General features: G+C 37.3%; 1 protein-coding gene and 1 long non-coding RNA gene across 2 annotated transcripts; both read right to left on the bottom strand.

Moving 5' to 3' along the window:
- Positions 1-18,582: 18,582 nt before the first annotated feature.
- On the bottom strand, positions 18,583-46,098 carry COL6A6 (collagen type VI alpha 6 chain). The gene is made up of 21 exons (XM_059839106.1): positions 46,081-46,098; positions 45,862-45,924; positions 44,632-44,697; positions 43,501-43,554; positions 42,498-42,533; positions 38,142-38,204; positions 37,326-37,388; positions 36,602-36,664; positions 34,946-35,008; positions 34,455-34,505; positions 32,830-32,865; positions 32,642-32,704; positions 32,262-32,324; positions 30,012-30,047; positions 29,092-29,128; positions 27,864-28,351; positions 25,888-25,978; positions 22,284-22,955; positions 21,369-21,462; positions 20,891-21,135; positions 18,583-19,290 (listed from the first exon to the last, which is right to left on the bottom strand). Exons 1-21 carry the CDS (start codon positions 46,096-46,098, stop codon positions 19,118-19,120), a joined length of 2,538 nt encoding a protein of 845 aa, XP_059695089.1. The 3' UTR covers positions 18,583-19,117.
- A 57-nt stretch (positions 46,099-46,155) lies between these two features.
- LOC132335771 (uncharacterized) lies at positions 46,156-48,928 on the bottom strand. The gene is made up of 3 exons (XR_009488783.1): positions 48,902-48,928; positions 46,439-46,483; positions 46,156-46,210 (listed from the first exon to the last, which is right to left on the bottom strand). It is a non-coding gene; the product is annotated as an uncharacterized LOC132335771 (long non-coding RNA).
- Positions 48,929-57,585: the final 8,657 nt, after the last annotated feature.

The raw sequence follows: 57,585 nt of genomic DNA, 5'->3' as shown, positions 1-57,585 counted from the left end.
GGGCTCAGCAGGTGAGTGGAAAAGCATCAGGCTTTTTGTCCCCCTTAGAGGATTCACTCAGAAAATGGAAGGAGGCTTATGTGAATCATTCACTTGCAAATAGAGAAGGAGAAAAGTAATGAAAAGAACAGCTTGAAGCAGGGGCAAAACCAAAGTTGATTGTTACAAGTTAATAATAGTGCTATTATCAGCCATGATCCGTTGTAATGTGAACTGCTGCCAGAGAAAACTCAAAACAGGTAACTGCAAATAAGAGATGGTGATTCTAAACATAAGAAAATGGAGACAAGAACTCTCAACCAGCTGTTCTAGCTATTTTCCTCCAAGAGTAGGCTTTCAAAATCTTTCATTTTGCTCATTATTATCACCATTTTTTCTAATGCAAAAATTCAAATTCTTCTGCGGGCTCATGCTAAAGCTGTTTTAACAAGCAGCTGTAAGAAGACAGAGTGCCTGCCTAGAGAACAGAGATCCTTCTATAGAGTAGTAATGGCAACCAGGAAAATGCTAGGAATTTTCGCACAGTTCTTAGTTGTGCTTCAAGAAAATATGCCCAAAGACAATGATGGGAAACTTTGTGTTTCATAATGTCATCATCTTTTTTTTTGTTGTTTTTTTGCTGATCAGAGCTCTGGCTCTGCTGTCCATTTGCAGCAATTTCCAGTGTGTGTCCTAGTGGGCAGTTCCCTAGTGAATCTCTTCATTGCAAGTGAGCCCTTTGCATTTTGATTCAGTCTCAGAACCAACGAATGCCTTTGGCAGGAGAAATCACAAAACTGGTTGCCACCAGTGACTGTTTTCCTCAGTTTTGACTTTTCTTTTCTCATTGTGTTTATGCCTTCATGTAACAACAACAACAACAAAACAGTAGCATCTTAATATTAATATGTTGCAGCACTTGGAAATTTTCAGAAGGGCCTAATGACTAGTTTCATGTGACTGTAAAGATGTACTTAAAACACAGAAATAACACAAGGGATGTCATTAATTGTGCACAACAATTTTAGACTTTTTCAAACATAGTATGATGTCAATTTCTAATGTGTTTTTATAGTCCAGTTCCACTCTTTCTCTTCGCAAATCAAGCAGACTTTTACCAATCAAAAAAAAACTTGTTGAAAATACCCATGAAGGACAGTGCTCTGAAAGCAAATCTTATCCACAATTAACCCCTAATGCCTGAAAAATTATTTAACGGACTTACACAGCTCTTTTATTCTGAAAGTGGAGTCTATTGCACTTTTCCTTGGGCTCTTCTGATGTGTAGTTGTCCTCTCCTGTTCAGAAAACAGTAATAAAATGCATTAGTTTTATGGGATTCAGAAGATTTTGGCAAAGTTTTCCCTCTATCCAAGAATAGCTGCAAATTAAGTGACTTCATTGATTTTATACACTTATAGCAAATGTTATATATATATAGGAATGCTGTGGTGGTCTGATTCTGCACTTATCAATAGGAAAATTTGAAAGAAAAAAATGAAGGACCTAAATAAACTTAAATTTCAATGATTTTGAGGATTATATTTATAACTTATTTCCTTAGTAACGTGTTCTGACTTTTCACTCAATGTCTTTTTTTACATGGCCTCTATACAATTTAACACACCTTGCAAAGGATACAGACAATCACTAGACAGTTCTCACTCTCATTTGACAGGCAGAGTTTATATCTTTACAGCAGCAAGAAAATCAGGTGTTACAATTAATTCTGAACTTAGTCCCATTTGCATTCTCTGTATTTAAACAACCCTGATGATGGCTGAATTTTGTCTCTAGCTATATGATGAATGTACAATATATGCTCCCCAATATCTGACTGAACAACTTTCAGGAGTTTGCCACCGTCGTATTTTCTGGGAAAACCTCTCAGTCCAGGATTCTTCTACTGGGAAGTTGAGAAACCTCAGAGAAAAGGAAAACAATAATAATCTGATTTGCTTCTCCTGTGTTTTGCTCCTTTGGAATGTCTTTAGAGATTGTTTACCAATAGGTGGTGGTTTCATTGGTTTCATGTGAATTGTTTTGACTTATTGGCCAATCAAGGTCATGCTGTGTCGGGGCTCTGGAAAGAGTCACGAGTTTTCATTATTATCTTTTAAGCCTTCTGTAAGTATTCTTTCTGTATTCTTTAGTATAGTTTAGTTTAGTATTCTTTAATATAATATAGGATGATGAAATAACAAATTAGCCTTCTAAGAACATGGAGTCAGATTCATCATTTCTTCCTGCCATGGGGCACCCCATAAATACAATAGGAGTTACCCCAACAACTCTTCAGAATAAACAAAGGCAGAATTTTTTAATTTATTGTCATACATACAGGGATCTAATGACCAGAATACCACCTGTCTGGGACAGACACCCAGTGAGTCTTCCGGGTCATTCCAGGTGGCAGCTTTTTGGATCACTTAGATTTTTGCTTATGAACTTTGTCTCCACACAACTGTTCATCCTTATGGAAAGATCTGAAACAGCAAAACTAGTTCTGCAGTGCCCTGTCTGTATCTGCCCTCATACCACTGACTCTGTTCTAACAGATACAGCTTCAAATGAACTTCCTCACATTTTTACAAGACAGTGAACTCCTCTCTCCCCAGGATGTGACACAGAGGAAGGAGCAGCAGTGATCACTGGCAGTTTGCGGTGATTTTGCAAGGCGAACAAAGTTTGAATTTGTGCTGGATGCCAGAGTACACAAAACTTTACCAAATTACATAATCTTTTATTGTAGCATTTTAGGGCACTTTTTTTTTTAATTAATTGGTTTTAAAAAAAAGTCATACCTTTTTGGATGAAGACAAAAAGTGCTTTAGGAAATAAGTTAAATCCGGCGAATGTGAAAGAAGTGGCAGGTCAGATCCTGCTGGACTTGCTCCCATGAGGAGGCCTGAGGCATATGTACAAGAACAGAGATTTTCAGTAAGCCTCAGTCTCTGTCTGTTAACCTCTAAGTTGAGCATGACACTTGAGGAAAAGGAAGAGGCTTCCATTTCAAATCACTCATCAGCAATCGAAATCACCAGAATGGTTAAATAATTCAGTCTTAATGGGTAAAAAATTCAGTCTTAATGAGAAACACAGTTTCCCTTTAGGCTTTTTTATATGAGTTACACTGTACCTAATATAGTCCTTTCATAGACTATGTGTCACATGGAAGCACATGGAAGTCTTTTTCCCAGTTAACATTATTTAATTATGCCAGTCAGAATGAAAACCTAATAGCATAAAATAATCTTGGCCATTGCTCCATGAGTTCCAACTGCTAGAGAAACACCAACTAATAAATTTTTAATAAAGAGTTTTTCTTTATAATGTAGAGAAAAAATCCTTTAAATTCATAAAATCTTTCCCATGTGGCAGTATTATAATTTCTGCAAGATCACATAGTATTTTTGGTGAACACTAACAGAATCAAAATCAATAACTCAATTTTCTTAATTTAAAAATCTTCCATGTTCTTCTTACAATTAGTTTTTCATATATCCTTTTGCTCATTCCTAATCAGACAGAATAATAACTTACTCTCAACACAAAATTTATAGTTATTGTACACTATTTTTTACATTTTTTTCATAAAAAATCACCCTCAGTCCATAACATGTTCTTTAATGCCAAATTATATTTGGTCTTTTTCATCTAATATGAAATTACATGGTTTCCTAGAACATTTATCATAGATCACATTTCCCTGTAGGGCCACAGGGCAGTATTAAATGAACAACTACAGTAATGAACTCCTTTCTAACATTTCTTTTACAGTGTGTGACAAGAGTATAAAATCCTTTCAGAAACTAAACAGCAAAATAATAAAAAATAATCCATCCTTTAGTGAATTTACAGCATGCAGCAATTGATATTAGAAGTAGAGTGTACCTATAGTAATTCTACAAAATGCCCTATCAAGAAAAACATGACTACAATAATTTTGAGCTTTATTTCTTAAAATACAAGAAAAAAGAAGTAGACAACACCTCAAAAGAGGTTTTATGTTCTTATTAGCTGCACTATGGGCACTATTGATTTCACCTCAAACTTTACAAGAGAACCAGTTCACTGGCTTGAGGATTTTGAAGTCATCAGTGACAAGGAACATCTACCTCAACAACATAACTAATGGAGTTTTTGCAACAATGGATAGGAGAGATTTGCAATGTGGATAGCAACATCCAACTATGTAGCCAGGCTGCTCAGCTGGTCCATGTCTTCCATTTCCAAAGACTTCCTACGCTCATGCTCTTTCATAGTTTCTTCTTTGTGAAAACAGTGCACAAACTGTGTTGGTCTCACTGCCTCACAGGATGCCTTTTCCCAGTGTAGCTTCCATGAACTCTGCTCCTAAAGCAAGATGGAAGAAGCCCATTTATCAACCTTTCATCCATTTTCTTAAAAATAAATGGCAGAGGAGAAATAAGATCACAAGTGGAAAGCACATCAGGTGGAAGAATGCAACTAATTTCTGAGAACTCATTTTGTAAAGTGAATCTGCATTCACTTATGGGCAAAAGTAGGTCAGACACATCTACATGTGAGAAGATGGCTCTGCAACAGAACAGACAAGAAGAGGCATTTTGCAGTTTTTCTCATGAAACAGAAACTCCACACCCATTCGTTCTTCATGTAGTCCCTCAAAACAACTTCATAATAACTGCTGGAATGCTTTCTACTGCGCTTATCTCCATAGCAGCTCTCCATAACAGTTTGTTTAACAGAAGAAGCTGGTCCATGGCTGTAAATCACAGCTATTTTTTTTACTTTAGCACCTTGTAGTTCTCCTGAAATCATTCATGGCAACAAATCTCATCAAATATCCAGTGTCCTGTTCACAGGAGGATCTCCGGTGAGAAGTATTTTTTTAGTGCTTTGAGTAACGTATTCTTGTTGTGAAACTCTGAGGAGTAGATGAGGTGGTGGTAAGAGTTGCAGGAAACAAAAAACACCCCCAAATTATTTTGTTCTCCTGCATCTCAGACACAGAGAATAATACATATAAAAGCTATGTAACACAATGATAAACAACATTCCACACTTGATAGAAGCTCAAAGAAAAATGGGGAGCTGGACAAAAATCTGCCCAACGTATCCTGAAGTAAAGCACAGAAGAGTACAAATTGTTTTTGTGAAAAGGTTCTACAAAGATATTTGAAAAATAGTGCTAAATTCTATTGGCACTACTTAAAGACGGATAAGCTGCAGCAGAGAAAAGAAGTTGCTTTTCCAGCACCACCTAGACAACAGGGGTAGAAATGATCTTGGGTTTTGTCCAAGTTCTGGCAGGCTCACATTCACCTGCACTCTGAACCTCTGGTAATGCAAATCTGCTGCAGCCTGAGCCCCCTTGCTGAGTGTGCCTGCATAGGAAGAACCTGCACTACTGACCTCAGAGTGAGCCTGCAACAGTCTGCCTTGGGGTGTATAGCTGTACCCTGCAATTTCAGCACACAATATTCCCTTTTAAAGCTCCTCTGTGGCACAGTGTGGGCCTACAATAATTCAAGTTCTGCTGTGTGGCTCAGGTACTGATTTGATGCTATTATTACTGCATTATTACTAAGAGAACTGTTCAGGTTTTATAATGAATGTGACATTTCTGTCGCAAAACACATTTCATCTTGTAATTACTCCAGCCATTATATTACATCTAAAAGCAGAAATTGTGCTGAAGAAAATAATTTGCTGCATCATGAAGAAAAATGTAATTTAAAAAAATCACAGGCTACAGCAAGCAGCACAACAACAGTAAAAATAAGATTATTTATCTAGCACTAGTGAAGGGAGGAGATTACTGACTCACCATTCCAGCCAAATTCAGTGTAAGACAGGGGTCCATTATCATTTCCTGTACATAACTGGTATGGACACATCTGGGCATGGAACACACCAAGTACTGAGTATAGTTAGGGGAAAAACACACACGAAGCAAAACAAAGGAGAGCAGTATTGAAATCAGAACAAATAAAGAGGACACAGTTTTAAATAATGGGTGTGATAAAATTGTCAGCTCAGTGTGAAGCAGTGGAGGAACTGTTGGGGTGAAGTTAAACAGAAAAGAAGGTTAGAGAAGGGACAAGGAAAAAAATCTGCAGTGCTGAATCTGAAAGACAATTGGAATTATAAAAGGTCAAGGAAGGATAAGGCAAGCTATATCTCTCAGGGTAAAGTAGAAAGAAATAATAAAAAATAATAAGCACAGGAACATAGAGAATATGGGGAAATGACAAAGTAGGAATTCATACTACATTATTGCCAGCAATACCCTTACTAAGGGTGTTAAATAAAATATCACTGAAACAAAAGGATACAAGACTCTAAGAAGACCCATGACCTTTATTGTAAATAGAAATTTGTGATATATAAAAGATTTGAAGAAACTACATCCAGTTTTAAATGTTGTTTTTCTGTTCATTTTCTCTTGCCTACAAATGGATGAGAAAGTTAAAGCTGCAGATCAGTAAACATCTGGCTCTATGAAGGATTTAACCCCTGTGGAGGAAACACACAGCTCAAAATGTTTGGTTGAGTGGAGCCTACCATTACATAAGCAAAGTAGGTCACAGCTTATCAGATCTCTGCTAGGACAATTTGACAAATAAACAGTACTGTTAGTATCAGTAACATAGGAGTAAGATGTACTCACCATCCCAGAAGGCTAAAGAAAGAGAAAAGAAAGTTTAGTTGAAACACACTGCATCTAAAGAGTTTTTGAAACAAAAGCTGAAGTCACTGTTGGAACACACACTGAATTTATTTTCTGTAGTTCTACAGATTTAAAATTTTTCAGTGACTTAGATGCATTTCTGTCTTCCACTGCTGTGTGTGCTTGCTAAACCCCTTTTGGTTTTATTGGAGAATGGAGTAAAAGAACAAGTAGGACCTGGGCCTGCTCCACACCAAACAATTTCATTGAGAGGTTTCTATCAGATTTTAAAAATGTAAGCATACTTCTTCTTGTAGAAACTCACAATATTTGGCACAGCCACCTCCTAAGGAAATAGGATAGATTGACTGGGAAAAATAATGCAAACTTACCTCATGGTAACTGGAACCATCGTATACCAAGGCACTTAACATTTCTAATAAATTGTGCTACAGTAACTTCAGAAAAATAAAGTAATCTAAACAAGCAAAAAAAATTCTTTTGCATTCTCAGCCCTAACATCATTTTTCAAGCACCTGCCTGCTAAGACCATACATTCACAGGAGTGTTGAACACAGAACAAATGTGATATTAATAAATCAGGAAAGAAAGGGATTACTCAGCTTTAACAATACCAAAACACAATTGAATGCTCATAGCTGTCTTTGTAGATGTAGGTAATGAGTTCACATGGCTGTGGACAAGAAGAAAAAGCCATACACGAGCAGAGTAGTACTTAGTGAGGTGGTGCATTGTGTGTGTTTGTAACACGGACTTTGCTTGGGATTTGAACAGAAAATCAGGCTTGTCCATTTGGTCATTTACTCCCCTAAAAAAAAAATAAAAGAAAAAATTTCAAGTTATGTTCTCTTCATCTCACTTAATTGCTCATATATTTTACTAATCATGAGGGGAAAAAACAAACAAAGCCAATGGTTATTTGCATTACACATTTTTATATGTTTTATTTCATTTCTACTATGATTTGAGTATATTGAAATTCCACAGTAGAACTGAAGGTTTTACTACCTATTATCTGTTACTTTAATTATATATTTTTATAGAAATACACACACACACACACACATATACACATATATGTGCATATACATATATAATTTTTTTTTTTCCATTTAGGTTGAGAAAACATGTTTTTTTTGTTTGCAAGGACTGACCTCTAGTACTTAGAAGAATTTTTGAACATGACTGTTGCAATTCATTTCACCTTTAATCCTATTCTGAAGATGTAAGAAATTCACTATATCATCTGTAAATCATCTGTATAAAGATGTATAGGGAAAATACCACCTTAGCAAGAGTGGCAGACTTCCTGGCAATGGCAACAATTAGTGAGAAGAAAATGAACCCAATATGCCTTTTATACTGTGTTGAACCTGCAAAGCTGAAAGTCAAAGAGGAAATAAATATTTCAAAAGTGAGCCTCTTTCATTTGAGACTAAAGATACATACTGTTGAATTCCCACAATGGCACTTGTAAAGACTTTGCTAGAAACATATAATTGCAAAATATACGGTGCTACTGACAACCAAAAATTACAGTAATCATTCTCTTTTGTGTTAGTTAAAAGGAGAGGCTCAAAGTATGAGTCAGGTACACTTTTGAAACGTGCATAAATCATGTATTTAGATGGTGACCTCTGAAAGTTACATTTATAAGTGTACAATTAGCCACCTGCATTCAGAAGTACCTGATTTGTGCTTGCATACTGATGGATTCCCTATCTCTTTTATTTAATAAAAGACTGAAGTTCATAAGGTAATACAGTCATGCAATTTACAATATATGGGCAACACATCATTGGAAGTCATCAGAACACTGCACAAACAACTACTCCAGACCACCACAACAGGAAGAAAATGTTCTGTTTCACTCCTTGTTTTCCCTTAAAAATTAAAAAGAATGAACATAGTTTCCAGTAATGGCAAAATATTTGGAGTCTAGGTCTTGCTCTGCATCCTGGAGATCCCCAATCATTTCAACTGTCTTCCAGACCAGCAGGTCCTGGAATAGTTCTATGAATAGTAGCATGTTACATATGTGGTATTCAAACAACATACAGAGGCAACACAAAATTTTTATTTTCTATTGGATATTAACAGATTTCTTTACTTCTTCCCTTATTTTCAACATGCTGAATTAATGGTAAATGAGAAATAAGAAAGAAGAACATAAGGTCTAACTATTTTCACTTACAAGACATGAACAACCTGAATGGAAAACATCAAAGCACCAGTTTTCTTCTAGTAGTTCAGCTCATTTTTGTTAACTGAGTTATTCATCCAATATGTTCAAAGTCCATTTAAAAATACAGTCCTTAAAATAAAATTAGCACATGCTTCAGCAGGGAGCAGCCAGCCCCTGTCAGTCCCTGTCATAGCAGAGAACATCTGAAGTTACTATTCAGCCGTGCAAAAGCTTGGGAAGAAAAGGGAGAAAGGAACATATAAGAAGCCACAAAAAACCAGGACAAAGAAGTTAAGGGGAAATAAAAGTGATCATCTCACTGCTCTTAAACCAGCTTATTTCTTCTACAGCAGTTTTTTATCTAAAAGGCAAGAGAGGAAGACAAATTTGAACACATATGATAGGATATTCAGAGATGTCCATTGCTTCTGTTTAGTGTGACTTACACAGGGACTGAGTATTAACAGCTTTTGTAAATGAGAGACATAACATTTAAAAATCAATACAAGTGTGAAATCAGCACATGTAAAGGAGGAATCTATTGAAAAAAATCCATTAAAGAATATCAATGATGATGTACTTGTCATTCTGCCTCTATATATTTTTAGTCCATGTTCTCCTGCAAGTGCCTTGTCCCCAGCTTTACCCTAGTTAGTTGGAAAAAATGCAATTAAAATCTGACAAGAAGTTCTTCTGATAAAAAACCAAGCTTCTCAAGAAATTATGACAGCATTTTCCCTCTGAAACACAAGGATATGGAATAAAAAAATTAGTCATAGATTTGTGTAGAAAACTCAAACCAAATTTGCACAGTGACTAGTCAATAATTTTTTACTGGAGAAAAGGAAAATGAGATGTAGCTGTTACTTTACTGCAGCATCATAAGATAACAAAGGACTTGTAACATCTTGTTTCACAGAACTGAAAGTACTCCTCCTTTTAATCTGCCACAACTATCCTGTTGACTGCTGTGTTTTCTCCAAGTAATACTGTCTGTGGCAGAAGTGGGCTGCTTCCAAAGTGTGATTTATCTACTTGTTTACTGAAGCACACACTGATTTCCCATGAGAACAGTGAAGAGCTGTCAGTTCAATTTATTTAACAAAACTTCTAATTGCTCCCTAATTGCTGCGTAAGCACAAATCTTGGAGAAGATATTAACAGGCAATTTCTGTGCACAGAACATTGAAAATGTTCAGTGATATCAACAAGAACAAGCATCTGGCAGATTTCTGTATCTATGAGAGAATGCATATCAGTCAGAAAACTGTGGAAACATTAAGTACTTCTTACTCTTCTTTATCCCATATACAAATGACAACTTACCAGAAAGCTTTGGGTCAGAGGTCTGCCCACAGTGTCACCAAAGCATGGTGTTCAGCAGAGCGAACCAGCTTTTTCTGTGGTGATAGCTCTGCATCCACAGACAGCACAGATGTCAAGAAGCTTTATTGTTTGAAGACTAAAGTGTAGTACCAATTTCACAGATCAGTCCTACTCACGCAATTTTCATTGTTTTGATAATTGTTTGGGGTTTCATACTTCATATTCAGCCTGAAAAAAATTTCAGTCTTTTGTCTGGCTAAATTATTCCATCAGATTATGAAAATCAATTTATCTAATCTAGTTTTTTATTAAGTACTAAACCACAATTATACAGAATACCTGAGAATGCCATGAAGGCTGCAGGAACTGTGAGCATGAACAACAAAAATGTAAATACACACCTACAAAAATTCCAACTGCTCTTGAAAGAAAGTTCTTACAAAAGCCCCTGTGCCACAGCACTTGAAACAAGAGATTCAAACAGAAAAGAGACGAAGGAGCAAAGGTAGAAAACCTTTTTAGGAAGGGTTTTCACTAATGAAATAACTAGAATTTTTAGGAACTAAAATTATGATAATTATTAGATTAGTAGCATCAATTCATACTTGATAGTTTCTGCATGACCAAATCTGTGACCTTTCATCTTGTTTTCTGTCCTAGCTTACTGTAAGAAAAGTTATTGTTATGAAAAGCATTCAGACTTCAATCCTCAGCTGGTTACACATCCAGTACCTTATAATTAAACAACATAGCATGCTTTCAGTATATTCATTACTGGAAGACTCTTAGTTCCTGGGTTTTCTGTCTTTTTTGACCCTGAAAATCAACATGTACAAAAAAGTTCAGTTCACACACACAAATAATTAATGCTAGGGGTTTTTTCCACTTGTGAATATTAAAAATGTTTACCTGAGGTCCTTTGTATCCCTATTTTCATTGCAAGCCGCTGTAACCAGGCTGTTCACAATTGATCTGTTTCTAAACGACAACAAATCTTAGTCTTGTAAAGGCTTTTTTGTGTGACCTAACAGACAGTAATATGTCGGGATCCATTGTATCAAAAAGGTTTAATTTTTTCTTTACATCTTCCTCCTATGTGTAACATATTTCCTTGCATTTACAGATGTCAGTGAAGATTCCAGAGGATCTATCTATTCAGTCTGATTTCAGCATTGATCACTGCAGACACAGAAAGAACTAGCAATCCACACAGCAAAAACAATTCAATGACAGTAATACCGAAATTATACAGTGGTAATGTTCTTGAAATAAAATCTTGTGTATGGACACTAAAAAAATCATTTAACACTGTAGTCACCAGGAAAGACTTGCTAAGCACTAGGCCTGGTGGTGGAAGCTGACCCAAATAAATGAAAAAAGAAAATTTATATATCTAACAATACTTACATATAAGCTATAAAAACCTAAAACTTGCAGTTTTATCTGTGCATTATTTGGAATACATACAGCTCTGTGTATCCTTCAGCACTTCTATAAGGACAGAAAGGGTAAGAAAGTTTTATCTGGAAGTGAGGTACCAAGTAGTTATTTTAGAGCATTGCACGCTCCTGATAAAGACTACTATAACAATCTTATCTGTTTTTTCCCCTGTCCTACACTGGTCTCTTCTACTGAATGTGTACCCCATTTTGAAAACTACCCACTGGCTATTCATCAGTAGTTAACTCTTTTTCAGAAGAGCAGAAAGTATTTTATGTCCTATAATATCTCTTCTGATAGAAATTCTAACAAAAAGAAGTGCAAATAATTTTTTGGTACAAAGTTGTGCCTTGTGCTTGAAAGTTTATTAAAGACATTTTTCACAGGGGCAGTTTCATGAAATAGCCATACTATTGTCCTTAAATCCAAACCCTGACCATTAAAAGATGACTAAGTTTTACTGATATCCAAAGTCACCCTTTTCTCCTTTCTTTCCAGGAACCCCAAGAGATCTCTTAGAGACAAAATATGATATATTATTTCATTTTTACCACTCTGTAACTTTGAGGTCAAGAAGGTAAAAGAAAGGAAATAATGTATCTCTTCTTCTCTAATTCCATCACCCCCGTCTTCCCCATTGTTCCTGAAATAATAAACATGTGCATGAATTTTTTACATAAACAACCAACCAACCAGAAAAAAAAACAAATAAAGAAAGAAAAGAACCCCTAAACACAGGAATTAATGCTTGTAGAGAGATTTCCCATGTGCTTCCTACGCAAAACCACAAACTGGACACTGCAGCAGATATCTGCACACAGCTTCAAAAAAAGTAACATTAACATAATACTCACTGACATCTCCGCAAAACTCTCAAAATCTTCAATTATTGCAAGAGAGAACACTAAAGAATACTGCATTCAGAGATTCACATTGTGTAGAGTAATATTGTACCCTTTTCCCAACAAATTCTTGCATCCTTTAAAAGAAAATGATGGTAAAAGTTAGAAAAAGATGTAATGAAAGCATTGAAGAATTATTCTAAATCACAATTACACAGGATTTTCAGAATTTTTGTTTAATCTTTAGACCTCTTTCACCTGGATATCCCCTGTTACCTAGTCTTCCTTTGGATCCTGGTGGTTTTCTTTGAGCATCCTCTCTGAGGGGGGTGAAAAGAATGGCCACAGCCAGAAAGCTGAAGAAGCTGGTCTAACCATTCTTGTGTACCAGGAAGAGCCAGCTCTATCAAAGTCTAGATGCATCCTGATTTTTTCTCTAATTTGAAGGAAAGTGAAAAACACTTAACTAGCCACCTATTAATCAAACAGTAACTATTTTAAAAAAATGTGTTTTCAAGTTATTAACCCTTAATAAATGGGCATGTTTGTGAATTCAGGAAGACTGGGTATCTTATAACAATAAGAAATTATTTAGAAACCACTATTCTCCAAAAAAGGTTTTCATTTGCTTTTTAAAGTAATATATGATGAAAATCTGTTTACAGAATATTGAGTAGTCATTCTAGTTCCACTAATTTTAGTGGGACCAAGTCTGTGCTCTAATATTTGATTTATGTGAACTTATTTTAATTGAGAAGAATCCATTCTTATGAGTTTACTGATGACAGAACACTTGCTGCAAGAAAACATTTATTTTGCAAGATTATTAGTAAAGATATGTGTATAAAAACATACATATGTGTATTTAAGTGATTAGGAAACAATTGTCAGTGCAAACCAAACTACTGCAATGCAATATTTCTGGACATAAAGCTGGTAGCTCTTTTAAAACCTCAGCAAGGCTACAACCAAGCACCTAACTTCCTCATGAGCTCAGGCTCTGTTGATCTAAGGACTTCTGGATGAGTCTCCACCACTCCATTACAGATATTGGGGGCAATCTAGGCACAGCTGAGACAGGGAGGCAGAACAAGAACAGGGATAAGATAATTGCAACATGATCTTCAACTACAAGAATGCTATCTTTTTTGCAAGTGTTGGCAGTTCTGACTTTCAACTTCAATTTTAGTAGTTATATAGTTGGCTCTTGATGGCCCTTCAGACATGCCCTTTCTTGGGGCTGTGGCTGCTAGCACTGCCTTGCCTTGGGAATTCTGTGGCAACTCAGAGATTTCTTGCCAAAGAAAGTGAAAAGATAAGAGAATCTCAGAACTTAAAGCTGTGGATTAAACTAGATGAGAAAACTAATTAAAGAAGAGGAATTATATGGTATTCCCCCCTTAGCTCCCGCTAGAGAACATTGTCCTTCACATCTCTATTACAGTAAACCTTTGACCTCCCTTGCTGTAGATTACAGTTAATTGGATTTTCCTGTGTTGTCAGCTATTTCTACAGGTTAGCAATAAATGTCTGGAAAGGTGTAATATACAGCCTTCTTCAAACAAGTGTTTTAATTTGAAGAAAATATCAAGCAGTCCCTGGTTTTCACAATCAAATACCATATTTCTCAGATGAAACTTGTATGATCTTCCATTAGACACACTTAAGACCTAAGACTTTTCTTTTTTTTTATTTATTTACCTTTTTTTTTTTTTTTTTTTTTCCCCCAGAATGCAGGAATGGGATTTGGAAGTAAAAAGATTTTCCCTAAGATCTTAAAGACTGCTGACAGACATTCCTGGAACATGAAAAATGCACTCACCCAGAAAGAAATCAATCTTGGCAGAAAAGGGTCATACAAAATGCTTCACTACACTACTTGACTCAGGAAACAGTGGATGTACATGGCAAAGGTATCTGATATCCAGAAGGTGCATTCAGGTTTGATGTGAGTTGGACTGCCTCTGAAGTCATTGGGATCTCTTTTTTTGCTTCCTGTGAGAGATACAGTGATGTAAACCTGCTAACAGGCTGTCCTGCACAATTGTTGGAGAGCAGCCATGACACTGCCAAAAAACTTGCCCCAGAGGTTCAGAGATTGTTTGGACACTTTCTTCTCTCTTCTTTCATCTCCTGAGAAAGGTCAGGTCCCAAGAGCAGAAGACATACCATGCAGGAAAGAGCACATAGAGCACTCTCTGAAGGTAAAACAGTCAGGGAACATTGACCTTCACAAAGCAAAGGTGATAACAATGAGCAGATGGTGTCACCTAGATGAACTCACATATGCAGAGAAACCTCTTTTGACGAAGGACCCCAGAGTGATGTTACTCCATCAAATCAGTTTCTTGGCTCCTGAAAACTCTTGGATTTGTCATTGATGGACAGCCTGATTCAATATTAAAAACAGCTTCAAGCACTTGGACAGTTCCTTCACCTGACAGGCCTGACAGAGATCTGGATTATGACTATGCAGGCATGAAATTATCATGCCTTTACAAAACTCTATCATGCCTTTACAAAGCTCTGTCAAAGACTGCTACCAGATTTCCACAGTAACTCAAGATTTGCTCAGAGATTTGTCCTCATTGAGAGGAAGAGTTGAGAAAGGCAAGAATGGCTGATGAGAACTATAACACAATCCATCTATAGAAGTGCAGCTTTATAGGCTTTCAAAAGGGCACAGAGAATCTATTTGGTCTAGAAATAGACCAAAAAATCTAGAAAGTTGGTCCCTTGGAGAGAAGAGTCCCTATTGGAGCAGATTTGATGGCAGGATTGGTGACTCTGTAGGGGTCCCATGCTGGAGCAGCCTCTTCCCCAAAGGAATGCACTCTGTGGGAGGGGCCCCACACCGGAGCAGGGAAAGAGTATGAAGAGTGGCTTGGTGGTCACATGGCATCCAGACATGGTAAACCCACCACCTGTAGGGGTGGAGAATGTTCTGGTGTTTGTCAGCTGGGGTAAAGCTGATTTTTTTCACAATAGCTGGTATGGAGGTCTGCTTTGTGCTTGTGATGAAAACAGTGTTGATAATTGAGGGATGTTTTGGTTATTGCAGAGCAGTGCTTGCACAGAGTCAAGGCCCCACCCTGCTGCACCATCATGAAAGTTGGAGGTGCACAACAAGCTGGGAGGGGACACAGCTGGAACAGCTGACCCACACTGATCCAAGGGATGTTCTATACTACATGGCAACATGCTCAGCATCTAAAGCTGGGTAAGATCAAAATGGGAGTTGTTCAGAGTGATGCCATTTATCTTCCCAAGTAACCATTACACATGAGGTAGCTCTGCTTCCTAAGGATGGCTGAACTGCCTGCTCATGGGAAATGGTGAATTAATTCTTTGTTTTGCTTTCCTTGCATGCATGGCTTTTGCTTTAACTATTAAATTTCCTTTGTCCCAACCCTTGAGTTCTCTCCCCTGTACATTCCCAATGCTCATCCTTGGCTGTATGGGGCTTAGTTGCTGGCTGAGGTTAAACCATGGCAATACTTTCTAGCTGCTGGGACTAGTGTACAATGGGTTTGTCTTTGCCTGAGGTAGGAATAACCCAGACAGTTTTCCTCAGCACATTTTTATTTGCATTACAGGAATTCTATCCTCTTCTACAGTACGTAAATTTTTGACTGGTCAAGGCCAGTCTGATTGGCAGATTCCCTAGTGTTCACTAACCAGATGGCCTTCACTAAATGCCAAATGCCAGTATTTGAAGATCCCACCACCCACTGCTCTCAGCGTCATCTTTAACAGTCCATTACACTGATTTTTCCAGAGGCATGATTGGGAATGTGATACACCTACTCAAATGCCATGTTTTTTGGCCCAAGCATCTACAAGATTCTTTAGGAAATGGTTTCCAATGATTCATTTTTTCTGGAGTACTCTGTCCCATAAGACTTGCTTTTCAAGAGCCAGGATGGGCAGTGGCTAGAGCACAGGCTATGTTTCCAGCCATCTGGTGGTTGCTGCCACCATTTCAAGCACATGGCTCTTGCCATCAGAGGTTTGCAGGAGTGTGATATAGTCAATCTGCCACGCAGTCAATCAGTCATTGTCCTCTGTACCAAAGATGTTTCAACAGCCTGGCTTGCTTAATTGCAGTGCATTTTTCACATCCATGGATGATGTCTATGTCTAAGTCCACTCCTCAGTCATGAGCCCACCTATATGCTGCATCTCTTCCTTGGTGTCCCAAAGTGTCATGGACCCACTGAGATTGTAATAACTCATGCTTACATTGCAAACCAAATCCACCTGAGTCACCTCAGTCTTGGCAGCTGCTGGTTATTCTTAGGCACTTCAGTGGCCTGACTCTTGCATAACATGAGCATCTACATGACATACCAGCACAATCAGATTCTCCACAGAGGCAGCAATATTTTACCACAATGTGGCAGACCTGATGACCTTAGCCCTATGCTGCCAGTTATCCTGCTTCCATTGCTGCAGCCAGGCCCACAGGGCACTTGCTACCATCCAGAAATCATTATAAAGTGCTGACTACTTTTCCTATTCAACAGCATCTAAAGCCAGCTGGATGGCTTTGAGCTCTGCAAATTGACTCGATTCACCTTCTCCTTTAGTAGTCTCTGTGGCTTGTAGTAGGGGACTCCATACAGTGGATTTTCATATCTGATGCCTTCCCACATGATGGCAGGATCCAGCAGTAAACAAGGTATATTGCTCCTCGCATTCTGCTGATTTATTATAGAGTGGGTCATTATCAGCATGCTACCTCCTCCTCAGGTGGCATTCCAAAATCTTTGTCTTCTGGCCAGCTCATGATCATTTCCAAGATTCCTGAATGACTGGGGTTTCTTGTTTGAACTCATTACGTGAATAGTGTGACCCACTTACTCTATGTAGCATTAGTTGCATGATGGGCAGAGGAACATACAATCCAACAGGGGTAACCAGGATACCAGGAGAAGCAACTAAAAATCCGGATCTCCGGTGCAGGTTCCTTCACTCTATTTTGTTTTATGGCAAAACTGGCATTCAAAAGGATTTTGACTATTTTCTTCCCTTTCTCAAAAACTTTTTTCGCTGTATTGCCCTACACAATGGTATAATCAATGTCCTTCAGGTTTTCTGGAGCTTCACCCTGTTCCAGTGCAGTCTGGATCAGACCACAGCAGTAAGGCTTTGTTACTATCCCTGGGGCAGTTGATTTCAGGTGTACAATGATCCCTCCAAGTGGAAGCCAAATGTACCCTGCACTCTGTCACCAAAGGGGTAGAGGAAAAGACATTGGCAGTGTCAACTGTGGCACAGCACTTGGCTGCCTTTGACTGCAGTTCATATGGAAGTTTAGTATGCCTGGTCCAGTGGCACCAGAATGACTTCATTCATAAAATTCCCTGCTAATTTCTTCTACAAGTGGACTTCCACAGAGTCAGTATTATAACAGCCCTTCCATTTTGCTAGGAAGGGCTCACTGTTGTGCATGTGATTCCTCTGAATCAGCAAAGCCTATATTTTCGAAGGGAAATTTTAAAATTCATTTGAGGAAAGTCAGCACATATTATTTATATCCAGTGGCATCTATCTTCATATATGGAATATATGTCATTATTCATTATTTCACTTTTTTCTTCATTAAGAAACATTTTCTGCATAATTTTTACAGTTTTTCTTCCAGTTTAATCTTTTTTTTTTTTTCCCCCCAAGGGAGCATATAGAAAGATGCTGCTAGATCAATTGTTATATCTTGTAAGTGAATCCACAGAAGAACAAAATGCCAGGTAAGTACAGCCACCTCTGCACAATGGCCTATGGTGACAAAATTAAATGCACCATGACTTCTACAGCCATAAAATGGGCAACAGCAGAATTTGGATAAGTCACCAGAGTACAAAAGCTCAGCTAAGTCCTACCCTTCTGCAGGACACTGCATTTACTATCCTCAATCAGATGTCCTCAGGATTTTTTCTTCCACTCGAGAGCAGCCATGAAAATCTCATGTTCTAAAATAAAAGGACTTGTTGAACATCTGGTAACAAGGACAGGGGACCAATACTTCTTTACCAATAGGAAGCCACACCATGAGAATACACTTACACCTGCTTTAAGAACTAACAGCAGAAGTAAATAATTTGAGAATGATTGATTTTATTCACATGTTGGATTATTCATTAAAAAAAAAAAGAAGAAGAAGCCAAGAATGATGCTATGGTAATAAATCTTTTAAATCCTTTAAGAGAATTAAGTTCTACAAATTCTGTCATTTGAGATCTAAATGGTTTCTGGTATTATCTACAAGCAGGATAAATGTAAGCAAACACATCAAAACATTTTGATGTCAGTGTCTTGCATCTGATATTATTTCATGTAAATCTCTGAGGCACTGCTTTGTTTTATGCTGTATATTCAGAAAATGCACATTTTGGTATTTATGGAAGAAAGTCAGGTTTCAATACTTTTATGCCTTTTAAACAGTACACTGGTGGCTAACAAGAGTTTTTCAATATTCAACATGTTAGCTCAATGGAGAAATAGTCTAAGTTTTATTTTCACAATTATATGACCAGATAATAATTTTATAATCAACTATTTCTTTCAGCTGAAACATGGGAGCTGAGTGGGTATGTAAAGCTTCCTTTTTGAATGCCTTTTCCACATCAACCTGATAGTGTTTAACTGAAGAGTTAATTTGTCTCCGCACTAGGAGGATTCTATACACAAGAATCCACATTCTTCTTGTGTTTCAAATCTATTTTTATTGCCTCCACAGCCCCCATACCAGAACTGACCACACATTTTCTGCTCTTTGTCGTAGTACCACTTCAAAATGTAATTCTGACATTCTCCACTATCTTGAACAAGGTCACATGCATCTGGAAAAGGGAAATAAGAGACAGATTTAATGAAGAAAAAATCCACTCTTCTCAGCATTGTAAATTCAGGGAAAAATAACATTCAGTGCAAACTGTCAGACAAAAGGAGTAGCCAGTGTTCAAGGTCTCACACAGATTCACTAAGTATTCATCTATAACTCCACAGTGCCAGTCTGAAAACCCTCTTTTTATGATTGCTTTGCCCAGAAAGAATGTCTGAAACTAGATTTTTCATTGCCATAAACAGAAGGACTGCTAAAAGGTGTTTATTTTTCTAACAAAAAATTTTTTTTAATGATTGAAAAATAACTATACCTGGTCCATAGAAACTAGGAGAATAAACTTTTAAATAATTCCCCTCTTCTTTATTACAACTTCTTATACCGGTATCCATCAATAAAATTTCATGAATTAGTATACATAGGTTGTTAAACTATCCATGGTAGTCTCTTAGCCAAATCCAAAAGTATTACAGATTTAAATTGCATAAATTAAAAAAGTAGGTGAGAGAAGCATACTTAGTAGCAATCTGGTATTCGGTGAGAACAGATCTAATGATCTTTCACCAATGTAAATTGAGAATTACTCAAAAGAAGACAGAAAGGCAGCTCTAGACTTTGGTGTCAGTACAATATTAAAGAGGAAAAACTGAGAAATAAAGAAATATAATGATACAACTTAAAGATTTTAAAGTTACATAACCTTCTTCTAATCAACTGAAAAGAAAAAATCTCAAGCAAGAGATGAGCACAAAGTACATCTCTCAAAAGGCAAGTTCTGGAACTGGGCTACATGTTTCTAGAAGTAAACAGTTGGGTCACTAATTACAATACAGGATTGGGAAGGCAGTTCCTACAGCTCTCATAAGTAGCTTTATATATCTTCCTGTTACTGATCCTCTCTCATCCTGAATGAGGCTGCAATTCCAGAACCATTCTTGAGTGGAGAGGGATGAAAAACAAAGAGATAACATCTGTAGAAGTGAACTACCACACCCAAATCTATGCAGACACCTTTTCATTTATTTTCACATAAATTCTCTCTAATTGTAGTTTAAACAATAAATTCACTCAATAGTGTTACAAGAACATTGGTGGCAAATAGTCTCACAATCAGCTTCCCATACCTATATCTAATGGCAAATCTGCAATGAAAAATGTATCACTAGGAAGTACAGTTAAAAACATGAAGAATATTTATTTTGATACCTCTGCTGATGGATCCTCTTTTTCCTACAGGAACAGACTGTAGCAGAAATGTAATTAGTTCCTCCATGTTGAGCTAAATTAGCAGCAGGAGTAACTCACTAATTACAGAGCAACTTGGGGATTTTAAAATTATCGGCTATTTTAGTAAGGGGGATTATAGCTTAATATGATATTATTACAAAAAGTTATACATCAAAACTGAAGTTATAATGACACCTGTAGTTCAGTCTTTAACTACTATATAGGTTTGGACTAAATACTAACATATGATGACTAAAACCTTGGAAAAATGTAGCTGGAAATTCTTCATCTTGTAAAAATATTCAATAGAGTCCTTCACAGTTTAGTCTTTTTACTGAATTAAAAAAGATTTTCATATTCTAGAATCATACCATAATCATTACAGCCACTTCTAGTTTCTGCTGTTGTCTCTAAGTTTTTGCTGCTCTTCTCCTGAGCTTTTCCACACTCTTGAGGCTTTTCCCTTTTAGCATTTTCCTCTGTGAAATACTCATTCTTCTCATAATCATCTCTCATTTCTGGCACTGTGTATACAGGTTCTTTGGCGTTCTCTTTCATACTCTTCATGACTCGACTTTCATTTTTTTCTATGTCTTCTAAAACTTGACTGGAACCACTTTCAGCCATTCCAGGAAAAGGTACCCGTCCAAGGAGAGGGGGGGAAAAAATTTAAACACCAATATGACCTTAGAAAATGCATTTGGTTCATTCCTTCTGAAAAACATGAAAAAAACTTTTGACCCCAATCCCATTTCTGTTATAGCTACTTTGAATGTAAAAACTAACCCAAAGGGATAAATCTTACATTCAGAGGTATGCACTCAAGAAGTTAAATAGGCAATTTCCAACCTTTCAGTCATGGATGCTTCCTGTTGTATGTCTCCCCGATCTAAGTTTTCACACTCTTCTTGAAGTTCAGGTGAAGGATAACTGTTCATTTCTTCTGTGAGAAAGCACGGGTGGCAGGGGTGAGTTTTAAAGTCCTCAAAAGTAGGATTAATAAAAACCACTACATGGCTGTTTTTGTGAACTGGAGTTTGCATCTTTCAACAAGTAACACACTATATCCAGAGCGACTGACACTATACCCAGAAAAATGAAAATTATTATAGAGATCAGATAGATGAGAATGACTCCTGAACCAATCTTTTATATTTTTGTCTTGCTCTTTAAAACACTATTTATCCTTCTATAGAAACTTTGACATCTCCAAGCATATGCCTCTGATGAGGATTTTAAATAAGGCAATTTCCTTTTGATATTCTCTTGTTTCCATGTCAAAGTATCTAAGACCTGCTAATCTTCATGAATGTGTCTTGAAAAGTCCTGTCTCTGCTCTGTAGAGAGGTTAAGGTCAAATGTGCAAAATATTTATCTTGTACCTGTCTTAAAGCCTAAAATAGGCATGAACAGCTCGGTAGATCTGGACTTGCCAATGGTCTGAGGAGAAATGTGGGCCTAAATCAGAATATGGCAGGGTTCTCTTAGCTGAAGAATGGTCTGTTTTTAGTGAAAGTGGAGTACACAAAGCCACACATTAAATAATAACTTAAAGGGAAAAGACTACTTTAGAATAGAATGCTGTTCTGTCATCACTGGCACTTTTATCGATGTCCAACATCTGAGGTAAACTAAGCATGAATGATTAGCAGCAAAGCTATGACCAGGAATTGAATGATAGCACATATACACTGACTACCTTTTTCTACACAACATTTGTCTTTCTTTCCATAAGTGAGGCAAATACTGCTGTGTGATACTTACGTTGTAGAAGATTTAGGAATGCCCGGCTAAACCTCTGAGCATACGCCATTTCCGGGGTGGAAAACCTGCCCAGTGTCAGTGAGTGCTGATCTGTGGGGGAGCTTGACAGCTCCATCAGCTGATTGTCACTCACATCACTGCCAAGTGCAAGAGTGAATAAGGTGAACCCTTGGCACTTGGCTCCGAGTGAAATCTCTCTCAGCCTTTCTCTGTCCCATGTGCTTGTTTTGCTTCCGACTATTGTAAATATGACCCTGTGTTTTCTTTGTCTGGGGGCTTTAAAGAATACATTTTCAACTGTCCACTGTAGAGCAGAAGCAATGGCTGATGGCCCTTCCAGCTGGTGAACAGACTCTTGGATGTGTTTCTTCATCAAATCTTTATTGCTGTATGTGACTAGGTCAAACTCCAAGGCCACGGGTGTCCGGTTTCTGTCAGGCAGGAAGCCCCTGGGAGCCTGCTGCACCAGTGCCACTCTGATGCCTCCATATGATTCGTTTGGCTGTGAGGAAACGACAAACTGATCCACCATGTTGCTCACAAAGTCTTTGGCTCTCTGAAAGTCTTCACTGCTAATGCTGCGAGAGCTGTCCATGATGTAAGTTATATCCATATCCATCTGAACCAGGGGAGAAAAAGGCACCTCACAGCTGGTTCTTGGATTGCATTTATCTAAAGAGGAAGACCCAATAGGCAGTGAACTATTTAACAATACAACAAAAGCAATGATTTATAAAAATTTCACACAAAGTCCTGTATATCTGAACTAGGTTTGTATGGCCAGGTTTTGGTAGTGGGGGGCACTACAGGGGTGGCTTCTGTAAAAAGGTGATGGAAGCTTCCTCCATGTCCAGCAGAGCCAATGCCAGCCAGCTCCAAGAGAGACGTGCTACTGGTCAAGCCAATTAGAAATGGTGGACATGCCTCTGTGATAACATATTTAAGAAGAAGACAAAAAACCGTTATTGTGCAGATTTAGTTGTGGCCGTAGAAAAGCAGAGTAAAAATATATGAGAGAAAAAACTATGCAGACAGTAAGGTTAGTGGAAAAGGAGGGGAGGAGGTACTCCAAGTCCTGGAGTAGAGATTCCTTTGCAGCCCCTGGTGAAGACCATGGTGAGGCAGCTGTGCCCCTGCAGCCCATTGATATCCACAGGGATGCAGAGATCTAATTACAGTTTGTAGATGAACCCCACACTAGAGCAGGTGGATGCCTGAGAGGAGGCTGTGAACCTGTGAGAGGCCCATGCTGGAGTAGGCTCCTGGCAGGGACCTGCAGACCCATGGAGAGAGGAGCCCAGGCTGGAGCAGGTTTTCTGGCAAGACTTGTGACCCTGTGCCTGAAGGACTGTACCCCATGGAAGAGTGACCCATGCTGCAGCAGTTTGAAGAGGACTGGTGCCCATGGGATGAACTCACATTTTACCAGTTTGCAGGGAACTGTTACTCCTGGGATAGGCTCCTGTTGAAGAAGTTCATGAAGAACTATCTTCCACGGGAGGGATGCCATGCTCTCCCTGAGCAGTGGCAGAACCAAGCTGTGATGAACTGACCATAACTCCCATTCCCCATCTCCATGTGCTGATGGTAGGGAGACAGTAGAGCTGAGAAGAAGGGAGTGGGGGGGAAGGTGGTTTTAAGGTCTAATTTTACTTTTTGTTAGCCTGCTCTTGTTTTGTTAGTAATGAATTCAATTAATATTTGTAATTCAAGTTTGTTCTGCCCATGGCAGCATTTGATGAGTGATCTCTCTCTGTCCTTATCTCCTTATCTTCTGCCCAGCTGTGGAGGGAGCGTCTGGCATCCAGACAGGGTCAACCCACTACAAAAGCTTTTTTTAGTTGTCCTAAACATTGATCTAAAAAAAGCAAAAGAAACAAAAAAACCCCAACCAACCAATCAAAAACCAAAAAAACAAAACAAGCAAAAAAGCCTCTAATCAATTTGGGAGCTGTGGCAGGATTTCTACACCCCCTCCTCTTTACCACAGAGAGCTGGTCCACAAAGAGATAACCTAGAGGCTGAAAGGCCCAGCAAGGGGTTATCTCTGGTTCCAAAAGGGCTCAGACCTCAGCTAAGAATCAACATCTTAGTCTGGAGAACAGATGTGGGAAGAGATAAAGGAAATATTCTTGACTGAAAGACACAGTTTAACAAACTATAAAGACACATAGTTATCACAGAGGCAGAAGCCTTCTATACACACACACCCTGAAACTGTGGGAGACCTCTCCCCAGAGCCTGGATGCAGGTTCTGTGGTTACTTCTCAAGGGATTGAGGGAAAGCATCTCGATGTGTATGCGCCCCACAACAATTGGATGGTAAGATACATTGAACCCATTGTAGTTATATTATTTCTTTGTTAGCTGTAACATTAATAGGTACCTTTAACCTCACTCTGTAAATATCTACTAGTAGTTTCTCTTTTTGTCCTTATTCCTATGTAGTATTAGTTTGGTTTAAGTCTTATGTCTCTTAGTTTTCTGTCTATTAATTAAATAATTCATTCTATAATAGACCAAATCAGACATTATTAAAGAACTTGTGAATGAGAGTGAATTTTGATGTGCTGGCTGACTCAATAAAGCTATTGCCTGCTGCCAGAGGCCTGGGCAAAAGGCAAGGACTTTTCTAAACCCCTACATCCATTTGTAACAGGAGCTTGAAATATTTTTGTTCTAGTAAGGAACAACAGATGAGTCTTGCTCAAGAAGGTTTTGAGGTACCAGGGGAAATTATTCATGCATGAGAACAGAAAAACATTCATAAGGTAAAATTTCATAGGTAACAGTTCCCTGGAGAAATTTTCTTCTGTTGAAATCTGAACATTGTAAAGGATACAGAATCAAACTCAGTTTTTTCATCTCAGATCATTGTTCAACATTTTGACATATTATCATTTAGTAGCTTCTCCCCCTCGCACAGCATAGAACTAACAGCAAATGAGCCTGCCTTCCCAAAATCTTATTGCTATTTTAAGTGCATTTCTGTTAACAAGGAAATGCTAAACACAATAATTCATTTCACATGGCTGAGACAGAAATTATTAAACAGCTTTTGTGATTTTGATATTCTATTTCTTACCATCCACTGAAAAGGAAGTTACAATTTTAACTTCTCAGCAGTGGTATTCTGTAACCATAAAATGATCTGTCACAGAGGGTATGAAGGCCCAGTTGCAGAAGGGTTCAACTGGCTGGAATGTCAGAGACAGAAAAAGGAGTAAAGTTTCCTCTGTAAAGGAGTGAAGTTTCTCTTGGAAATTATAAGAAACAGCCATAGCACTGTCTTGTAGCCATCCTGGAATGGGAACACTCAGACATCCCTATTGCCTGCAGTGCTGGGCTGAGTCGCTCCATGCAACCAACCACACAGTTCTTAATACATCTCTGCAAACTTCTTGTAGAATCATTTATGACAGTAGGATTCTGACCAGTTCATTAATATTTTTCTTTTCTATTTAAGCACAGGTGTGTTTAAGGTGTATCAGAAAAATTCCCCACAACCACATTGCAAAAAAAAGAAGAAAAAAAAAGGTATAGAATTTGTTATTGAAATGGTAAATAGACCAATACAACAGATGTAATTTGCAAAATGTCTTACCAAAGCACAGTGTACAATATGTAAGGCCCTCCAAATTTTCATCTTGTTGTCTTTCCCAAACAAATAACTGAAATCTTCTTGTGTCATCAATCTGTGTTTTAAAGCATACACAAAAGCAACATTCAGAAGAAAGGTGAAGTACCTGAAGACTCTCTTTTTCTTTTTTTTTTTCTGCCAGAGAAGGATTATCACTTCTTCTTTTCTTAATAGGGTGCTATTTTTCTACAGAGAAAAAGGCATAATATCACAGCTTTTTCTTGAACAAAGAGTGAAGATGATTTCTTGGAGGGAAAATTCTAGCATTAGAAAGTTCTAGCATGACAGTGACCTATGTGTTTCCTGAGAACATCTGAAGAAAGACAATCTTTCACAGGGGAAGATTTGACCACAGAAATGCTTGAGGAACTCTGAAGATGCTCCAACATTCTACAATTTCACTGACCACCACCCAACCCCATCCAGATATGATCCAATGGAAAAGTATTTCCTTGTAGACTAAGATAAAAATGGCTTTAAAATATCACAGTATTATAGGAAATGAACATATACGAATAAGGTATAACGGTACGCAAAGAAATAATTACTTCTTTGCATTAAACTTTGGCTTTGTGTGTTATACACCACACAATCAATTTCTGATTAACATCTGTAAAGAATGTTACAGATAGAACTCTTCAAAGGAATTAGAATTGGCAATGGCTGCATGTGGTCTCTAAACAGAAGCTCCTTAAGCAAAGTAAAGCCAGTAAGTATCTGTGGCTACAGACTTGTAGGATCATAGAGATTACACCACCTCTCAAGGGCAGAAGTCCCTCTGAAAGGAAAAGGGAAGTTGCATTTACTTGGGGGTGGTGGTGAGGTTGGTTGCCTTGCCATTACTGTAAACTTAAAGGAGTGCTGGGCAGTGAATTTTTTGCGTTTCCCCCTGCTAAGCTCTTTTAAACTCTTCTACTCTGAAGACAGATTTATGTAAAGTCACCAGATGTCATCACATGCATTCAGAATTGAAATCTGCTTATACTAAGTAAAGAAAATACTGATTCTTGCTCCTGTTTATCCTGTGGAACAGCCGAGGCAATAAACCATAAGGTTCCTTCTCATGGGTCAGCATAAACTTTTCATTCTGCTAAATTATCATTCAGCCAGAAAAATACATAAATCAACTAATAAATATGAGGCTACACGAGAATAAATATAGTATAAATAATAAAGGACTGACTTAGATGTTGCTAGATCAGAACTCAGACTCCAAGTTTTGTACTTTTTATCAGGTACGAGTGAACATATTTCCTTTTAGAAGGACAATTTTGAGGAAACAGCAGCAGGAATGAATTTATGTTGAAAAAGTTAAAACTGAGCACAGATGATATTAAAACAAATTGAAAAGACAGACAACATGCAATCTACATTATGAAACCTTAAACAAATACATAATTGCTTTCCTTTTGTACCTTGTAAAATTAACTATTTATTTTTGTTTACTATCTTTTAGATTAAGTCATATTTTAAAACAAAATTTCATAATTTTCTCCTGTACAAATGGCAATAAAGATATCAAAAGGGGCTCTGCTAATTTAATTTTCTTTGGAAAAACAGAAGGCCTGCTTGAAGCCTTCTACTAATTTTTCTAGAAACTAGGGCCAGAGTTTGTTAGTTAAATTTTTATTACTTGTTACAACTTCAGGAATACAATGGCATAGGTAAATAAGTGAAATTAACACATTATGGAAATTCTGTGCTTTGCCCTAAAATCACAAGAGATTAATAATTCATGTTCAGAAAAAGGTCAGATGGTGATCACTATGGTCAAGTGAATCACTATTGCTTTGTTAAAATAGTCATCTTTAATGTACCTTTTTCTAGTAAGGGATTGGACAGTTCCTGTAGGATTTAGGTTGGAGAACAGGATTCACTCAGATCTTAGCAGATACTCAGCAAGTGGGAGACTGACTCAGTTTTCAATAGGCTCTACTTACAGAGAAGGCACGTCTGATGTTTGGCACCTCACTGAAGGCAATAACTACTGGAGTGATATCCAAGGCACTCAACTCAAGCACAGCTGTGCTGATGGCAACATCATCCTGCGATGGACCATTGGCAAAAAACAGGGCAACTTTTCTTGTGAGGATGCCCTGACGAACACGTTTGAAGACATTTCTTGCAACAAATCTCATGGCTGCCCCAATATTTCGTTTTCCACTGGATCTCTCTAGTGGGATTCTCTGGATGGCTTGTAGCAGCAAGTTTTTTTTTTGGAATTCAGAGAATCGGATGAGGTAATGTATGTTGGTATTGAAAGAAACAACAGAGACACGAGCACCTGTTGGGCAATTGCTTTCACTGATCTTAATGGTCTTCAGCAATAACATAACAATGTTCCTCATTCTTTCAAATGCAGCTGGTGTGACATCATCAGACATATCCAAGGCAAAAACCACTTCAGTTGGATAAGCTGGGCATGTGTCTGTATATTGAAGCAGAAAAGTTACGTGAGAACCTTTCCACAACTCAAACATTGTTAGTTTCTTCAAATCTATAAAATAATAGATATTCAGAGAATAGATAGGCTTACCTGATGAGCATGCTGGAAGGAAGAGAGGAAGAGCAATTAAATTATTTTGGACTCATGTGCATTAAAATAGTAACTTATTCACTAGCTTTCAATGAAGAGCCTGGCCAAAGTTCAGACAACTGACAGAGTCTATCAGTGCAAGACCACATTCTTCTTTTACAATCAAACAGTCAAAATAGTATAATTTTACTACACTATGTTTTAGCGCAGTAATTTTTTTTTACTGCATTTTTTTATTTTTAATTTATAAGAAATCTAAAAATTATCCTGGGTTCTGCTGAGCACACATAACTGAGAATGAATGCACCTAATCTGGGGGACAGCTGATACACAAATACTGTCTTTTCTCAGAGAGCACCCCAAAGGGTGTTGGCACAATGCCAGAGATTTGTTTCATCTTTAATGAAGAAGAGATATTTGTTATAATTTTTGTAATAAACAGATAGGAAAAATGAGCAAAAAGCATAAATCTGCTTCATACACCTGCTGAAACCCTCTCACAATTAACAACTACCAGTCAAACTGAACCCAGATAAAAACTACCAGGTTATAAGGGTTTCCAATGAAGGCTGTTCCATGTAGGAGGAGTGACTAGGTGAAATCAGAGGTAAAAGAAGATGTTCCCCACTTACGGCAGTTTTTTCGAGTAAAATTCACAAGTTCACAAGGCTGCAGGTTCAAAATTTAAAAAAAGGAATTAATGGCAAATCCCAGACCACCCCAGACTGGGAATCTTACTGTTGGTTTGAGCTGAAGGTATCCAAGCTCCTAAAATAACTTTCATTACAATAAATCCAGAATCACAGAGTCTAGACCCTTTTTATAACAGATAGTACAGGGACTCTCTCCCCTTGCTGCAGAAACTAGCACATTTTTTTAGACATGCTCTGTTGGCATTTCATGATGTTCTGAAGCATTAAAACAATCACCAAATTCTTTAAGAAGGAGTGCCATCCATTCTTTATTTTGTGTAATAAACTGATCTAAGATGTCATTAGCCAATGGCACTTCCACAAACAATGGGCATTCCAATAGTGACTCACATAGGAAGTGAGAAATCCATGAAGGAGGAGAGAATGACCTCTGGACACCTGCAATAGTACTGCCTGCAGGCAGTCGTCCATGCAAGGATTAATGAAGCCTTTATTCAGAAGTGTTCATTTTACATGGGATTAGGATTCTGAAGAAATCCTGCACTGCAATTCCCAGTGAAAATAACTGTTGCTGAAGAAATGTCTTCCTTTACATGAGGGGAAATAGTAACTCTAACATGAGTTATTGTGTAAATTGATATGAGAGAAGAAACTGATAAATGAATATTAATTGTCCAACAGTTTGTAAAAGTTTGGACATGGTGTTAATCCACATGCATAAATGTTTCTCATACCTTGGTTGTTTGCAGAATGGAAGAACCCACTGCACACTCTGACAAGCACATGGAAAAGATACTATTTTATAACAGCTAACTGTGCTCATTGCTGTCAGTGATTATCAATGGAAACCAAACCAGACAATTCCATGCAGTATAGTTAGCTGTAAGGTGATTACTTACTTCCATTAAACTGGTGCCCACTGGTCCCTTGGCACCCTGAAACAAATTAAACATAGGTCCAAAAAATCAGACTCTGCTAATGTATTCCCATGTGTTACTCTGTAGCCCAAAGAAAAAGCAGATGAACAGTGTTTGCCAGCAATCATTTATGAATTTGAGAGGAGACAGCAGTTCCCAGCATAGATTTCTGTGGACCTGGTCAGAGCTGCAGGCTACTTGTCAGATTTAATTGTCGGTCCATTTTCCTTGATGGTTTTTAAATGTTCAATATTTGTTGCTCTTGGGGAGCAGTATAATTCAGAGTTGTGTTCCCTTATAAACAGCAGTTTCTGTGCTATGATTCTGTTATTTGCACTTCATATATTTTCCAACATCTGGTGCGTGACAAGCTTTCCCTCTCCTCTTGCACATTACAATCCCCACAGTTCTACCTTGAAAGATCCTGCAGACCATACACACATCATGACGCCTTTGCCTACTCTGCAACTTTCTCCTTGGGAGCTGTGGAAAAACAACAGCACTCCAAGCATCTTTTATTTCAAAATGAAAGTATTGTTTAATCTTCATAACAGGAATGAAAAATAGGTAAAATAACTAATTTTCAAGGGAGCTTGAGTACTCATCATATGTGCATTTCAGATGCGTAAGAAGACTACTACAAAATTTCCCTTACTCCCATGGAGCTGCAATGAGATACCGCAGAAAAATTTGAACTCCCCATCCCACTTCTTTTTCTCACCCTCTCTTTACCATAACACTACAGTTTAACAAAATTGTATACTTCCTTACATCTCCAAATTACAGCCCTCTCTCCATATTTCTTTCCCCTTTCAGTTAATCTTCCATTCCTCCATCTGCCTGAGCCACCTTCCTCACCTCCTCTGCTGTCTTGCTGCTAGCATCATCACTGCCATTCCATGTTTTTTTCTTATGTTTCCCAGCAGGTCCAAGTTCTTTGGTACTGTTCATCAAGAGTTAACTGTGAATTGCCTGGGTCCTAAAGAATTCTACTGATAGCAGGTCAGTGGTGGTGACTGAGCTGTGCAGACTTGACACATATGGATAATCAAACCACCAAGGATGGGTAAAACAAACCTGTTTTGGCTGGCCCTGTCTACTAGCTATACCTCTTCCTTAATTCCTATCTCTTCCACCTCTTATAAGGTTCCCACTTTCTCATTTCACTGATTCACTGCTACAGTAATAACCCCACCAAGCCCATACATCCCAAGCTCTACTCTCACTTGAAGAGGAGATCTTGAACTTGAAATACCTCTTAACATTTCTTGGACCATGGACTGGCAAGGCCTACAGCTGTGGCTTATCAACTCATAAGATCTATCTGTAAATTTTGTGAGTGGCCAAGCAGCAGAGAGGGAAATGTGCTCCAGCTGGCACTCTTACCCATTCTTGTGCCTAGCAACATAGAATAAATTGGGACAGGTGCATTCATTAATCAATCAGTGTAATGAGAAGGGAAAAAAATGTTTACTGAGTTGCACACATCCTGTGGGCCATGTTATACAGGTAAAGACAATATTATCAACAATTTTCCACATTCAAATTGAAAGATTAAGCTTAAGAAAGTTTAACAAGAAAATCATTAACAGTAGGGATTGTTTCTGGTCACTATGGAGCTAATTTTCAGAATTGCCGCAGGATAAAGATAGACACATACAGGGATTTTCCTAACTATTTAAAAAGTTAGTCCTAAATCCTATTGAAATCCACAATCCTTTCATCTGCTTAGACAGAGAATAAAACATTTTGTTGTATAAAATGCAGAACACAGACACAGAAAAGTACATCAAGACATCTTGTATTATGGATTAACCGGTTATAGTCAATTTAAGATTTAAGTAAGTGCCTGTAACTGCAAGTTTCATTTTACCTGGCTTTTCTTTTTAAATTAAAAAAAAAAAAAAGTCATGGCATTCAGCAGACCTATTCAGTTCTATATTTCAGTATTCTCTGTTCTTTTAATTAGATATGCACACAGCCTGAAGAAAATACCAAATACTGTGGAAGAAATTCTGGCCATCATTGTATTGTTGCAGTTCCAATTCCAGCTGCAGGTGCCTCTGTGTATACACATCCACAGGCAAGACATAACTCTGTGCAACTGCCAGGCTGATTAAACACAGTTTACCATGTGAAACACTATTAGATATTCCATTAATCTAATAGTAATTTTAAGAGGAATTAAGGGTGATTTTTTTAAAAATAAAAATTTTATTTAAAAAAAATTACCATAGGTCCTGATGGCCCTTGGTCACCTGGATCTCCCAGGGAACCTGGTGTACCAGAATTACCCTAAAAATAGAAATACAATATATTATTCTTTACAATTGCATGCACAGGTACCAAACTTCATCGGGGGAAAAAAAAACCTCTGTAATGATACTTTGAGTTGGATCCTACATTTTCATAAAGATAGTCTACCACTCCTAACAATTATTAGCAACTAATATTTCTGAAGATTTTGACTTGCACTTTCTCAAGACTTCTTGCCAAAATTATGGCAATAAAAGATTAGAAGGGTAACAAATTTAAAATCTTTTGATAAAAACATTTGGGTGTAAGGGTTTTACTTTTAGAACTCTCACAGTTAGCAGATTTATCATTCTTACTCTTCTACCCCTAATTCCTTTGGGTCCTTCAGCTCCTGGAATGCCCTGATCTCCTTCTTCTCCCTGAAAATAAATGAAATCCAGTATTTATTGGAAAGGAGAAGACAGACAGAAACACAGGCAACCTCTTACAAAGAAGAATAATGTAAATAAGAAAAAATAAATGAAACATGCCCATTTAGTGTTACCTCTGGACCAGGATATCCTATGAATCCAGATTCTCCCTATGAAAAGAAAGGAAAAAGACTTCATAAGAATCTAGAACTTTGTGATCTGGTTAGTGTTTGATGCCTTTAAACCAAAAACAATTTCAAAATTATTCTCAGCTTTACAACTCATCCGAGCAATAGTGGCTGCTACTCTGGTCTCAAATTACATAGTTTTAGATTAATACCTTGTTCATCTAAAGGAAGGGCATTTTAAGAATTTCCATCCATTTCTAAATTTTCAAGAATATTCAATTTCTCAAGTGTTTTATCAATACTTATTCATGTCTCCTAATATCATGCAAAAGAATTCCCATGTAGTATGTGAACTCAAATTCAGAACTCAATGTTTGAATGTAGTTTAAAAATTCTATACCACCCAGATTAAACAATGATACTATAATATTTCTTCGGCTTATTAGAAGTCAATTCATCAACTGTTTTCAGTTACTTCAGTTTCTAGTGTGTTCCTTGCTCCTCCATGAGAAAAAGGCAAACTCTCACAAAAACCAATCAGAAGTGAAGAGTATCTCTTCTAAACATTGGAATTCACACTACTTATATATTTCCTTGTCCTCTTGCATATAACATATGTGTAACCTATGAAACCCTGCCATCAAAGAAAATTGTTAGAGCTAAGAAGGTAAGAAAAGAGATTAGAAAATAAGAAGTATCAAGAGCCACTTTACCAAAAAGCCATTTAAGAAAAAAGAGTTCATCTATTGGAGAGGCTCTTAGAAAGCCTTTCATATCTTTGCTACAGCTTTCTGCAGCACTCTGATTCTCTCACAGAAAGGGAGAGTGAAACAGATGGGCCTACCAGTGAGATTCACTGGACCCTTTCTGTTTCACATGCAATAAGAAAGTACTAGTGTTGCAATATTGCACAAACTCTTTGAAAGGAGAACTGCAGCTGTTTCCAATATCCTGACCACTTTGCACATGGACTGATCCACTGGTACCATGATTTTGACCTCATACTTTCGGTATACTTTTTAATTTAGCTGAATTCTTGTACAATTTTAGAGAGGAAGGCATTTCATTACTTTTTTTTATCAGCACTGTGAAGGGAATTATAAGAATTTCTTAACAATCCAGAGGTTAACCCTCAGATTTTACTGCTGACAGTAGGAACACAAGGAAAAAATTCACATGAAAACAGTGAGGATATTTGGAGAGTATCACCCCTACCTTGGTAGTTAGAGAATACCTCCTCTGAAACAAGAAAAATTAAAAGAGCCCACAGTGGCCAGCGCACCAACACTTGCCAATAGCAATGTTCAGTCAGGCAGGCTGAAGTGAAAAGAAGGTACTGTGCTCTGCAAGTACAATCCTCCACATATATATACACACGCAACAGGGAAAGAGTAAGAGTGAGTGGTCCTCAAAAGAATATGCTATGGAAGAATGTCACACAAGGACTTTGGTAATCCTGACTCTCTCACTAAAATGAGAGGCTCAGGATTAGATTAGAAATGCACTTTGATTAGGTAAGATTAGAAATGCACTTTGCATATCTTGCATTTCTTTTTAATCAAATATGGATGATCATGTTTGGTAACACAGTAGAATGGAGTCTGAGAGACTCTCTGACTTGAAGCACATACCTTTGCTCCTTTGCTTCCTTCAGCACCATAGACATCTCTGCCATCCATGCCCTGAGTAGGTTAAATATACTATGAGTTAGCTTTTAATCGAGGATTAGGTTTATATCCAATTTCATTTTGGAATTAAGATTGTCCTATTACAGTGACTTGCCCAAGCTACTGAGACTGATGAAGTTGGACAAGCTATCAAAACACAGTCTAAAAACACTAGAAAACAATGGCAAAAACTGTAGAGGAAAAAGAAGGATAGAGATCATAGTTCCTTTCCGCTGTGTGCTATACCTTTTACATACTTTCTCTCTTCTAAAGAATTTGAGGGGAAAGATACTGTCTCTAGCCCACAGAAATTTAGTGTCTATAAGGAAACTGAGAACCAAAAGTGAAATAATTTTAATTGTATCAAATAGAGAAAATAGAAGGGAATGGGCATTACTGATTCAGATGGATAGGCATTAAAATACAGGGGTCCTGAATTAGAGCAGAAAACTCACAGGAATGCCTCTCTGTCCAGGGGGTCCAGCTAAGCCCTTCTCTCCAGGGTCACCAGGTTCACCCTGTTATAATTGAAACACAAAAGCCATTAGTTTGCCTCATTCAGGAGAATTCTTCTTTCTGAAATGCAAACCTGCCTGTTAAACTGAAGTGTGCCTATACATTTTATAGACTACTTGATACTGGGCAAAAGTGTTCCATTACAGACCATGTTTCATGGACTGTTCCACGTGGTAGAACTGGAAAGGACTTGGCAAATCAGAATATGCTGAGCATTCATGCAGTTGAATCTCAAAGTTCAATAAAGCTCCCATTGTAATAAAGAATTACAAATTTAAAAAAAAACAGTGGGGTTCGGAAAAAATTATAATAATGGTAGCAGGACATATTCTGGAATTCTACCAGCCTGAAGCACCTGTTGATAGCAAATGACATTTCTCAAGCAGGCTGTCTGCGCTGTGCTCTTAGCCCTCTTTCAGGGTTTCTTTTCTTCAGTTCCATTTTTGTTTTCACTTTCTAACTGAACATTTTTTGTAACAAAGTCCCTAATATTAAACAGCACAAAACCAGAGTGACAAAATGGAATGTATGATGGAAATTCCCATATATCTTCCCAATGTTAGTCATTGTTTTAATATCTGTTTTCACACAGTGATTCTTTTCATGGCAGCACTTTGACCTTCTGATACCTCTTCTGTCACTAAAAGTTACAACCCTTGAAAGAGATGGAAAGGCTTAGCTGGCTGGTATTATTTGTGATTTTTAGATTCAAATATACAACAGCACCTAAAACAAGTTATTTTTATTAAATAAAATCTCACATATCAACAAACATAAAGAAAAGGTAAGTTAAGGATAACATTTATTATAAGTGAACTCCAGTGCCAACAACCTGTTAGTATAAGCCTTTCTGTTTGCCTTCATGTTTATTCAGTTCTTCTCAACATGTGCATTTCTCCAAAATAGACACCATAACAGCAAAAGCTCCAGGTCCTCTGATTCCTTGGTTTGGAATCTTTAGAAAAACAAAGTTAAAATAAGCAGCTATGGTTCTTTGAACTGGGAAGATCAGATTGGACGTTAGGAAATAGTTCTTCACCTAAGGGTGAAGTCATTGATCCAGTGTTGGTCACTGGAACAGGCTCCCCAGAAAAGTGGTCATGGCACAAAGCCTGTCAGACTTCAAGCAGCATTTGAATGATCCTCTTTATGGTTTAGTTTTAGGAAGTCATGCAAGAAGCAAGGAGTTGGGCTTGATCCTCATGGATCCCTTCCAAGATGAGACATTCTATGATTCACTGGTGAGTATTTTCAATGGACTGGACAGACTCTAGAAATCATAAAAAAACCACAAGGGTCAACACTGCCTTATTTCTGCTCCATTTTGTGAGAAGGCAGGTCCCATTCAGAACCATTACCACATGAGCAATTTACAACAGTGATCATGGCAACACTAAAAACTTAGTATAGTTCTGATATGTGTAAGATTACACTAAGCACATCACTCGTCTTGCCATGCAAGTGAAAAATATCTTAAAAACATTACATTCTGCACATGTTTCACAGCACTGAACTAACTCTTTGTTAGTCCATGCTTCTTTGGTCAGTCTTGAATGAATGACACAGTTAGATTGCTGCAATTTGAAAATCTTTACCTTTGCTCCTCTTACACCTAACTTTCCAACTGAGCCAGGTGAACCAGGCATTCCCAGACTACCCTGTAATAAGAAGCGACAGTTAAAGTGTGCACAATGAAAAAATTTAGGGCTCACTGCACTCAAGGATTCATTGCCCCTTGAAATTACTATAGAATCAGTAAAAATATTGGGCTTTTGCAGACCACAAGTAAGAGTTACTGGTCAAGCTATCATTCTACTTATGTCCTGTCATCTGTACAACTGCCATAAAATTCTCAAAATGTTATCAAGTATGACACAAATGTTATTTTCTATCTACATAGATATCTAGTTCAAAAATATTAATGTACATATATAATTGACTATGTAAGCATGAGCATCATTAGTTGACTGAAACAGATGATCAAGGCTGACAGCACAGGACATTCAGTCCTGAGTTATGATGTAATGGTGTAATTCCAGAACAAGAATCTCCAAAATCAACAGCATCATAAAAGTGAGAAGTTCAGCAGATAGTTACAACCTCATCACACCCTAGCACTTGCGATTCACACACCTAAATTTATTTTCAAGGCTGTTATTTTACCATATGAGACTGCAAATCAGTTTTCTTAAGTATTACACCAAAAATCCCTGTTTCTACTTTTTATAAGCTTTTTGAAAACTCTTTGTAAGAACAATATCAACACTGATAACTAAATGCCCTGAAGCATACAGATGGAATATATTATTTAAAGCTAACCAGAGGGCCTGGCATGCCTTGTGGTCCGGGAGGTCCTCTGATCCCTTGTGGTCCTCTTGGGCCCTGATATAAAGAAGACATTGAAACAAAAAGTCAGTTCAATGTTAACAGCCCTTTAATGACAATCATGTTGTGGCATTGACCAGAATCCCAGAGGTGAAACTTCTTGCAGTTTTGTTATAAGGATTTGCCTGTTTGAAGCATCTGAGATGGCCTGACAGTCTGATTCAGAGACCCACTAAGTTGTCTAAGGATATCAAGGGAGCCATAAGCAGTCTAATATCAACCAGGCATGCTTTCTCCATCCTAAAATGTAAGTTAAAAGCATCTTTAAACTTAAACATCTTTAAAAGTTAGAAGCACCTAAGAGCATTTTTAAACTCAAAGCTACTATAAGAAGTCTATCACAATAATTCTGTTCAAAATTACTCCACCTATCAAATTTTTTAAACACAATGCTTTCTCACTGGTTTTGCCAATGCAATAGGTTTTATGTATTTATTGTTGGCAATTTCTAATGAATTCATTTTGACAACATCTGCTTGATAATATCACGTAAATTGGAGATGTGTTGGCTAAATTACTTATTTTTGCTACTCATGCTCCTCTTTTAATTTCTCTAGAAGTTGCACCTGTGTAACTTGCCAGATTTAATTCCTTAGGCTTACAGAAAAGATTTGCCAAGAAGGAGTCTTACTTATAATATTCATTACTTGAAGTTAGCAAAGCTTTCCAAAATACAAACAAAACATCAAGGCAGAAAATTTCTTTTCTCCATAACTAACATAAAAACAACTCAGAAGCTCTATTAGTTACCTGTGGGCCTGGAAGACCAGTTTCTCCTGAGTAACCTGTTTCTCCCAGATCTCCTTGCTCACCCTGCCAGAACAAAACCCAAGAAAACAACAGTGAACACAGACAAATTATTATCTCTCATTTGTACATCAAAAGATAATAATTTAGTATCTGTACAGAGAATCAGTTGATAAAATGCTTTTCAATGCTCTAAACAATTTTCAAACAGTTTCAAATTCCTATTGAAGAAAACTCATATAAAAAGCAGAGGAGTAGCTTCTCTTTGGTTTTTTGGGGGTGTGATGAATAAAAAAACTGAAGAAGAGGTCAGTTTTATTTTGCTGAATACATTTACGCCATAGCTCAGCAATATTTGTGCATTACCTTTGTCCACTGTGGAGACCAGAAGTCATAAAGCCAGGCCACAAGGCCAGATCCTCTTTACCCTGATCCATGGGGAATGGCTCTAGGGGGGAATCATGACTTCATAATCACACTAGAATTAGAGCCCTTTTTACTCCCCATCTTTCACTCTGGTTATTCAGTAAAACAAGTCAAATCTGCCTTGATGATGGGAAAAAAAAATTCCTGCTCCCATCTCCATAGAGCTGCCATCTGAGGATGACTCAGTTTAGCTGATGTCCATAAGAAATACTCACTGACTTCTGGATTGAATAAAATGATGACAATTAGCATCAAGATATTACAGGCCTTGTAGACCCCCTTTTGCTGGAGAAATCATAAACATATGTCTGAAGATTCTTGGAAAACAGGTGGTTCTGGAAAGAATCTTCTCAGGAAAAATGAATTTAAAAGGCTGAAATTTCATTCTGCACCATATGAATGAAACAAAAGATAACAGAAAAAAAAAGCCGAAAGCAAAAAAGAATGTTAATTTATAGCCAGAGTAAGAACACTGTAAAATGGAACATCAGCAAGTATATGATGTGGAAAGATGTAAAAAAACCATGTAGAAATACATTTCCACAAAAATAATTTTGACTATAACAAAAATGGATACATGTCTTAGGCACATTCTACTAAAATTCAAAACCAATTTAAAGTTTTCAGTTACTTGAATTTACTTTGAATCAAAACCCAGAAAAGTGGTTGTCCTTTTTTCTCCCCTGCCTTTTCCTCTCTCTCTTGCCTTCCTCTAAGTTAATCTCCTTTTTCTCTTCACTATTTTGCTTTATTTCCATCACACAGATTGCAGTGTTGTTCTTGTCTGTGACAAACACCTCTTTGATACCACATCACACCTATTCCTTCCGCCTGCTGACTACTTCTGACTGTAAAGAATAGCTAGCTGTGCTTCTTTATGTTATTTTAACTATTTGAAAAAATTAGCCTCCTTTTATCACAGAAAATTGGAACTGCAAGTCCTGGAAGGAGTCCTTTTTAGGATATGGTAAACAGCAGCGTGTTCATGCTGACTGCAAGATAAGTTAATGACTTTGTTGATGAGGGTGTTAGTTCAGTGTCTTTTATTAACAGCTGAACCTAAAACAAGTCCTGTTGTGTTAGTTGGGTGAATTCTGGCGCACTGTCTCTAACTTGATTATTCATCTCTGAGTACGTCACCACCAATATCCCTCTTATCTACCTGAAAGAGGGATTTTTCTTTATCCTATTTCAGCACAAAACCTTCCTCCTCCAGAGGGACTGGCCCTATCTAATTGCCTTAAAAGCAGGATACTGTGGTCCACAGAAGGGTCCTTGAAAACCCCACAAACATCAAGACTAAATAGATCTGCTTCCTGGCCCAGGGACACCAGGAGAGCTTCACAGTGAAGCTCTCATAACTTCTGCTGATAGAGCTATGCCCTGTGGCAGCTTTGTAACATCCTGCCATGAAAGAGATCTCAGTGGATGGACACAACACCCACAGTCTCACCCAAGGATGGATCCCATTGTTGTATTGGAGGGTTTACTGTTCCATTTTGCTTCTCCAGGGGATGTGGAAGATAGAAGTGTGCAATTCTCTTTGTCATTTACTTTTTACAGCTTTTCAGTGATATCTACATTACTTGCATTTGATCATTGATTGGTACCTACCTTTTAATGCTCACTGACCCAGACAAATGGTTTTTTATATGCTTTTAGAAGTCAAAGCTGATCATCAAGTACTTGAATGAAAAGAGTTTGAAAGTTTGTTGTTGCTGTGAGATTCAGTAATTTCTCTTGTTCCCTGCCATTTTACAAAACCGTGACTGCATCACTGGCTGAAGGGAGATGAAGAGGGTTGTCTCAATTAAGGTTCAATTAGTTGAAAAAGCTCAACTAACTCTGTACTCTGTGAATTTACCAAACAAGTTGAACATTCTTATTTTCTAACCACATAAGGTTCTTGTGCTTGTTAATACAACCAAGATATAGTAAAGATCCATTTTTACTGACTTCAGTTTTGGTCCTGTTACCAACCATAGCTTAGTTGGACTATTTCTTTTTGTTGGTAGGTGACAGAATAATGCAAACATTCATGAGATATCAGCTGCAATCCAAGAGGGAAAAGAAAAAAAAAGCACCAAGCTTCCTAATTATTTCTACCCAAGAAATGGATTTCTGAGTGATCAAGCAAGGACTGGAATAATTAAGAGGCAGACTTGATGAATATTCTTCAATATTTTAATCTAAAATGTCTTCATAAACCCTGCAAAGAATTTCTGAGATAGAAATAGGAAACAACTGCAAAATGCTCATATTCTTTCAAGTTATGCTGATCCTGGTGCTTTCTCCTTGCTGGCAGATAGAATTAAAATCTTCCAGTCTATTTCCATCTGCAATGCCTCAGTGCAAATTTGTTTTCTCAAAGTGAAATCCAAACTGGGGCTTTCAGAAACCAGGTGGGGACAAGGGCTTTGGCACACAGCATACATGTGTATTGCAAAATCCTGGGAAGTGACAAGACTGTAGTTCAGGGAACTTGCAGGACTCTCCCTTCTGATTGACATTTCCCAGTGAAATATTAATTTAAATAATTCAAAATGTAAAAAATCTGTTTACCTGGCTGCCCCATAGAGGAAAAAAGTAATAAAGATATAGCAAAACCTCTCAACAGGAGAGGGGTAGGAAGCCCAGAAATGAGAGACAAATCACTGTGCTGCTGAAGAAATATTATTGCCATAAAAGACAGTCCTTTTCCTTCACTAAAATTTATGTTCTATATTGCATCACTATGGTTATTCCTGCTATTATTTATTAACATTTTACACCTGACCTACTCAAAATGCTGGTTGGCACTTTCATTCAGAAGCTGCAACTCTTCCCATTCCCCAGACTCCAACACACAGCAGAACTTCAAGATATATTTCACGCTATTGGTACTGACAGTATTGTACACAAAATTGTAACATTTCCTTGGGTTTATATGCACTAAGAGGCTGTATCATGACATATATCACCTTCCTTATCAGGGTTAGCAACTTGGCAAAGAAATTGGGTCAAATGTGAACCACTTGTGTTAAAGCAAGGTTTTCTAGAACGATCATGTAACCTATACTTGAGAATATCTAGAATGTAATTTTTACTCACACTAACCCACCCTTGAATACAGCTGCTTTTAGATTTGCTTTGATAACTGTATTTTTTAATTCATGCCCTGGAACAAACAAGTTTTCTTTTCCAAGAAACATCACTTAAGAGAATTGCAGTGATGTCTTTACTAAGTAAATCTCAGGAAAGTTTTCTTTCATTGTGACTCTATGGGGTATCAGTCTAGGAAAACCAGGGCTACCACCTAACAATGAGAGAGATTTTGTCATGTCTCAACTACATGAGAGATTTTTCTACCAGAGGGTCTTCCTAGAATGAAGAGACAGCATGCAGTGCATTTGACCAATTCTGTACATCCTCTTTTCTTCTAGATATTGACTTGGGAAATTATTTCCAAACTCTTGATTATGTTATATGTTTGAGCCAATTGTCAGAACAGCAGTTAACACTGTTTATTTTGAGCAAAGCATTGTGTAGAACTTGCCCTAATTTTATGCTGTATGTGTGTATCAAGCATTATCTCTCTGTGCATGCAGCAAAAAAGGAATAAACTGTCATACTTTGCAGCGTGACTTCTCATTCCTGTCCTCTTTAGTGACAGTCTTTTCTCTAACTACGTTCCAATACTTGCCCTAATAGTAAAAGTAAATGTTCTTTTATTTTAACTGTCCTTTTATCCCTTCCAATTCTACATCCTTCAAGTCAGGAGGGTCTCTACTACATCCACCTGAGATTCAAAAGCTGCCTTGGCTTGAAATAGACTTTTGATTGTTAAACACTTGTGTCTTGGCTCACGATGAAATTTTTCCCCTAAGAGGAGCAAACACTCAGGCTGGACATGTAGCTGCATATAAATAGGTAGGAGCAGTGTCAGCCACTCACCTTTATACCTGGAGGGCCTCTTCGACCTGCTGCACCCTAGCAAGGAGTGGCATGAGAGATTACATCCAGAATACTGAGCAATATGTGAAACAGTAGTTTATCATAAAACATATTATACATACAATAAAACCAAATACAGCTTAAAGAAAGAAGATATTATTTTCACATAAAGATTTAAGGTTAAAAAAAAAAAACCAAGAAAAAGGAGAATTTGGGACAGAAATTCTTACACCAGTAAGTCTTTTTAAAAATAAAAAATAGTTTAGATATTTAATGAGTGCAGAGAAAAGACATTTCAACAAAATTCTGGAAAACATCTTCCCAGTCAAATGCCCTTTGGCTAAAATAAAGAGAACAAAAGCCTTCTTCTCCCCCTGTGAGCCTAGAGGTTTGCACCACTTCCTGCTGCACACTGCTCAGCATCTCTTGAGAATGTTACTCCTAAACCTTTAGGATGTTTTTGCAGCCTGATTGAGGAGTGATCATGCCAGACTTTGGCATTAGGCACAATGCTGACAAACTAGAAAAGGGACCTTCACAATTTCCAGTCTCCAGTGAACAAAAAAGGAGCAGCTCAGCTGCCAGTGAGTTTATCTATATGCTTGAATAGACCTAGAAAACTTGTAGTCATGGGCAAAAAGAACAGATAGATTCATCTAGAGTGGAATCGTGAAGCATTTAAGGCTCATCAAAAAAGAAATTGAGTTTAAGGTTTGTGACTTCACATGAATCAGATCTGGAATTAATAGGAACGCAAATTCCTGATTTTAAAGAAAAGAAAACACATTGCAATATATATAAGCTACTAGATCTGAAACCAAATATGTTTCTTTGAAAGCTTTAGAAGATTTTTCTTCCTTCTCCTTGTAGGGTGGGATATCCTTTGAAGGATGGGATAAGACAAGAATGACAAGTGGAAGAAGACAAAAATGGGTTTTCCTGATGGGAACCCCACTGTGTCTTTTATCAGTTATTTTCACCCCATATTGATCGCTATTCTTACATCTAGGCCAGCATCACCCTTCTCTCCTTGGAGTCCTTGTGGGCCTGGGTCTCCCTGCAAAACAAAGTAATGACCAAGCTCTTTAAACACACTTTCCTTTTTCTTGCACATGCACATTCTTCTTTATACACTCCTTCTTTGTTTCTTCTTCTAAGTATTTTCACTGCAATCAGTAGAGTCGTACTAAAGTTGATTCTTGCTTTTTACAAATCATTCATACTCAAAAATTATAAACCAGACAGATCATGTCTGTTTTGGATTTCCAGTTACTAACAGCCTACACTAACTCAAGGCTTCTGTGAAATCATTTTTGTTGACTTCAGCCTTTCAATTGGACTACTTAAGATGAGATTTGCTTCCAAAGTATCATCAAAACCCAATTATTCTTCCAAAAGCAACCCTCCAAGTTTTTCTACTGCTTTCAGCACACTCTGTATAGACATACATATGCATACAATCCTACTTGTTCAGAGAGAAACAGACTTCTGAATCAGTGGATTTTTCTCACATGTTTGCCATCCTCTCAAGCTTTCATTCACCATCATTTTTTGCTTCTGCCCAACTGCTTATCAGCTTTGTTTATTCTTTCCAAACAAATTGCAACGGTAATGCAAGCCTTGCTTTTCTTTTATGCTTCTTTCCTCACAGTTTTGCTAAAACACCTCTTAAAAACTCAAATATCACTATATAAGCACATATCCCAGCTCTTCTATTATATACCCCAGCTTTTCTTCTATTTACAGATCAAAATAGAGTTTACCCACCACCCTGAGGCAAGAGCAGCTCCATAACAAAATGAGTATAGCCTGTTGATACACCGTGCATTTCCCAGCACAATTTTTAACAGTATCCTTACAACGCATTACTGGAAGCCTTTCAGGCTACTGGTGTAAATTTGTGGAAGAATAACATATTTATACTATATCCATGTTTTCCATTAGCTCTATATTGTGAGAATATTTCCACAGTCTTTGTAAACATTTAAATTTTTTTTTCTTCTTTTTCTTTATCAAGCAGGTCCTAAAGCTTTCTGTGTTGCAGACAAACAAAAATCTCCTTGGTCACTGGGCAGCCAGTAGAAATTAGCCATTATGCAAATCCTCTCTCCACAAAATAAAACAGCTTGCTTACCTGTGATGCTAGTTTTCCTTTTTCACCCTTAGGGCCAGTAACATTATTGTTAGCCCCAGGATCTCCCTGAAAAAAATCAATGGGAAGCTCAGCATTTTCTGTTACCATACCTTTATTACTTTGACTACAGCAGAAGGATATAGAAATAGAATTAATTAGATTTGTAATTGCAGAGAGCAAGGAATAAAAAGGCTATTTTAAATGATGATGCTTGTAAGAACTCAATATAGGAAGTTCTGCAAAGTTCACCAAGTTCTTTTCCACAAGGATTAAAAGCAAAATTACTAAAGGACAACAAATTAAACTGAAAATGTGAAAGTGTTCTGGTTGATTTGATATAGTTAATTGAGTTACAATCATAACTCATGAGTTTCATTTGGGGGTTACACTAGAATGGAGTTCCATTTAGCCACCTAATGCCAGATCAGGTGAAATCCTGATCTCTCAAAGAGGCAAATTACCATGTCACTTGAACACTTTTTTTTTTCAGTATAAGCTTTAAAGACAGGAGTCAGCACAATATATGAGTTTTTGGAACAAAGTCTCTGAAATATATGTGAAAAGACAAAGCTGTGTCTTTCCAAGACAAGAATTGTGGTGTCTGCACTGGAATTTTAGTCCAGGGAATGCATTTATGTAGGTCTCTGAAACATACAAAGGAAAAATGTGAATATAAAGAAGTAACTTGCCTTAGCATCATTATAAATTGCTAACCAAGAGTCAGTGCATAGGGCTTTCAAGTGATCCAGAATTCCTCTGTAGGGTGGGAACAAACAGGGAAGACTGATCTAGTCCTGGTCATTTCACCAGACTATCTGGTCTAGAGTGAGTTGTCCCTGCCCATGTCAGGGGGTGTGGAACTAACTAGTTGTTCTTTAAGGTCCCTTTCAGCCCAAGCCATTCTACAGTTCTATGATAAGCAGCCCCAAAAGGAGTTATGTTGCCTATGCTGAAAACATAAAAACAAACAAACCAAAAAATCATAAACATGCAGGAGGCCTGAGGCTTAAACACCTGCTTCCAAGCAACACATCAAAACACATCAGTCCATCTACATCTAAAGAGTTCAGGACTCCTAGAACATGCCAGTCTTCTTGCAGAGTACTGCATTTTCTACTGCATTGTGAAAAACTCTTCAAATATTCAAATCTTCAAATATTTCAGACATCTCCATCACAAAACTGAGGTGCAAATCAGAGAAATATAATAATGATAAAGGAATGCACTTACATGATCTCCTCTTAGACCAGATTCTCCTCGTTCACCTGGTTCTCCTCTGGGGCCTTTTCTGCCCTAAATTCATAAAAAGAGCACAAACAATTCGGGTACAAGTATAAATAGTATCTGTGGCAGCAGAGGGCCAGATCTGTTGAAGTCAGTGGAGCTACATTGATTTAGAGCAGGAGTGACAGCATATTAGAGAACAGGCAGCTATTAAAAACAACTCACAGTCATTACAGACAGCATTACGCTTTGGAAAGATGTTTCCAATAGAATCTAAACATCACTGTAAGGGGTACTTTACCTGTTTCCCTCTGCTGCCTTTCTCTCCAGAAGGTCCAGGAAATCCACGTTCTCCCTAGACTCGGAAAGCGGAGAAAAAAGAAAAAAAAAATTAATATTTGCTCTTTCTGCTAAATCAGGTTCTCAAGTTTTTCTGGCAGAATCCAGCTTCAATCAGATATACAATTCTAGACTCCCAACAACAGAACTTCAGCATTAAAGCCCATTCAAGGCACAAAATCTGCACCTTTGAACCCTGAGGTTGGTGTCTTTAATAGCACTGCACGTTTAAAGTAATGTTTACCTGCTCTCCATCAGTGCCATCAAATCCACTCTCACCATGTTCACCCTGAAGGAATAAGGGGGGAAAAAAAAGCCCATTAGCATTAGTCCACTTGTCTGAGCAAAGAAGGAAGTGTTCACCCTGCATTTGAAAACTTGAATAAGACCTGTGGCTTTAATGGTTGGCAAGAATAATAAGAATGATAAATTTTAATTACTATAACACTGTCTAAAACAACTAATTGTTAAGGACACTTAAGAAAAAAACAGCTATTTAAATTTTAGATTTCCATCAGGATTTAAATTCTGCTTTTCCTTCTTTTACCTTTCAAATCTTTTCCCAGCTGCAGCACCTTAAAAATCCAAATATATTCCAAAATAAATTACTAGTATTTGATCTATCATGCTGATAACCTTGTCATTCTGATTTCAACCATCATATGTGCTTGTACTGTGCTTTCTTGCTGTTCTACATTGTTTTATAACATGAACAGTGGATTGAAATATCAGAAAGAATAACCATGATTTAAAAATAATTACATAAGACTGATCTTAAACTTTAGGAGATTTTAAGAAACTTCATAACTCTTTCAGCAAGAGTACATAAATACCAGTGCTACATAAATATCAATCACCTTCCCTTTCAAATTCACATTGTTTTTCTCTTCCCTTTGTCTGTAAAAATGATACACCACATTGCAAACATTTATGGAAGTAGTTTTCCCACAAAATACTTATCCCAGACTTCAAGAGTTTGCGGTGTTAACTTGTGTGAGGCACCTAAATAAAGTTATAACTGTGAGACTCTTATTTCATTTATGTATGCTCCATGATGTTTCAGACTTAGCCAAATAACAAACTCAATTTTTATAGGATATTTTGAAACTTCTTCCATCTTTCTTTACTTGGATAAAAATGAAGGAATTTACTGAGTTGGCTTAATTTGCAGCAAGAAATTAATTTAGCAGAGACAGCTAACCAGAAAGCTGAAATGATATTCAACAAACACTAAAAGTGGCACAAGAACAAGTTAAAACCATCAGCAATCTCCCTCTGATAGAGACCACATATATAATTGCTTTGTAGGATTTGATGCTAAATTGACTTTGCAAAACCTCCTAGTTAAAATTCCTGAGGAAGAACTTCTTTCATTTAAAACAGTTCTGTACCTACTACAAGAATAAACAGCTGGCTGTACATTTTGATTAGATTAATACGTCACAAACAAGAATTTCTTGAATAAGCATTCCAGAAAAATTTTGAGCACTAAGTAAGCAATCATGAATTTTATTGAAGTGTTATTTTTTCTATCAGCCATTTCCTACCTCAGAAAGCCTGAGACAAACTTCATACTATTAAAACATTCAGCACTTCCTTTTATTCAAATAGCTACAATAAAATGCCTTCCAGACTTCAGTAACTTCAATAAACTGCTTCAACCTTACTAAGTTGGCACAATTAAATCACATTTTTTATGTGCTGAAAGTTTCATATTTTTATTTAAAATAAAATTTGTGGATATAATGACACAACATAATGAAGATATTCATGTATTCGCTAGGTTTCAGTAGAGTTTGTGCAACTGGTAAGACGTACTGCACTATTTAACTTTGACAAATTGAAATCATCAGCAAGTACTCTCCCTCTTCTATAGTCAGATGTTTTGAACATTGGAAGAAGAACAAATTACTTCAGAGAATGGAGAAAAAAAAGGAAAAGGAAAGAGAAACACATGAGATGATTAAAAAGTTACTACAGAGCAGTACTTTAGATAGAGCTGAGGTTTCAGAAACACTCTCTGAACTTTCTGCAAGCTGCTCAGTTATGGAGGCAAACATCTGAATCGTTGAGGCTTACAATTCATTTTTAGAAATGGTTTTGTATCAAAGCATTCAATGCAAGTTAATTTCATTTTAATCACTGTAGCTTGGAAACTATTACTGTAATAGATCATTGTCTTCCAGGCTTCATGTTTTATTATTGAATTAGTGACCATATCTCCTTCATAAACAGGTATGTTTGAAAGGTTAAACACATAGCCTTGAAATATCAGCAGATGAGATGACAAACACAGCTCAAAGAGAAGTTTGAATATTGAAAATGTGTCAATAATGATCTAGGGAAAATGCTGTCCAAACCTCCAATAAATATTACTTACAACCTTTTCTTCCCTCTGTTCCTCTTCACAATTAGAATTAGATTCAGATGACCAGAATTACCACCACTAGTCAGTAAATAAATCCATTTCCTATCAGTTAGACTAATAGACTGCAATTATATAAAAATACAATTATGACTGCTGATTTTGATTAATGTGATAGGTATCTTAAATCCATCCTTATGGAACCATAGCAAAAGTACATTGAATGCTGTGAAGTTTTTACACTATTTTCCTTCCTTGTTGATAATTTCATTTTACAGGGTAATATGAAAGGAAGAAGAACTCTGTTGTCAAAGAAAATGAATCACACATGAAAACACATACCTGACTTCCTCTATAGCCTCTGGCCCCCTGAAATTGAAAATAAATATAGATGAAATTTGGTAAAAGTGTTTTTATTGAGCTTGCAAAGCAGGGCACAATAGTCTGCTGTGCAGAGGTATGCTGAGTTCAGTATTGGTAGTCCCTACTGTAAAACTTTCTACACATATGGGATTTCCTCCTTTCCTCTGGGAAGATAGTACTGGTTTAATTTTCATTCCCACTCCATAAAGCTTTATAGCTTTAACTAAGGCCAGTCTGGACTTGGTAGCGGAAAATCATCACCAAGTTGCTTAGTCAGCAAAATCCTGAGCCATTCAACTATGCTTGGGTTACACAAAATACCTCTCAAAATTAGACGGCAAACACTGTCTGTCATTCCTGCAGCTGGATCTTGATGTTCATCCATGCTTCAGGGAGACAGCACAGGGATTTCCCAGTACAGAAAACAGGTTTATGGGAAACAAAATTAGGAAATGTTTCAAAGTTACACACTTGCCTTATGGCCTCTGATACCTGGACATCCCCTGTCTCCTTGAGTCCCAGTGAAACCAGCTGGGCCTCTCTCCCCCTAGGAAACAAGGGAAAAAGTTCAATCTCATTCATACAATGATGATTAACATTTTTATGTTAATTTATCACACAAGACTAAAGCAAGACAGAACTGTATCACCACTCACTGCACTAAGGACACAAATGCAAGTCTTCTGGAAAATTTAATTCAGGCCATAAGAGAACATCAGCTACAAATTGGAGTTGCACCTGATTCTCTGCTCTCACTATCATGCCATGTTTATACTGCATTACTGATCTCTAAGTCAATTGTCTGTACTTGAAAATGGGTTGGTTTTTTTAACTGAATAACTAACCCACTTATGGTGACTTGCTTTTTTAACTATGTAACTATCTATGGTGAGGTGCAGAGGCACAGAGAAACAGATGTGTCTATTTACCTATTCCTTTAATACATTTTGGGTTAACATTGATGGGTACTCAGTGAATAAGCGCAGACAGGTTCAGGCACCAACTAACATCAGCATAGCAGGAAGACAAATGTTTACTTACAATCCCACCTTCCTCACCAGGATGGCCAGGAGATCCTCTGTAACCTGTACTTCCCTGAAAAAGGAGAATTCAAAAGTAACACTGTTCTCTAAGCACACTGGGTTCATCTCTATCAGATTATTCTGCGCATAGAGATAGAAAACATTCCCTGAAAATTAGATCTGGTTATGCTAAGGAGGGCAGGCTCCTTGCATTTACACAGACACTCTGTACAGCCCTGTGTATTTGAAATGGCTGGAAAAAAAAACCCAAATATAAACCCAAGAAAAGAACAATGGTTAATATATAGTTTCAGCTGTTACTTCAGGAAACTCTCTGATGGCTTAACAAAGCTCATCGGGATACCTGGTCAAATTAAACACCTTTCTAGTGATTTGGAAAAGAAATCATTACAGTAATGAAATTCTAAGGTGAAATGAAAAATATATGGAACTGGAAACTTGTTAGGACAAAGTTATTAAAATGTCTTGCAAACACAGAGCAAAGTTTCAACTTTATATTGGAAGTCATGCAAATATCATTACCCTTAGGGCAAAATTTGAGCAGAGAGAAACTGGAACATGGGAATTTCTAGTTGCAAAACAACTATGTTTACATCCTGAACACTGTCTAAGCACCTTAATCTAGTCTTTTAGTAAAACAGAAAGGTATAAGAAAAGCAACAAGAGTAATGGAAAAACCCCATAAACTGGTTTATGAAGTATTAGAAGATAATACTTTTCTTATGAGATAACCAAAACTTCATTTAACTGCAACTATATAACTGAAGAGTGTGAACTACAGATACAATTTATCTCACATGCTACTGGAATAAGTAGAAATAACGGAAAGAATAGTAGTCAAATGGAAACTACATATATTAAAAATTATAATAATTAATTCTACTAGTATGCTGTAGAAGTAGTGATATCTGTAATATTCAAAAAGGCTTAAAAAACCCAATTTTAAATCTTAAAAGAAGTAATCCTTTTGGATCAAAACAGACTTATAGAAGAGGACATTTGGAATAATCAGTCACAAAAGGGTAAGTTACATACCTAGTAAAAAATTATTATTTTCTACTCTCAGCTTGTCAGTTGGAAGTTTCTCATTTCCAATAGATAATAAGCCTCTTGATTAATCAGACTTATTATTTTTAATCCCTCTCCATTTTATGCTGAATTGGTGCAGTAGAGTGCTTAATGATTTTTACATGTACAAATAATTTTCATTACAAAAATATTTTGCACAGGAGAATGCAGCAGAGAGGATCACATTTCATGTTTCTCCTTCATCTGTCCTAACATCAAATGTTTTGGAGACACACAAGCATGCTCTGAAATACCACGAAAAGCCAGAAACACTTTGAAAAATGAAGAAGTTCTTATGTAATGTCTATCTTAGACCTCCTACCTTCCTTCCAGGATTTCCCCGGACACCATGATCACCATTTTCTCCAAGACACTTACAAATAACCTTACAGCATTTTCTCTCTGCAACAGTATCCTAAAAAATTACAAGAAACATTTCATTTACATATCTAATCATAAACAAAGACTGATTTCCCCTGCCTTTTGTTTATATCACAGAAGGACTTACAAGATTTCTCTGCAAAATGTTTGCAATATCTGCAAACCCAACACTCAGAGGTTCATTGTATCCAAACCCTCTGCCGAACTCTATTTCCCAAAATTCAGTCAAGTTCTGTGTATTGTCCAGGCCAACTAATAGAAGTGCATCAAGACCTTCAACATAAGCACAAATTTAAATTAGTGAATATCTGAAACATATAATTTAACAAACAATATAAACTTGAATAGCAGAAATTCCCTGAAAGACTTATATTTTATGTCTTCAATACAATATGTTAAAAGAATTGAGAAAAATGTGTAAGAGAAAAATGTGTATGACAAAAATGCAGACCAGTGATTTTCCAATTGACTTTTCTCCCCAGCTGTCAGACCAGAATGTTACTTAGCACCCAAACACAAGTTCAAACCTGTTTTTTTCTGGAGAAATCAGAGTTGTATCTAACCTCTGGTGCTGTTCTCATCATAAGAAAGATCCATCCTGAATTGCTCCAGCTGTTGGAGCTGGACTCCAGAAACTAGAATCTCTCCACCCCTAGGCATGTCTCTGGCATCATCTGCCATATAGTGACAAGTCAACATGTACACTGCTTCACATGGAGAAGCAAATACTTTCCCAGGGACTCCTGGGCAATCCCACATGAGCATGGAGAGGCAGTATTAAGTGGAAAAGTTGCAGTGGAGGAGCTGTACATCAGGCCTGTGACAGTAGGAGGCACGAGCATCAAAGTGGTACTGTAATACCTTTAAAGCGAAGTGAGTCTGCTGCTTTCTTCAGGTCTTCCAGTGAATCATCCAGCCCATCTGAAAATACTAACAGAACCTAGCAGGAAAGGGAGTAATGACAAGTCAATTGCAAAGAAGAGGAAAGTTCAGTCTTTGTAAGAATTACAGCTCACATTGAGAAATGGCTATGAGATGGTCAAATTGAACTACACTGTGGTAGACCTGAAACATGTGCTGGAAAATGGTAGTGAGGAACAATGAGAACAGAACACAAAAGCCTCTCTTCCCTGATAGCATTCCATTTGAGGGATTTTTCTTGCTGAATATAGCATAGCTATTATATAATATCTGCCATCTTAGCATGTGAGGTAGGAGACAAATTCTTTTTTAACTTACCCACTGAAAAACTTTCTCTGATGTCTGAAGAGTTCTCTTCTACATCAATGTGGAGAAGAATTCAGAGCAAATTCTCCCATTTCTGCAAGAGCAGCTCCTGTTGGCTGTCAACTGAGCCACATCAGGAAGTGCATCCTCTCTGGGACTAATCCTATCCCCATGCAGATATTTATGTCCTTTTGTCCTTCCACATAGGCAGGTCATCACCCTTCTCTGTTCTCTGCCCTATATTTCCTTCTTAAGACATAGGGTTTAGCTCACCTCAGGATGCTAATAATTTGTATTAGATACATTTCCATCTTTTCAGGCCAAAGAGTTACAGTTAAGTTTATTCCAGTATGGAGGAAAAGCAGTTTCTTAGTTCCCCTTCAAGCAACCAGTTTCTTCCTGTTTCTGTCCTCCAATTCCCTCTTCAAACCAACAGAAGACTTCTCAGGTCCCACTCACAGAGTGGATTAGTTTGCACGGAAAGAAGCTGCACAAGTAAATTGTGCTCCATCCCCAATGGCAATGACTTAAAATCCTCCTAAACTCTCTGTCCAGCAAGGGCACATGCACAGCTAGAGCTTCTTCCCTCCCACCCTTCATATTTTACATTCCCTATGCAAGGCACAGCTTTGACCAAAGCAAAACCTATTTCTTCGGTTAAGGTAAATTTTTCCACAGATGACAAAAGCAAATGAAGTGATTGCCACATCAAACATCCCACTTCTGCACTAAAGCAGTTAGGAGACAAGAATTTAAGCTGGAACTAACTGGTAAGTTACCAAACATACAATATGGAATCACTGGCACAAATTCTATGCTTACTCAAACACCGTGTGATACAGCAGAGAGCTGGACCGTGGATGGGTAAACTCATCACAGATTGTTAGAGACAACGCTGTAGGCCTGGGTTTGGTTGTTTTTTCTATGATCTTTCCATTTTAAAAACATGGGGAACAGGGAATGTGGGGTCTTACTGTGGGTATTATATGTAAATATATGTAAAGATATGTTGTTATTTTTACAAAGCATTTGTTTATATCAAGCTCTTGTTGGAACATATCCATTGTTGAAAATGCTGGAATTAGATCCAACTTTTTTGCTGCTAAGCAAACATATAACAAAGAAAAGAAGATATTCAACCAACAGATAATCATGGTTCCTGATGAGTTTTAGAACTAATAATCTTTACAGAACAAGCATGTTATTGCGCAGGATCCTAGGAAGATTAAACTGTAACTTCATGTGCTTTCTAAAGCCTTGTACTTTCAATTTGTACATAAACAGTGTCAGAGAAGAATATTAATTCACTGGTAAAGTGCTGAGATATGCAGCATATTTATTTATAATAATCATGCCTAAGCAGAAAGAAGCCTTGCTTGATGCTGATCTCCAGAACTGGCAATTAGGAGGGAAAAAACACTGCTTTTACTTTTATGTCAAACAAGTTCTTTCTCTGAGACTCAAAACAAGCAAAATCTTATGTGGTCATGTTCCCTGTTCAGACATTTTAAGAAATCTTTGGAAAAAAACTCATTAAATGTGTACCAAATTGGTGCAACTTAAATTGGTAAATCAAACACACCTATGCAAATGCTGTAAAATACAGAATGCCAACTTTCATTTGAAAGCAGAGGAACTTGTAATATGGCTTCCTTACTCCATGCCAAATTAAAATTGGTGTTTCATAAAAGCAAAAATTAAGTTGGAAGAGGAAAACTCTTATGTATGTAGCAAGAGCTAACCAGTCCTTCTTTAGTGGGAAGGTCCTCCTGCATGGAGACCTTAGTAAGTGCTAATATTCAAACAGCGACTACAGGACACAGTGCTTTACAGAGTCAGTGCCTTATCAAGAATAAACTGTCAAGGCATTGATCCTGAAACACTCCAATGAGATCTGAATTTCTTGAACTCAAGTTGAAAGAATCCCCATTCATTTCAGGAGAGATTAGATGAAGCTTTATGCTTCTCCCTTCAATTCACTTCAAGATGGATAAATTAACTGCAGCATCCAGGCAGAATTTCCTGATCATCAGTTATCTTAAGTAGAACGCAGCTTTGTGTTTTGAAATTATTTGACAAGTTAATGACATGAATAAACTTCTGTAAGCAAACTTCTCAGATGACCTTTTTTCTGTGACTTCTGTTTCGATCTGTCACTATTCTGGACAAAGATAAAGAATTAGGAATAAGAAAGTAGTTTCCTTTTAGGATAAGAGTTCCTGAAAGAAAACTACTTTCCACTGCCCAAAGTGCAATCATTCCATGGTAGATATAAGAAGGTTATCTGTAGGAATACTCATCACACGTATTAAGCCAAAAGTTCTGGGTACCATCTCACTACAGGAGTGCCTAGGGAACTGAAATTGATATATCAGGTTATATCAGGTCAAGGAAATAACCAGAGGTTCTGTATAAACTTAAGAAAATAAAAGGGTGACTGAGCACTGGCACTGGTTGCCTGGAGACATTGAGGAGTCTCCATTCTTGGAGATACACAAGGACAGGACATGGCCCTGGACAGCCTGCTTTAGTTGACCCTACTTGAGCAGAGGGATTGAAGAAGGTGACTTCCAGGGATTCCTTCTAATCTCTACCATTCTGTGATTATGTTTATTAGTATCATTATTCCTGAACTTCTTTTTGTCTTCTTGGAGTACTCAGCATTAGAATCTGTAAATATTACACTGCCTAATTTTTCCAAGATATATGTTCATATCATTAAGTTACCTTAACTTTAGCAGAAGTCACATTAAAGAAGTTCTCCTCAAGTGCCTGCAAAAAGTCTGCATTCATGTAGGTGTCCACAGTGGTCTGCACACCTAAGAACTTCTGAATGATCTCTTCATCATAGTCTTCAAAACCAGAGTCAAAAATTAATTGTTTGTTCTGTGCCAATACTTGGAACTTGAACCCAATTTCAACTGTAGCATTGCAGCTGGTATTTGGCAGTGACTTCATCTGGAGTAGAAGTCTGGGGAGGAATGCTTGCAGTCTCTGTTTCAGGAGCATTGTGGCTGCTGGCTGCACACTCCTTGAAATATCAATTGCTATAGAAAGATCTATATTGCATTCTGAAAAAAAAAAAAAAGGAAACAGTGAACTATAAACATACATTCTTTGTGACCTTGTTTTCTGTCAGAATCATGGAACAAAATTCAATATAGTAGATTTAAAGCCCGAAGTAAGAATCAGTGAGATAGGTTTTCCATATACATATACGTAAAACATCATCAGCCCACAGGTTTCAGTATGGCCATATGAACTTGCAAATACTAAATTACTCAACACCTGCACATTCCCAAACTGCAAAACATGTCTGTTCTCCAGCTGCCCAGTGTCCTCAGAGGGACTAATCTTGAAACTGTCTCTATGAGCTTTTCTACCAACTGAGAATGTACAACACAAATTCCAACTGTGAAGGGAACCTTAATGACTGACTGCACTTTGTCACTTTGTCTCAAGACCAGGTTATACATGCAAACGTAGAACAACAGGCCAAAGAAACAAACATGAGAGAGAGAGGCAGCGTTGCCTAAATGAAGTGTCATAACCATTGTAAAAAATAGCTGCTGTAAGGTGGTGGCTACCTCAGCTATGGAATTACTTGCATTTTTCCTTGTAATAACAATTAATAGTGTGATTTGTCTAATTCCTATCACAATCATCTTGCCCTCATTAAAACCTCAGCTAAACCCCATGTTTTTTTCTTCTCTACCTTGATTATTCATTTCTCATGTTGAATTTTATTCTGTGATCCTAGATGCATTATCATTCATTGCTGTACCTCTGCAAGGAAGTCAGAGGCATGCAATTTTAGCTTTATAACAGCACTCTACCTAATTTTATTCTCTTTTCACTCATTGACTCAAACACTTAGCAAACACAAGATTGCTTTCTGTGTTTGCTAGTTTGGGCTTGTTCCTATTATTCTACATAATTTTTCTGGGTTTTCCCTCTCTCATGGAAGAGATAAATGTGTTCAGTTCTTTAACCAAATACTTCTAGAAATCATTTCATCTCAGAGGGACCAATGTTATGTTTCAATACTTTCACTTGTGGTACAAACTGCCCCCTAGAGGGTATGATCTGCCAGAAAGCAGTGTGAAAATCTTTGAATGTAAAAGGTCACATTGAACAAGATTTTATGGCAAAAAAGTCTGACATTCAGACCTCAGAGCAACACCAAAACTCTATGCCTCTTATCTTTTTAGCTCACAACAAAACAATCAGATAAATATATCTACACATGCATACATGTCTATACATACATGTGAACACAAAATCTAATGGATATTTCTTCCAGTATGTGTTCTTGTACAGGACACAGATTATGTGTTCACAACGAGATTTTTCTAAGACCTGGGTCTTTTTAGTCACACAGTTTGGAGGTAGTCTGAAGGGTAAGCATGAACTCAGGAATTTTGCCCTGACAATTGGTCATCCACACTGCTCAGCTCATTCTCTGTCAAGTCCTCATTGTACCAGCACAAACAACAAAACAGCAGTAAATAGTTCACTTTTTGTGTTACTATGTTGTGCATGAGAATGTGTAAAACATCTACTGGTCGGTATCCTATACCTTGTTGACAATCTCTATTTATTTACAGAAATAAAGACCTCTGTGTTGCCAAACTCTTTTTTTCACCTCCTGTTCTCCTACAAACATCCACATTGTTAAACTGTTCTATCTTACTGCTGCAAAGATATCTTTTTTTCTGCTGCCAACATGCTGTCCCTGAAATGCAATTCTTTAAATTGAAAAATCTGTCCGTTTAAGAGAAGGTGACTGGAGAAAAGGGAATTAATAGATTTATTACAGGAAAGAAGGTCAGTGAATATATTAAAACAGATGACAGGACAAGATAAAACAGGCTTCACAGAAAGCTGATCTTCATTTTATGAGACAAATTTATGGAGATCTTAACAATAAATATGTGCATCACT

This window comes from Haemorhous mexicanus, chromosome 1, assembly GCF_027477595.1.
Source record: "Haemorhous mexicanus isolate bHaeMex1 chromosome 1, bHaeMex1.pri, whole genome shotgun sequence".
Lineage (NCBI taxonomy): Eukaryota > Metazoa > Chordata > Aves > Passeriformes > Fringillidae > Haemorhous > Haemorhous mexicanus.
The sequence above is the reverse complement of the archived record's forward strand: the minus strand, read 5'-3'. Positions and strand labels throughout refer to the sequence as shown.

What these genes read in the sequence shown, in the direction of transcription:
- COL6A6 (XM_059839106.1), bottom strand. An exon ending in CTGGACAGAGAGGCATTCCT is followed by an intron (nt 34,506 to 34,945) that starts GTGAGTTTTCTG and finishes TAACCTACTCAG; the next exon opens with GGCATGGATGGCAGAGATGT. An exon ending in ATTCCTAAATCTTCTACAAC is followed by an intron (nt 21,463 to 22,283) that starts GTAAGTATCACA and finishes GCTTTCTCACAG; the next exon opens with AAGAAATGAACAGTTATCCT.